General features: G+C 39.9%; 4 protein-coding genes across 13 annotated transcripts in view; 1 reads left to right on the top strand and 3 right to left on the bottom strand.

Moving 5' to 3' along the window:
* Positions 1-1487: 1487 nt before the first annotated feature.
* Positions 1488-27945, bottom strand: LOC139119190 (uncharacterized). Of its 2 annotated transcripts, none has more exons than XM_070682866.1 (4): positions 26499-27945; positions 10886-11036; positions 3808-3983; positions 1488-2754 (listed from the first exon to the last, which is right to left on the bottom strand). In XM_070682866.1, the coding sequence occupies exons 1-4, from the start codon at positions 26559-26561 to the stop codon at positions 2485-2487; spliced, it is 660 nt and encodes a 219-aa protein (XP_070538967.1). In that variant the 5' UTR covers positions 26562-27945; the 3' UTR covers positions 1488-2484. The 2 variants fall into 2 exon arrangements, with proteins under 2 accessions (XP_070538967.1, XP_070538968.1); XM_070682867.1 differs by lacking the exon at positions 26499-27945 and adding an exon at positions 11658-12610.
* Positions 27946-28049: 104 nt separating this feature from the next.
* On the top strand, positions 28050-53565 carry LOC139119184 (zinc finger protein 260-like). 7 transcript variants are annotated; one of them, XM_070682855.1, is made up of 8 exons: positions 28061-28183; positions 35167-35339; positions 45766-45856; positions 47944-48025; positions 48717-49008; positions 49996-50288; positions 51117-51332; positions 51838-53565. In XM_070682855.1, the coding sequence occupies exons 4-8, from the start codon at positions 47968-47970 to the stop codon at positions 52935-52937; spliced, it is 1959 nt and encodes a 652-aa protein (XP_070538956.1). In that variant the 5' UTR covers positions 28061-28183; positions 35167-35339; positions 45766-45856; positions 47944-47967; the 3' UTR covers positions 52938-53565. The 7 variants fall into 7 exon arrangements, with proteins under 7 accessions (XP_070538957.1, XP_070538954.1, XP_070538956.1 ...); XM_070682850.1 differs by having other exon boundaries at positions 49978-50288; XM_070682856.1 differs by lacking the exons at positions 35167-35339; positions 45766-45856 and having other exon boundaries at positions 28050-28183.
* Positions 31344-41804, bottom strand: LOC139119186 (uncharacterized). Its single transcript, XM_070682860.1, has 2 exons — positions 41374-41804; positions 31344-33772 (listed from the first exon to the last, which is right to left on the bottom strand). The coding sequence occupies exon 2, from the start codon at positions 33760-33762 to the stop codon at positions 32464-32466; it is 1299 nt and encodes a 432-aa protein (XP_070538961.1). The 5' UTR covers positions 33763-33772; positions 41374-41804; the 3' UTR covers positions 31344-32463.
* Positions 53566-55251: 1686 nt separating the features above from the next.
* Positions 55252-61898, bottom strand: part of LOC139119185 (ankyrin repeat, PH and SEC7 domain containing protein secG-like) — a 20199-nt gene continuing 13552 nt past the window's right edge. Inside the window, exons 1-2 of one of the 3 annotated variants that reach the window (XM_070682859.1) lie at positions 61228-61387; positions 55252-58561 (exon numbers count right to left, since the gene is read on the bottom strand). In XM_070682859.1, the coding sequence (XP_070538960.1) occupies positions 56914-58452 (1539 nt within the window). In that variant the 5' untranslated portion in view covers positions 58453-58561; positions 61228-61387 and the 3' untranslated portion in view covers positions 55252-56913. Of the gene's footprint in view, positions 58562-60985; positions 61388-61898 lie in introns of those variants that run through there. The other 2 variants (XM_070682858.1, XM_070682857.1) reach the window with 2 other exon arrangements.

Raw genomic sequence — 61898 nt, 5'->3', positions numbered from 1 at the left:
TGAGAAATACACTGTAAACAATGCATTCTAACCAACATTTGATCTTTATCAGTGGTAACTCAACTGCAGTTTGTTAGATGCCTAAGAATACATTCCACAAACTCTGAGCAAAAATGTTTTCATATTTTGTTTCTTTAGGTAATTTCTGCTTCTGAGTCAGTGTTTTTCTACCGCAAGTAATGCAAATATATTTTCATTGCATTCAGCCTCTTGGGAGTTGGTCCGTTCATGTGTGATATAAGGATACTAAATGAGAGAAATTTACTCACTGTCCTGCTTATATAAGCATAACATCAATTTAGACACTCAGTATTCGGATCATTTTAAAGTACCTGAATACCTAAATTTTCGCGAAACAGTGCAAATGTTTTCTAAGAAAGGAACACAGTCTAATCTTGAACTCATAACACATCTTCACTCTTAATATCAAAGTATACAATTACATACATACATAGATACATACATGCATCGATACATACATACATAGATACATACATACATAGATGCATAGATACATACATACATAGATGCATACATATACATACATAGATACATACATAGATACATGCATACATGCATACATAGATACATAGATACATACATAGATACATACATAGATACATACATACATACATACATACATACATACATACATACATACATACATACAGTCTCAGATATCTCAGTGATAAATTTTACATACATGTATAACTCCTTGTTGTCATACAAATCAACAAAGGAGAGTTAAATCTCACAGCAGGAATCAAAGCTATTGTATAAACCCTCAACGAAACTGGGCAAAGTACAACACGCCCTTTTTGTATAGCCAGCACCAAACATGCTCAGCATTTCTATGTTGTCCTGTCTAGAAAATTTTCACTGTCTTGAATATTGTCTGAAAATAAAGATGTTAATCCCAATTTCACCACATAATTCGTATATATTACAAAAATGACAAAAACAATTATCAAAAATTTGCAATTGCAGATATCACCACAATATGGAAATGTCTAACTTATACCATCACTAGGTACTTGTATGCAAAAATCAAAGCAATCCAATCCGCAGTTTCTGAGTTTTTATTTTTTTACCATTTTCTCTGTTTTTTGCTCATTTGCATAATTTTGGAGCAGGCAAACGAATCTAAGCAAATTCCCCGTATACAAGCCATAATATATATCTACATACCTAATATTAACGTGATATATGCAGCGGTACTCAAGGTATATGAGTGGACATACATACATACATACATACATACCATACATACGTACATACATACATACACACACACATATATATACACATACATACATACATACATACATACATACATACATACATACATACATACATACATACATACATTCATACATACATACATACATACATACGTACGTACGTATGTACGCATGTACTGACAGAGACACAGACAGACAGACAGACAGACAGATAGACACACACAGATGGACGAACGGACGAATACGTGAATGCAAAGCTGATATCAATAGCTTTTATTGGCTTAGCAATATCTCGTACGTCTAAGTGTGGAGTTTAAATACAAATATTATCATTCAACTGTCACAGTCAGTGTCAACAACGGCGATCTTCATAAAGTTCGTCTATAAAAAGTTGATCGAATATTACTCATGCCATGTTTTGATGTCCGTTACCAGAGAGTATCAATTACTGACTCGCGTGTTCTACATTGCTCTTGATACATGCTTATTCGTACTAAATGTCGAGAGAACACGTACTGAATGTCGTTGTTCCTTGAAGTTCATTCCTGCAATTTAATCTGTTAGGATATTTAAACAGCAATAGACTTCGAGTAAGGTTACATGTTATAATGTATGGGAGGAAGCCACAAATTGTAACATATTTCTCAAGAAGGTTCAATTTTAGGAAAGGCGCTGAAGTATGTAAGAAGTTCCATGTTTCAGAGAAACAACTCAAGCCATGCAAGCAAGAGGCTCAGTCCGTTATCTTAACCTGAAAGGATTCCATGTGGACAGGCTAAGCTTTGAGATCTTTTATGTTAAAGGTATACAGTCACCTGTAATCTAAATATGCCCATATATGGCCAAAGGGGCGTTCCTTGGTATTCAAAATGCCCGTGTGAGGGCGCTGTTTTTAAAAGCGGCCACCCGCTTAAAATCTGTGATTGGTCAGATTTTCTCTTTACATGGTAACTGTGGAAAAATTGAATCAGGTGACAGTATACCTTTAAACGGCCGAGATTGAAACGGTTTTCTAGAGTAAATGCATGTTTACTTTGTCACATTTAGGGAAGCATTCAGAAATTGGAAACAGCTTGACGTTCTATTCCCTTCGTACGCTAGTTTAAAAAATCAAAAGAAAAATCCTTGCTTTTTAGATTAAAAGAGTCGACCAGGATTTGATGGAACAAAAGGCTGTCAACGTAATTACTCGGAAGGTACGGCTGATGAGACCAGACGGGAATTTGGTGACTTCAGTTTCCAATTATACTGCCGTCATGTAATATTGCAGCCCAGGATCGGTAGACCAGGAGGATATGAGGTTTTCCCTTTCTACAGGCAGCCTGTCGATGATACCCTTGCTCCGCGTCTTGACGTAATTATTTCCTGGTGCACCAGGCACCAGGTGATTGAAATCTCGAAAATTGACGTACATTCTCGCTGAGAAGAACTCGATGAGGAAGGTCATATGCAGCGCTTCCTTCTCGTCGTTGACCACTGGCGGATCTCTGGGGTCTTCCGGAGCCTCAAAGCCCTGAAAGACGGGAGAGGGGAGAAGAACAACCGTGGTCAATCTCTTGTATGCCGATGAAATTTTATCTTTTTCTCGTGGATCAACTTTACCAGTAACATTACCGAATAAGACCCTTAAGGTACAATGTAGTAAGGGCCCCGAAAGTGAAAGACTTACACTTTTGCTCGAACTTTCCTAAATGAAACTTTCAACCATACTTATACCAAATTCAGAATAAAAATTAGGGGATCATCTTTGCAAATTTTGGTACAAAAGAAAGAATTGAATGATATTTATAGACACTCAATTGAAAATGGCAACGATCCCTGTGGTAATGAGGAAAATAAAATGTTCGGAAAAATAAGACAGTGAAAAGTTGTCTCCATGAATAAAGAATTGTAAAAGTTTAGGGGTCCAAATGTCTGTCCCCTAAGCATATTCTACCTTAAAAAGATCATCTTAGATGTAGAAGGGTAAAATGAACCTTTCGTCTAAAGGGATATAGTCGTCGGAACTGCGCCTGTGCGAGTTTCTTGTTTACAAACAATGTATTTCGTGTACGATATCAAGATGCACCTCATCATCATAGCTGCAACATTATGACAGACATGTTTTAACTTTCATCAATCACCATTGTGTCTTGGATACATTGTTGCCATTGGTCGTATGGGTCCCATACGACCTTTGGGCGCAGTTCCGACGACTATATCCCTTTAAAGAGATAGGTGTGGCAGCACTATGTGAGTGGAACCGATCTGTACTTGTAGAAAATGACGAAGATTCTGAGTCCGTGATGTCTTTGAGGAGCTTACCATCTCTCTCTCTCTCTCTCTCTCTCTCTCTCTCTCTCTCTCTCTCTCTCTCTCCCACTGCAAGGTCAGTCAGTGTGAGAACATTTGAATCGTGGATACATACTTACCCATCTACATGTCGAAACAATAGAAGTCTAAGGCTTTGCTTAACTGTAAAACTTCATTCAACTGCAAATTATTGTGAATTATGTTTATCTGAAGGCTTGGAATTACCGGAAATTCAAGAACGCTATGAAAATGCAATTTTAATATTATGCCATACCTTTGCTTGTATTGTTTTCACACCATCTTTTTCAGTCCATTGTAACATGTAAATTTTATTCTGGTCCGCTGATCTGCCGATACTTTGTCCAGGAATACCAAGCCAAGCAGGTGTACTGTCATCTGGAATGACCTCTTCCGGGTCTGGCTGAGGTACAGCATAAAACCTAAATTTACCTAGGACAAAATCGGTATGTTATTTTAGTTTTCTCTTTAATCATCTCTCACAAGTCAATACAACTTTAAAGAGTGGTTGTCGTCGCGCTGCGCATGCTCGTTAGGGTGTTCCCTTTTTTGAAAACATATCCCAGAACACCTAGTTACGGGTTGAAAATGTTTGCGATATTGCCACTTGTGAAAAGGGCGGCCGATCTGTCACAAGCTTACCCATTTACCAAAGCTAACACGCAATAAAAGGTCAATTAATCTAAGTTTAACATCTGGTGAATATTGGACAAGAATTATTGCGAATTTTGAGTAGGTATGGAGCTAGTAAAGACGAGTTAAAGCTCATTTACATCACCCAAGTACGATCCTGCATCGGATATTCATGCATTGTTTGGCAGGGAGGTCTAACTGATAAACTCAAACGTGCAGAAAAGAGCATTGAGAATCATCTACCCGTGTATTTCCTACAGAGAGGCACTTGATTTCTTAAACCTAAATACTTTGGAGACCAGACGTCATCATCTATGCAAAAAATTTGCTTCAAACATTCTAAAGTCGAATCAAAGACTGCACTTTATCATTCCTGATATTCCTTGTCATAAATACCAAACACGTCGTAGTCAGAGGGTAACTTTCAAAAGATGAACAAGGCGCAAGGACAACAGTCCCATTGTGTATAATGTTAATCTCTTGTATAAGGGGTGCTACAGTCTACCTTTTAAAGTTTGTTCTTGGTCTGGTCATATCTTTTAACCTTTCATTGGTATTTTTAAGGGGTGTTTTAGTGTTTTAAGGGCGGGGTTATTTTTTATTGCCAATCGACCTATTTTTTAATTCTTTGTACATGTAATTTCCTATACGTTATTTTTAGTTATGAAAACCATTCCCATTTGACCAGACGGTCACAAAAATTTATGAGAAAACTACGAATATTTTTTTTTACAATACTAACTAAATAGGCTATGTGCTTTTTTAAGTGTTTGACAATGGTTCTACTCCGGAATAAAAAGGATGCGATGCGTACGCCGTTCTACATACTCAGCACGCCCAAATAATCACGTGATGCCGGTACAAACAAACCCACATGTGTACTGAACGCGTATGGCAATACACGTACGTCTGTGCGCGTTTGCGCACATGGCTTTGTTTGTACCGCATAGGCGTAGGAACCGGGGGGGCAGGGGGGGGGCGGCTGCCCCCCCAATGCTGAAGTTGGGGGGGGGGCAAAGGTATACTTTTGCCCCCCCCCAACTTTTACAAATACACATTGACTACGGCTAGCTGTCCCAACTACTGCTGAGTGCTATGTAAAGATTTAAACAAACAACTGGAGTTAAGGCGCCGTAAAATAAATTCTTTGTTTGCCGTCCGCGTGCGGGTAGGTTTTTGGACGAAATCTGAAAAACAAACACAGATCGTATGATCGAAAATACGGCGGGATGTGCTCTCCTTTGTTCGCGATGTCGCAGTAATTTACTTTAATGTCGCAAAAACGCAAATGTCGTACGATCGTTTCCATACAAATCAGATTACTTATCTTAAAGGGGTACATCAACCGCTGTACGTAAAGTGTACATGTGCACCTCCTGATGTAGCGGACTGCAGTGTACCGTAAGTGAAGATCAATCGACCGTTTCACAAGTTGATTTCTCCCTCAAAGTTTCCAAATCGGCGGAAGTGCGTAAAATCTTTTTGGTCTCCATACAAGACGAATCGAAAACAATTCTTGACTGGTTTAGCTTCGAATAAGGAACGGAACTGAATTTCCATCAGCTTTTCCACGATCCGCGATTGATCACGATGTTGGATCTGCACCATGGCAAGCAGGTACCGCCGGTGAAATGTTCCGAGTCGTTGTTGAATGCTCCAAATAGTTCGTATGCGGGGGAAGTTGCCCTTACTTTGAACATTTTTTTCTGCTAAAAAACGATTTGGACATTTTATAAGTCCGGATTAGAATTCAGTTTTCAAAATAGCAATGGCCATTCGGCATTGCTGTCTTGACAAGCAGAATATTTAGCATTTTAGTATGCAATAGCGTCAGTTTTCTGTCATTAATATGCAAAAATAACTATTAGTCCGCATTTTCGGCAAGAACGATATCAAAACCTGCTAGTGTTATAATGAATATAAAAACTCACACTAATTCCTATGAATTTATGGCTCAGACTACAACTGAGCTGCAACAACGACCGCGCATGAAAAGATTTGTCCGAATTTCAGGCAGCGGTGTCTGAAGTCGCGCGTGCAGCTATATTTAGTAACAAACCTGACATCGCGATCAGCGCTATTGGAATTCGGCTAAAAATAGTTGATACACAAAATTCAGAATAAATAGCCTTTAAAGTTACAGCTAACAACAGAAACAGTGATCAGGACTAGTATTTATTTGACACTTAAAAAGGAGGATTTGTACTCGAGGCTGTTATGATTTGTTCAGCTACCCACTCTTTTTACTGTAAAAATTGTAATTGTATGGAAGAGATAGTAGTTTCACCTTTTACCAAGATGTTTAGCATTTGTTTTCTGAGTGACAACTACATACTTTGTTATACTCAGTAACTTTTGCAGTTTTATATTTGGAATTTTCAGGTTTTGCAAGAACACCTTTTTGTTCTAAGCTTACCCCAACATGTTGAAATACATAGTGTACAGTTGTCAAAACAACTGTTACTACTCGTTTTTCTCCTATTATCTCATTACCTCATCTTGGCCTGCTTTTACTCATGGACTCGTCTTAGCTTGCTGAGAGGTGCTGGTAATCTTCGATCGACTACACGAGATGTTCAGAGTTCGTTGGTACTACATAGACTTTATTTCTCGGTGGACAAGCTTGACAGCTGCCATAGCCCAAGATACGCTTCTCCAATTGTCTGTCCTCCTGCCCTGTCTGTTGTATTTTTCTCTCTTGTCCTTTGTATTCCCTTTCCCGTATTATTTTAGAATGGGATTTTAAACGTTATGTTTAAGGCTTGGTTTGGATCATATGATAGATATGAATTAAAGATGGAAATATACGTCCAATCGTAAACATCAATACAGATCTCGATCTTAAATGTACATGTCATAATTAATATACATATGTCACTTAGACACGTTGCAAATTGAAGCCATTGCGTAAACGGTGAAGTTCTTATGTTCCTTCATTAGGTGTTGATTCAAATATATTTCGTTTTCTTCAAAACTTCGTAAACATCGTCGTAATACGTAATTTGCATCTTTTACATTTGTCGCAAATATGCTTTTTATTCATAATTGAGATCTTGTTATTTTAATAGTTTTACTCTTGCCTATGACTACCTAGTGCATAAACCTCCGTCAGAGACAAACTATAGATCTGCGTAATACAACCAGTTGATTACTATCACACTGTACATGTGGTACACTAGGGCCTATGTACTGGTATAGTGTTTATTGCCATTGTTTATTATGGTATTTTTGTTCAGACTCACAGTCACCTAACTCTAAGTATGCTTGTTGTACTTATACAAATATAACCAGTGTTTCCAAGCATTGCTTTCAACGTGCTTAATGAAGAGCATAAAGAACACTGCATTGTAAATGTAACAGATGATTTTTCATACTTGTGACCCATAAACCGATGGAAAGTTAAAGTTTATGCGATTGATCTATGTTGTGTGTTTGTTTTGTTTTGTTTTTTGCTGGCTGGCTGGTAGGTTTTTCAAAATTCCAAGGACGGCAAACAAAGAATTTTCTTTACACGGCCTAATACATAAAAACACAAATATTGAGACATTGCCGTATGTGAAAGTAGTGGTGCTTTCATTACATTTTTTACTATTAAGATTGATTTTGGCCTGTTTTAATTATTTTAATTTTTTTATTCGTGTATGATTTAATATTTTAATTTATTCATATATGCAAATTTTAGATCGTAATTCATTCATCACCAGAATATAGGTTACCTTTGCCCCCCCAACCGTGAATTGCTTCCTACGCCCCTGTACCGTGGTCGATTCGAATTCCGGGTTTGGCCTATTGATGCAAATGTACTTGATTCAAATAGGGTGTTTGAAAGTTAAGATGTGGACAACAATTATGATATTGGAATATCACCCAAAAGTATTATTGCACTTTTCATGGTAGTCTACTGGTAACTGTAAAGTATTTTCCTTGACAAAACTTGCTATATCTCTGATGTGTAAGTAATGGGAATTGTACATTGCCCCTCAGCTGGCTCGATTTACAAGAAGACAAGCCTCACGGAGTTGCGAAGGCAAGATGTTCATGTTACAGATAATTATACTTTTCTTCAGAGAATGAATTCATACAGTGATTCATTTTTATATCCCATAATTTTTTTGAAACTGATTTTTGACAGGATGGATACTTATGAAAATTAAGTGACCCTTTTTTGTATTATTTAAAAAGATACATTACCCCCTCAATGATCTCTCTCTCTCTCTCTCTCTCTCTCTCTCTATATATATATATATATATAATGTTGATCATTTTAGTTTACAAACATTTATGGTTATCAACAAACATGCGCAGCGCGACGACAGACGCACTTTAAGAACATAGCGAGATGCCTATAACCTGTTTTGCCCAAAAGGTCGACCGGAGGGCACATTTAAGTTAGAACGAACCTTTTAATTTATAAATTTAAATTTTGCTCAAATTTTCCAGAGGAAGACTTTTCATAATTGCCTTCAAAATCAAGAATGAAATCTGGGATCAACGTGTAAAATTTCGAACTAGAGAAATAAATTACCCGATATTTATCAGCCATCCCTGTGTTAACTCCGAGAAGGGAAAATTAATTTTGATTTTCACAAAAGTACGTCACTGAAAACTTTGGTTACTCATAAGCTTCAAAATGAGCCCCATTAGTGGTAGATCACAATAGTAGAGTAAAAGTTTGGGAGTTCGAATATGTGTTCCTTGTGCGCACTTTCCCTTTAAGGTAGAACGCACCTCGGGGACAGACATCCGGACTCTCAAACTTTTACAATTCTCTTCTGATATACCACATGTGGGGGCTCATTTTAAAGCTCTCGGTGAAAGAAAACTTTTCACCGGCTTAGTTTTTCGAAATTCGAATTTTTTTAATTTTCTCCCATAGAGTTAACACAAGGATGGCGGCCATTTTGAATTTCTAATATCGGTAAATCTTGGGTAATTTGTTTCTCTAATACCAAAATTTGCACGGTGACCCCCTATTTTTATTCTTGATTTCAAAACAGAATGATTGAAAGATTCCTTGAGGAAAGTTAGAGCAAAAGTTTAAGTCTTTCACTTTCGAGGTGCATACTACCTTAATACACCGTGTATTTGGAAAAAAAATCATTAGACCCTACATTCATTAAAACGCAGTTTGCGGGTGAATATTGCTATGCTACAGTTGCATGCCTAGGAACAGCCAGCAAAGCTATTTTGTGAGAAAAAAAGGTGTTCGCAAAAGATTTGTTGACAGACATTTTTTTTGCTATCAGAGGCCGGGAAGCGGTTTGACCAGTTTTGGATACCATAGGCCAGAGGTTCAAACAGTGTCCAATACAATAACATGCATATTCGAGTGGGCAGAGCTCCCCATGCTCAATCTCTGCATGTAACAAATAGACACTAGATGACAATGGTACAGAAGTGAAACTTTTTATTCGTGTTTTAAATTTGAAAATCAGGGACTCTGCACTATAAAAGACAACATTAATGAATCAAATTGTGGCGGAAGCACGAGGTTCTGTTTGTTGATGTTAATGCTATACATATAGAATGAGGTGAAGGTTTGCATGTTTAATGTTTGCAGCTCTGCCAACAGGATACGAAAGTGACGTACAAGAGGATATTGGCTCAAACTTCCTGTCTTTCACAGTAGAACAGAAACAACTTATTTTGCGAAATTGGACATCTTACTCATGATTTGGTCCTATTCAGAATGCACTACAGCCTAGGCACATAGCGGCAATTTTTCTGGCTACTTTTCAAATCCAGAATAAATGGGAACCCATTATTACATCATGAATGATATTATGTCACTTGTTGTATGATTGAATGAGTGTGGAATATTGGTGTATGCCAGCAAGCCATGTGCTCCAGGCAGAACTCCTACTTTGTTCAAATCCCTCTACCAAAGGCTGATAACAGCAATTGTTAGACCATCAGCCTGTGGCACAGGGGATAAGGCGTTATTGGTCATAGCAGGAGTATAAAAATTGTATAAATTTATTAATATCCATGCCAAATTCACACAGTTGTAGAACAGACCGTGTTATTTTAATACATTTAAGATTATGAATTTTGATTTCAAAAATTTAACATTTGTCATTATTGTATGCTTGCAAAAGTACCAAACTACATTGGAATCCTGAAAGATGATCAGTATTTATGCCAAATTCACGCAGTGGTAGTTGAGACCCTCAGAAATAAGGTCAATATAGTTCAACTATAGCATTGCATGGTAACTTGATGCGCGGTCACGTGCACAGTACTGCCTCGGCAGTCTCTTTAAACAGTTAGTTACTGGGCTTCGCACTTTTCCTCTGCTCGCGACTCTGGTTTTACAATGCCCTACGCTAAGATTCGGACACCAGGGCTAAGGTTCGGGCACAAATTATGTTGTTACTTGGTAACAGCAATTGAAAGACAGGGCATGATTACGAATTGTTACATACATCGCGTACCGGGGCTTCTGTTCACCAAAGACTTGGCATTATTGAACCTGTGCTTCTCCATTTGCAAACCCGCAGCACAGTCACCTGTGGTCTATTCCGGGGGGCCTGTTCCGCTCTGCATCTATGCGCCCCATAGACGAGTGTACATATGCCTGAGAAGAAGGGGCGCATAGAAGCAGAGCGGAATAGACCACAGGTGACTGTGCCCGCAGCACCTGTGGCTGCTTTTGCCGTTACAACCGACATGGCGATAGGTCTAAAGGGCTGTAAACTTACTTTTTGTGTCGTAAGTCCCTCTCGCATCCACTAGGAACTTATCTCCAGAAATTTTCTCCCTAACTTGCCAGAATCCATCCTTCTTGCGGCTTAACAAAGACCATATGCGGATGTCGCTTCCCTGCGAAGGCCACACCGGGAGTTGATCATCCTGGAAATGAGATTCGATTTAAAAAATGACAGTAGTCACACGAAGTTATGCGAGAAAATGCAAATTACGGACACCCTCTATTTTCCTTTCTTATGACCTTGCTTTTCGTCGGCTCAAGCCTGTTTCCGTTGAACAACGTGATGAGAAAAAATAACAAAGGTCAGCAATTATGGTCCGGGCACCGTGTAAATGTGAACATTACAGAATCATAATAATCTATATTTCTGTGAAAGAATTCGTCAAGATTTAGAGCATGTTTTTCCAATAGTTTTGAGCAAGTCCGTTTTTAGTTTTGCCAGCATAATTATACAAAAGTTATGTTCCATTTGTATTCACGTTTAATTAAAACTCCCATATCTTTTATTCACTTGAACTAAGCCTTCTGAATGAAAGTCTTTCATTCAGAAGGCATCGCGGGCATTTTGAACTTAGTTTCGTCCATGTTAGTTTTCTTTAAAGAATCACAGTGTTGCTGTAACGACCACCAGATAGGTTCTTTTTGATTAATCTGCCATGAGTTTAGAAAAATCCTGAATGTATCACGAAGATTAGCAAAATGATATGTGCAGTGTTGCAATAAATGTATGTCATGTCGATCAATTATTACATTATTATTATTACCATTTTCAGTAATAGAGCGCGAAGCCAGTGCAGTGAACTGCAATAAAACTGCTCACACTAATTGGGTAAAAATGTCCCATTTTGATTAATTTCACCCCCGAGTGATATTGGTATAGTCCACATTTCTTCCACGCATGCTCACCAGGTTACTTTTAGCTCTCTAGTCTGACAAGTAGCTGTGCTTTCTTTACGTTAGTCAGTAGACAACTTTTAGCCATCTTTTTACTGAACTGTTTCACTTCAATAAGTACCGTTCTTAATTACGATGTCTGATAAGGATCCTGAGCAGAGCCCAGTGGATAGTCAGCAACCACATTTTCAGGGGGAAGGTACAGATCTGGATGCCCACAAACTCATGGGGCATGCCACATGTGTCAGCGCAGTTGACGGTGAACTTCCCACGAATACTTCCGGGGCGATACGGAAGGAAAAGACCACTCGTACCCGCAGCAGTGCTCGTAAGTCTAAACCCAAACTCCAGGATCAAGTTGATGAGCTTACAGCGAAAGTTGAGGCTTTAACAGATAAATTGGCGGGTTTCTCTGGACTTTCCCGCTCAACACACGACGGCGCCACTCAGGGTAGTAACAATGTCAGTCTGCACGATGACCGGGCTTTTCCGGTACCATTGCATGACGGGTAATATAGGCAAGAATGGCGTCTTTCAGTGGCGTCATTGAAAGTAAACAAAAGCCAGCAATATCGCCAAAATAAAGACGCGGTTTTCTCATAAACTAAGGTATATTTTCACTGTTTTTGAGATGGTAAGTGTCGGCTATAGGTCTGAAGAATATTGTCGACAAATGTTTTGGCAATATACATATTTTAAAATATAATTTATCAATTTTCAATTGGGTAGCTAAAATTACTCAATTTTGAACGAACTCAACTTTCAAAACTTGTAATTTTGGTCTAAAGAGACAATCGCCAAACTATGCCGATTATTAAACGTACCCCATTGTCAATGTAAACGTAAAATAAAGTCATCTGGGTCACTAGACACGCGATCGTTGGCAGAAATGGAGCGAATTCACGTGTGTGAATATAGGGCAAAATATAAAAATTTTGTCAATTTTGTGGCATAATCCTGCTGTTGAGCACGACGCTGCTTGAAAAAGGCTGCAAGTGTCACTTTTGGCATAGCTTCCACAATACGGTAAACGGGTGCTAAAGTCCCGCCCGCTCGGCTGGTGACCTCACTGCACGAAGAAATGGAGGGTACATTTTCTATGGGGTTGACAGGACCTCTCTTTGAAACTTTGTAATTTTTGGTCTAAAACTCATGTAGACAATTTAGTATGAAAAATAAGGCCTTTAGGTATTACTAATTGTTTAAAAATGATTCATCGTTTCTGTGGTTCATTAAAATGTGTTCTCAGCACAGTTAACTTTTGAGCGAAACAATGAAAAACCCTAAAATTTTCAAGCCGATTATGTTCCACCTCAGGTACCATCAGACTGATGCAAACCTCTCCAATCGGCAATGGTTTACTCCTGGCAACATACAGCTTCATATTACTCATCGGGGGCTTGCCCCCTCGTCGGTAATTGCTCTGATTGACACGATTTCGAGTAACTTGCAGTGAAAACCATTGATTGACACATGTCAAATCCCAGTCCTAAGAGCGCAAAGCGCGGTACTAGCCAATCCCTTACCACTTTCTTGAATGCAGCTTAGCTGATTATTATTGCCCTCAAAGTATGACTCATCAGCTATGCCTTAATAAGGTAAAATAGGCGTAGATAATCAAGAAAACACAGGCTAACGACGTGGCGGGAAAATCGCATATGTTGTAAACAAATGCTCATGAATAGTATCACATGACATCTCAAAGCTGCGCCTATTGGTTTAGAGGCTAGACATAATGAGGTCATGCATAATGAGCTATCGTGTATTACTCCTCACTCGTGGGTGCTCATTCATAGCTTCATCGGCGAGCCACTCGAAATGCACAAATCTTGCACAATACGGAATAACTCGTCGGCGTATGAGCACATTTTCTGTATCAATGTAATGTAGTAGAGGTTGCTAATTACAACAGCATTCAGAGGTAAACTTGTGGTAGCCCGTATTTGTTGAAAAAATCCCAACAACTAAAATTTCTGTCGATCTCACAACTGGTCTGCGATCGCGGGCAGTGTTGCAAGTGTTCGATCAAAGGGTCATACTGCTGCCCGTCACTGCCCTACAGGCAATTTACCTTCCAATATCTGTAATCAGTCGATATCTCTGTACCTGAGCCCATTACACTCTGTAAAAGCAAACAAAATAATAGTCCCAGCCGTCGTTTTTCCAGCGAGTGTCAACGATCATCTGTGGTATGTCCATGCAACGATGATCGTATCCGGTATTCACACACTCAGTGACACTGCCCGTCAGGAAATTATATGGATGACAGTTTTGAGACAGGATTCAGTAATTGTGAGTAAAAACAGACGCATATTTTGTAGCTTTCTATAAATGTGGTAGTACTCTTTCGGGGCTGGTACACATCAGCAGGGGCTAAACAGCAGCTCTTTGGTGTTTCAGACATCGAATCTTGACAGTACGGCAGTCGACGGGTAGTTGGACCGGTCGGGATGTTCATGTGATCGCTACATTTAGACCTTTCAATGTAGGTTCGTTCCAACAAAGCCATTTTTGTGCGGTTTGTACCTATCTTTATTTCTACTCTAGAAACATCATTAGCTTTAAATTTGATCCGTAACTTTCAGAACCATGTGAGTTTCTTGTTCTAATGTTTTGATGTTGTAGCATCGACAGCGGTCAACTCTCGTCGAAGTGTCAACCATTTATGCGGAGGGTGGGAAATTGAACTGTCATAGAACACGTGCATACTGAGGTTGTCAACGTCTTCAAATCATCAACAAAATAATTATTTTAAGTGAATAAATTACAAACGATATCAAATTATTGTAAAATATCTTCATATGATAACAAATATTAATTGTTATTTATACCGTAGCGATTGAACCCACCCATTAAAGAAAATGGTTTCTAACATAATGTCTTACATGCCAATCACCCTACAATACCCAATCAAATCGCTGGTACCGGCCACACCTCAAAAGCCGGGTTATCGTGCAGACTGTGTTGCCAAATCACTAGGCGCAACTGGTTCACCATCCACATCGCCAACTACTCGTGCAACGTTGAATGACCTGAAGACCAATGCCAGTTTGCAACAAGCGGTAGACAGGTTGTTAGACTCAACAGGTTCATCTTGGTGTGGTTCTTCTTCATGTAGCTCGACGGACACTCAGTATTCGGATTTAGAGAAAAGCCACATATCGAATGGTTCTACACACAAACGACGCAGCTCGCGACGTCATGCACACGTGTCACCATCTCTTCTCGGCCACTGTGACGAACCTAAATCGAAAGGTAAGAGGATGAAGAGCGGTGTCAAGCGTAAACCTACCGACCGAGTCAAGAAATACGTGCCTTGGCCTCACGAATTTACAAGAGACCCAAACCCAGATAGGTCGGACGCTTTGGACTATGAACAGTTAACATTAGCTCAGTTAGTTGCAGGGGAATTAGAAATAATTTCCAGTAGATTGCCCAGAAGTAAATCCGCTTTATTAAGATTAAGACACTTGCAGGATATTATCACAGATGCTCAATTATATCCATGGGAAAGAGTTCGAAAGTATCATTCCATAATTTTACAGTATCTGGAGCAGGGTCTTTTACGTTGGGGCGATAGTTTCGAACAATTGCATGTTCGTTTTATAAGAAATCCTCCAACTAGTAAAGTAGTTAGTCGTCAGAGATATTGTGCAGGTTTTCAATCTGGTAAATGTAAGATTAAAGGAGATCACTATGTTAACGGTAGATTAGAGAAACACATGTGTGCCTCTTGTTATCGTTTAAAACACAAACAAGCTTCTCATCCAGCTAGTGACTGTCCTTATCAGGATAAAGGGCACACAGATAAAGACAAAGAGTGACCTACAATTCTAGTTACTAACAGGGGATCATTTTCAACTGTAGAAACCCCTGATAGTTCATTTACTAGTAATGACATTGTTCATTTAACACCCACCTCCGCAAGCTCGCCTGAGGTGGCTTTATTTTCATCACAGGTTGTTTCCACTAGTTACTTTACTCAGCCTCTGCATGACTTTGTAGTTAAAGATATTGATTTTACAAGCAGTGCTTTTGGCGATGAGGCTTTTAATATGTCAATTTCTTTCTTTGATTCAAATTTGTACACTTTCAATCATTGTGCTTTATCTCAGGCCTTTACAGTCATGTCTAGTTTTTGTTATCCAATTGTAGATTTTTCTAGTTCTTCTCTTTCTGTGGTTTTACCTGTAATACCTATATGGGTTGCCCCAGCACATCGCATTTGGCCTCCCGTTTCATCCTTGTCACCACAACGTTTGGCCGACATGCATTTAGCAGTTTTTGACTCCGGTCAACCTAATTTTTCTGGTTTGCGTATTCCTATACACACTGCGCTCAATATTCCAGCCTGGAAGCAGCGTTTGCAGTGGTATCATGATCCACTAGTAGTGGAATTTTTACAGTTTGGTTGGCCAATTAATTATTCATGTGATTCTCTTCCCCTTTCAATTGCACGTAATCACCCTTCGGCTCTTCATTTTGCTCAAGAAGTGGATAAGTTTATTTGTAAAGAAGTGCTTCTTGGGGCCACAGCCGGTCCTTTTGCACAAAACCCACTACATGTTCCTTTGGCTACCTCCCCTTGTCAACAGTCCCCAAAAAGGGGTCATTTGAGCGTCGCGTTATTATGGATCTTAGTTTTCCTGAGTCTACATCAGTTAATGCAGGCATCCCTTCTGATACATTTTTAGGCCTACCTTTTCATCTTACATATCCTAATTTAGACTCGCTGACTGATATTATTCGTTCTCTTGGTCAAGGGTGCCATTTATTCAAACTTGATTTGAGACGAGCCTATCGCCAGCTTCCAGTGGACCCTCACGATTATCATTTGCTTGGTTACACATGGCGCGATTCTGTTTTTGTTGACACTAGATTACCTTTTGGTCTTAGATCTGCGGCTCTGGCTTGTCAAAGTACCACTAATGCAGTTGTGTACATGTTTAGACAACTTGGTTTCAGAGCTGTTAATTTCCTAGACGACTTTTGCGGCGCAGAAGTTCAGCAAAGGTCATTTTTAGCCTTTAACACATTACGTTCTCTCCTTACAGAGTTAGGTTTGGAGGAAGCAGTTGACAAAGCAGTTCAGCCAACGACTTGTTTAACTTTTATAGGCGTTTTGGTAGACACAGACACTATGACTTTACAAGTAACTGAAGACAGACTTCAAGAAGTCAATACACTGTTAGCACAATGGGTTGTTCGTAAGAAAGCCAAGAAACGCGATTTGCAAGTACTCATTGGCAAATTATCATTCGTAGCTTGCTGTGTAAGACCAGGGCGTTTGTTTATCAGTCGCATGTTAGAACTTTTGCGCTCCATTTCTTCACCACATCATCATATCTCTTTAAATGCAGAGTTCCGTAAAGATGTCGAATGGTGGTTAACATTCATGGCGCAATATAATGGCATTTCTTTCATTCCAGAAGTAGACTGGTCCCACCCTGACGACATTTTTTCAACAGATGCGTGTTTAACAGGTTGTGGTGGTATTTGTGGTTCAGAATTCTTTCATTGTGTATTTCCAGACTTTATTGTTCGACAAAACTTACCTATACATTGTCTAGAAATGCTTACTATTGTAGTTGCTGCCCACCTCTGGGGTGACAGGTGGGGCAAGCAACGAGTATTGGTTTTTTGTGATAACATGGATACTGTTCAAGTTCTTAATTCTGGTAGAGCCAGAGACTCCTTCTTGCTTGCAGCTGCTAGAGAATTGTGGTTCACAGCGCTTCTCATGGTTTTGAGCTTAAAGCCAAACATTTACCAGGTGATAAGAACCGTTTAGCAGACTGCCTTTCTCGTTGGCACTTAAATCCCAGTTACTCGTCTCAATTCATGCACTTACTAGCCACCTGCATTTGCAGCAAGTATTGGTGCAGGATAGGCATTTTTCTTTCAACAATATGTTTTAATTGCATTTACAGATACTCTTGTTGAGTTGGACGTTCTCAGACAGGAATTGCAGAGGACTCGTTCAGCCGCTTTTCGTCCTGGTACACAACGCAACTTAATTTCACAGTTCCGTGCCTATTTATCCTTTTGTATTTATTTTGGTCTTGCACCTTTTCCTGCATCAGCAGTAAACTTATCTCTTTTTGTTCAATTTTTGGCACGTTCTTTTCAAAGTACAGGATCAATTGCAAACTACCTTTCTGGTGTGAAAACTTTACATGTACTTTCTGGGTTCTCAGTGGACAATTTTTCATCACTGGAACTCCGTCTTACGTTAGCAGGTTTAAAGAAAACATCAGTGCATACACCTGTACAAAAATTACCTGTTACCATAACTATGTTACAGGCAATGCACTCCTTAGTTGATAATAGTGATCCTTTTCAGGTAGCGGCCTGGTGTGCAATCATTATTGGATTTTATACTTTCTTCAGAAAGTCTAATTTGGTTCCCCCTTCCAAATTAGCATTTGACCCATCTCGTCATTTGTCTCGGAGAGACATCAGTGTGCAAGATGACTTTCTCGTCATTGCAGCTCGCTGGTCTAAATCTTTGCAGTGCCATGAGCGCACTTTTCTCACTACTATTTCAGCTGTACCTTTTTCTTATCTTTGTCCTGTTGCTGCCTTTAAGCACATGCTTGCACTTTCACCGGCTTCGGGGAACTCTCCTGCATTTTCTTATACTACCAAAAACAAACTTGTAACGCTTACGCATCACAGTTTATCTTCCACTTTTGGCAAGTGGATTGCAGCTCTTGGCAAAAGCACCAAACTTTACTCATTACATAGTTTACGCAGGGGCGGTGCGTCCTTAGCATACGCAGCGGGCGTACCTGTAGAACTTATTAAGCTTCATGGGGATTGGCGTTCAGAGGCTTATACAGAATATATCAAAGTTCCTCTCACGACACGTTTGTCTGTCACGAAACGCATGGCTGAAATTGTTGCCTCCCATTAGCTTCCAATTTGTGCTTTCAGCAGGCATTAAACTTTTACTGCAGCTTTGCATAATTTGCTTGTGTTTGTAGCTTGATAAGCCTTTTACCCTTGTCTGCATTTCAGCAGTTGGTAATTCAATTCGCCAGTGCAAGCCCTTCCTTACATTTCAATGTCACTTCAGTGTGTTTGCATATCTGGGTTAACCAGTTGCACTTCTTTGACTACGTTCTGCACAAGAATCAGTGTGTCTATTTTCAGGTTTCCTGTAGTCAACATTGGCTTTTTGCACTGGCACATCTGCTTGGCATTTCAGGCAATTTTGCCTCGGAGTAGTGATAAGTTGTTATTACAGTAGTATTTGTAGTTTAACCATGTAATACAGTTGTTAGCCTTTTTACAGGCTGTGTTTTGCAATTTCTGATCTTGTAACTTATCAGTTTTTTTTTGTTTTTTTTGTTTTTTTTTTTTTTTGTTTGTTTGTTGTCTGGCGGCCTTGCTGTCTGGTGGAGTTCAATAAAAGAACTTCCGGTTTTTGCCGCCAGACCTGTCTCTTCTATGTCTTGTTTGAGAGTGGGTGTAATTGGGTAAAAATGTCCCATTTTGATTATTTCACCCCGAGTGATATTGGTATAGTCCACATTTCTTCCACGCATGCTCACCAGGTTACTTTTAGCTCTCTAGTCTGACAAGTAGCTGTGCTTTCTTTACGTTAGTCAGTAGACAACTTTTAGCCATCTTTTTACTGAACTGTTTCACTTCAATAAGTACCGTTCTTAATTACCCACCCACCTCTCCACAGCCTTGTTTTTTAGAATGCAAGTATTTTTATGCGTGTATTTTTACCTTTAGTAGATTTACATCTCAACAGTTTTGCTATGTAATCTTTTACTGTTGCCTGTTGGTTAAAATATTGTAGTTTTGTAACTTTGCTTGGTTGGAGTTCAATAAAAGAACTTCCGGTTTTTGCCGCCAGACCTGTCTCTTCTATGTCTTGTTTGAGAGTGGGTGTAATTAGTTTCAGCTGTAGCCAGCTGGCAAAGTCGACAACATTGTATGTCCCATGCAGACAGTTTGTCTGGGGAAGTTGAAATAAAAAAGATTTGTACATGGACCAGTGCATGGTAATGTGACATTGTATCTTAATCTTGAACACAGGGTGCCAATCGTAAACTCTCATTTACAACCCGAGCCTCAGACAGAGCTAGTTTTGCCTTTGTACAAGCAGACTTTTTGTCTGTATCAAGTAGCCTTGTTCAACACCAAAGTGGCCACGGCTACAGCTGAAACTAATTAGTGTAAGCAGTTTTATTGCAGTTCACTGCAGTGGCTTCGCGCTCTATTACTGAAAATGGTTGTAAATATCCAATATGTTATGAGTATACAGAACATTTATTTACCTTTTATTACATATATCTTTTACCTGATAGTTGATAAAGTATACAGAGAACAGGTACGTCAGTTTTGTTGTATCTTTGATAATCATACTTGAAAAAAAATGTGTTCACAGCAGATTCGTGTAAGTTTTATCACTTATTGAGCGACCATGTGTATTCAAACTTATCGTCTGGTGCACAGTCACCTGTGGTCTATTCCGCTCTGCGTCTATATATGCGTCCCATAGACGTGTGTACATATGCCTGAGAAGAAGATTGGGCGCATATATAGACGAAGAGCGGAATAGACCACAGGTGACTGTGTCTGGTCATTATTAGGGTAATATTACTGTTTAATACTCAGGTTTCATGATGCAAGGATTCTTGTTGCTTGTCACTCGTACTTCATTATTCTTATTAATCGATTACGGGAAAAGGTTAAACACATGGCACGACACTCAGATGTGATTTGCTGTTGTTCACATGGCGTTCGCTTTTATACCCACTGCGGAAGTGAGAACCGACTTTTCTCTGACAGTCTCAGATTGCTCTTTGTTGGCAAACATCGAGCCAGTGCTAGTGTTGGTATATCTGTTGGCGGTCAGAGACACCCCCCCCCCCCAACACACACTCTAAAATGCTGCATGGACTCAGGAGAAGCATCGTCGTAAAGTGCAACGCCCCTTTACAGCAACAGCTTGGCGCTCCCCGCGAAGATTTTTGCAGGTCCGCGGAGCGGAAATTACAATGTAACAACTACTTGTCATAGGTCTTTAAATAGGGCTAATTCTTCAGTTGTAAGAAAACAAAAGTGTAGAAAATTACGACATTTTGTTCACCTTTTCCCTATATTTTTTGTTATATTATACTTGAACCAATACAATTTGAAATCAGTTAGTTAACTTGTTTACTGTTATATCTATATACACGCATTTTTACAATTTCCAGCGTCGTTGTTTCATTATGTTATGTTCAGTGATAAGGATGCCTTGTAACAAACCGTATTTCATATTTTACATTTATGTAATTGGGATAGCTATGTTGAAAAGGTTCTTGCAAAGCAAAACATACCCTTGAGTCCAATCAGGAAGTTCACAAATATTTTGAACAAGTAAGTTTTATATGATTACTGGTCTAGCCGGTCAATTCCCAAAGCTACCTGAACTTTCATGCTAACTTGTTCATCAGGAATGTAGAAGAAACATACATGACATTTCAAGGTGTGGTGATTTGTTAGTTTCTCTGTCTGACTTGTGTGTAGTACGTGGCCTTGGTGTGTTGTGTAACTGAGAGCCTGTAGCTGATTAAAGATGTAAACAAGGCCGCCACACCAAGTCCTGCTGTGTTGATGTTGTATTAAAAAACGTTGCTGCGGTTCCGTAGCAATCCGTGGCACAATTCGGCCAACCAATAAACCAATTTGCAATTTCAAAAAAGAGAATCGAAATGGAGCTAATTTTCAATTTTCAAATGGTTTTATCATCTTGATTATTAACTTTTAGGCCTATTTCTAAATTTAAAATCTTTGGGCTGAGATTGAAATATAGGAAACAGGTGTATACTGCTGTGAGGATGGCACTTAACGGCCATTCAAATTTCCCTCTGACAAACTCTATTTCCTACAATGCGTATTTCCGTTTTTTCAATTTCCAATATACCAAATGTCCGATTTCCCCATTTCATTTGGGGCGTTGGCCCAGTATCTTTTCATACTATGGCGGAAATAACTGTATCGAATTGGAATTAAGGTGCAACATTTATCTCAGTGTGACCAAATATACTGGGCGGGGCTTGGTTACGATAATTAGCACAAGATACTTTTAAAAATTAGCGGGAATGAGGGACTGGTCAGTTTCTTCGGCCTTGGAGGCCGGTGGATTCATGGGGGTCACCCTGTTTTTCACTTTGGTGATTGGGTCACCTATTTTGAAATGCGCAATTAGGGGGTCAGTGTGTTTTTAAATTTCGACACGGGCTCATACTTGCCTAAAATGCATCGTGCTAGCCATGAATTTCATCATTCAGTTTCATTTTTCGGCGCTCCCTTCGGGCGCGTATACGTAACTTTCCAAAAAATGAGGTTTATGAAAATGGATGCGCAAGGACATTGGCGCAGCGCGTATCGCTCGACGCGAAGCAGAGGGTGATGCACGGCGCCGATGTCATAGTGCATCCTTTGCAGTATTTTCGTGATAATATTATTATTATACATCTTACATTCTTCACTGGGACATCAAATTGTCTAGCTATGCAGCTATCTGTTGGCGGGGTAGGGTGCATGGCTATGCAGGTCATCAAAAGTCAACCCCGCCTTTTGATGACCCGCATAGCGCTGGCGGCGCACGCAGCCCCCTGCCATGCGCCAACAATAGCTGCGTTTCCACAGCTACAAATTGTCACAGGGGTGACCGTTTTAGTGCAATATCAACATTTTTTCTTCCGATTTATAGTGCAAATGTAGAACCCTATCTCAGACGGCTTCTGCAAGCTCTGGAGTGTGTGTACTGAACAAAGATGTAAACACACTATGCTGAACAAACTGGCCAGTCCCTAACATCGTCTCAAATGCTGGAAGACAAGAAAAAAACTGTTCTTTGGTTGGTAGAGTGCCCCTGCACTTTAGGCAATGAATTTAAGTTGGTGCGTTCAGCCGCAAGAAATTCAAGAAATGGGTGATAAAGGAAGAAGTCACGGCGAAATAGGTATTTATCTCCAAAATGTTTTGCCCAGGGCAAGTGGTATCTCTGAACGAACTGTTAGACGATGTCTCAAACATGATCATTATCAAACGACTTTAAGGTCAAGATTTTGATCGGGCTGGAACAGGTGCAATTTATAAAGTGAGCCGGCATATACGGATTAAAACAATGATTGGTTACTTTAAAGGGCCATTATTTGTAACTTTTGACCATTTTTACCTCGGAAAATTCCATGTTGGAGGCTCATATTTGTTGCAAAATGTGTTTTACGAAGAAACAAACATGATTAGTGATGTTATAGCCACATAAAACTGCTAATTTTGTTCAAACGTGTTGCCCTTCCGAGCTCGTTTGTTGACGTCTGGCATGCTCAGCGTGCTGGGGAAAACAAAGATAATGTTGACGCCGCGATCACGCGATATGTACAAGTTCACGTTTATTGCGGGATCAAAACAACATTGCGTCGTGGATTGCCAGACATCTGGCTACGCAACGTGCTCGGACAATGGACTACGACGTAAGTACCGGGCATAAGTAATGAATATTTATTTGAAATTGCTGTAAATGGCTCGCGCAGGTGCAGAAGAATGCCTTTGTTGCAATCCGCGTGTCAACAGAGTTTGTATTTTTGTCCGGACAAAAATTGAAATTTTCGTTGTAAAATCACATGTTATTTAGTTGTAGGGCACGTAATGTTTCCGAATAATATGCGATTCTATGTTATTTGACAGGCTATTCAACATGAGCCAGTGATCATTTCAATCAAAACTAACGGAAAAATCTCCAGAAGATACAGCTAAGGGATGGACCATTAGACCTTGGGAGGGGGGGGGTGGTCACAATGAAATTGTGAAAATTTTTTTTTTACTATTGTAAATTTCTGAAATTTTTTTTTTCCAATTGAGATTAGCTGTGCAAATTTTTTTTTTCAGAGTAAATTTTCAGATTTATAATTTTTTTTTAGTTCGTCGCTGTCTGAAGATAAAGAGGGCAAAGATGTGGTGCCAAGCACCACAAGCGGCCACGGAAGCGGTCACGGGGGGGGGGGGGGGGGGGGAGGTCAGGAGAGGGGTGTCCCCCTGCTGCTGTTGGAGCTTTTGAAAAATAGAGATTAAAATGGTGTTATTTGGTGGCACTTGGGGAGTATTTTTGCGGGGGGAGGTCAGGAGGGGGTGTCCCCCTCCTGCCATTGGAGCTTTTGAAAAATAGAGATTAAAATGGTGTTATTTGGTGGCACTTGGGGAGTAGTTTTGCCGGGGGGGTGGTCAGGAGGGGGTGTCCCCCTCCTGCTTTTGGAGCTTTTGAAAAACAGAGATTAAAATGGTGTTATTTGGTGGCACCTGGGGAGTATTTTTGCGGGGGAGGTCAGGAGGGGGTGTCCCCCTCCTGCCGTTGGAGCTTTTGAAAAATAGAGATAAAAATGGTGTTATTTGGTGGCACTTTGGGAGCATTTTTTTTGGATTACACATCTTCCTCTGAAACATGGTCTTCTTGCTCCTCAGTAGCTTCCTATAGTTTTGAAAATTGACTATTTTGGTTTCCTGGCTTCCCTTTCTACTGCGTGGTGAAATGCCTACATTCACCCCACCAAACATCATGCATATCTCATGATTTACAATTGATTTTGACAAGCTGAGAAGCTAAAATAAGCTAAATAATATAGTTAAATTTGCATATTTGTGTTTTTAGAGCAATTGTTGCCCATTTTTGATCAAAACATCTATTTCTCTGTAGCAGCATGTCCAAATTGATTGGATGTGTATAGATGTGTTGAAATTTCAATATTTGTCTTTTTAGGGCAATTTATGCCATTCATAGTCAAAAAATCTGTATTCTCTGAAAGGGCTTGTCCAATTTCTTTGAAATTTGCTACACAAAAACGATTATTCATGCAGATTTATTCAGTATTTGCTATCGAGAAACTTTCAAAGTTCAACCCTTTTGTGTGTTTTTGTGTTGGGATTTGTTGGATAGATGGCATTCTACGTAGTGTATTGTTGAATGTTAAAACATGTGTTGCTGTTGTTTTTTGAGACTGTTTTTTGAGAAAAAAGAATTGAAAATGCCTTTTTAAAAGCAAAATAATGCATAATGACTTGATATGTTGTTTTATCATGATTGACGTGTTTCTACTTGTTCACCCATTCTTGCATTCATCATTGCAATAAAATGCTGTGAAAAAAATGAAACTGATGTGGCCTGCATCTGTTTACCTTGATCTTAAAAGGCAAATACAACTTTCTGTCTTGACAACCATACATGTTTCAATGTTTTACCAGTGTACCTGCTTGGTTTGTACGCAGGAAACAAGTAGAAAACAGGCTCTATAATTTCATAATTTTCAAGTGATCAGAATACAAAAGTCCTGAAAAGATAAGATAATTACAACTTCCAGTATAAGGGATACAGTCACTCTAAATGTATAAATTAAAATTAAAAATGTGCCAGGAGGATGTACTAAAAAATACAGAAAGTTGCTTTCTGTCGGTAAAATCTAAAAAAAATTCAAAATTTTAAAGACTTTTGCAGATTTTTTTTTTACGCCTTTGTCTTCTTATTTTTTTTTTTTTTATTTTGCAAACTAGTTTGAAAATTTTTTTTTTCCTAACTTTCTGCTCTGAAAATTTTTTTTTTCTGTTTTTGACCACCCCCCCTCCCAAGATCTAATGGTCCGTCCCTAATGGAACTTTAAGATCATTATGAGGAGAACATCATTGCGTACAAAGATTGACAGCTGAATAAATTGATCAGATAAAGTTAAATGTGGATGCCGCGCTCTGATTGGGCTGATGACTGTCACAATTTACACAATGGAGTCCAGTTTGCGACGTTGACGGGAAGCGCGCAAAACTTCAGCAGGTCAGGTCAAACTGATTATATCGGACTTTCCTTTCCGGCGGCCGCAACACTATTGTTCTTTGTATGTTCGTTACTCGATCCATTGAACGAGTTGCCCGCGCAAATAACTGTCACAATTTGATGCATTCCTAGGCCAAATATAGATACTATCAGCTGCCACGCCCCAAATGAAATGCGAAAATCGGACATTTGGTATATTGGAAATTGAAAAAACGGAAATACGCATCGTGGGAAATAGAGTTTTTCAGAGGGAAATTTGAATGGCCGTAAAGTGCCATCCTCACTGCAGTATACACCTGTTTCCTGTACTTCAATCTCAGCCCAGAGATTTTAAATTTAGAAATAGGCCTAAAAGTTAATAATCAAGATGATAAAACCATTTGAAAATTGAAAATTAGCTCCATTTCGATTTTCTTTTTTGAAAATGCAAATTGGTTTATTGGTTGGCCGAATAATGTGCTACCACTCCCTTTGCTGGTTGTGTTGGGGGAGACTGGGCCCCCCAACACAACCAGCAAAGGGAGTGGTAGGGCTACGGAACCGCAGCAAATGCGCCCCATACAGATAGACGTGTGTACCGCTCTGCGTCTATATATGCGCCCCATACATATAGACGTGTGTACATATGCCTTAGGTATATGTACACATATGCCTTAGGCATATGTACACACGTCTATGCCCCATAGACGTGTGTATTAGGCATATGTGCACACGTCTATGGGGCGCATATATAGACGCAGAGCGGAATAGACCACAGGTGACCGCCAGAATAAGGAGACGCTTTGCAAGGTCGATGTACAAATCCGATCTAGTTGTGCGCTGTTACCGTTTAGGATGAAATTTCAATGCATGATTACATTATATTATGTCACATTAAGCTTACCTTCTTTTGGCATTTCTCTGTGGAATTCCCAGCACTTTCCACGGGTTGGTCAGCTCCTGACATTCTGTCTTAACCGTGGCGGAGTTACCTGTGGTACAGAATGTGTGAGGGGTGCCGTCTACAAGGTTACAGAGACAGGCTAGGCACACTTATATAGAGCACAGATCAATGGTGTGAAATAGCCTTCCCTAGAAAGCCGGATGTTGGCTTTCGAGAACTTTCACGAACTGGGACAAGTATACTGCGAAAATGTCCAATGAGGGTCAACTGTTATCCTTTTGTGTCGAGCATTCACCCCGGGCCCCTTCACCTAGACTAGAGTTTATGATCCCTTCGCTATCAATAGGGAGGTGAATCAACAAACACAAGTTCATGTACCTGCCACTCTGGGTCAAAGGGTTAAGGGGCGAACCATTTTATTTTTGGGAGGATGGGGGCTTACGTGGGCGGGCGAAGGAGAAAAAAATTGTTCCTGCGAAGAAAAAATGTTCCGACAGACAGAAGTAAATAAAAAATTGACACCAATAATGTGCTGAAATCAGTCGGCAAAGTGAAAATTTGATTCTCCAATATACTCTCGCACGACGTCAATGGCGGTGCATATATTTTCAATATTTTTGGAGCAAGTCCTATGTTTTTATTTGGCCATCATTATACATAAGTCTGATTTAAATTCATTGCACGTAGTGTTTCTGTTGCAATGGAAGATCCTGGAAAATATGTTTCTGGATTTATTTGCAATAAGCATTTCACAGGATCAGTATTTTGAGGGGATGTATATTTGACTTGCTTTGTAACGAGTGCAGATTTATTGTAAGCACACAAGACATGATTCAAGAAACTAGTTTTAAAAGCAATATACAGTATACAGCAGGCCGGCCCAGATCAGTCAGCTCCGAATGAATTTTTACCAGATGTTTCTTCTAAAATTTTAACAGCAAATGCTGAAGCATGTATTGTAACTGTTTACTTCAACTTAGTGACAAAGCTGTAAGTCGTTCATAGGTACAAATTTGAACTGATGACATATTTCGTATGTTTAAAATCGGTTGCCGACTCAACGTAACAAAAATGCATTACTCCTGCATATGCAAAAAAAAAATTGATGCAGGACCGACTGATAGTTTCTTAGGGCCCTCGCAGTGTATCGAACCACAAGCAACCGTGGTCATGGCAGCTTTTTTATCATTGTGACATTGATTTTTTATCAATGTGACAGAATTTTTTATGCTATTTAATAGAATTAAAAATTCTGTCACATTGATAAAAAAAAGCTGCCATGACAACGGTCGCTTGTGGTTCGATACACTGCGAGGGCCCTAGTAAACTTTCTGATTGCAGGCGTCCCCCCAAGAAATCAAATGGTTCTCCCCTAAAGGTGTCAAGGAACACGAGTCAGGAAGTATTTACTCGAGTGTCCCTGGGGCTGAACACTATAGTCGCCATTTAATCCGGCGACCAATAAAGTGCATAAAGTGTCACGCTGTTACAAAAGGTCAACCGAGGTCACCAAAAGTCGGAGAGGAGATTTGACCAGGTTTATGAATGTCACGAGAAGGAAAGTTACAGTTCACCGAGTTGACAAAGTTATAAACGAAGAAGATGGTACCGAGAAACTGTAAATTATCACTGCCACGCAGCTGACAGCTTGTTTCTATCTTGACTGATGTCTATCGCTCAGAGTGGTAAGCAAATATGCAGTATCCTCCATTCTCTGAAACATGAGCCGGGGGGGGGGGACGCGTGGGTTGACGACCCGACCGGCGGTGACGGAAAAGTTAGTTCTATGTCTTTACCGATTTCAAAAGTCACGACATCAAGAGGAGGGGGAAACGAAAATCTCTTGTGATTTGTGAAATGCGAGGCCAAAGTGATTCAGCGACGCCGCGTGATTCAGTGAACACTTACAATAACAGTGCCAGTGTCCTGGTTTTGTATCCGGGTTGTCAGAGTGCATCAAAGTGGTGGGTCACGTGACCATGTCTGCCGTGGGAATGAATAAGGAAATATTATGAGTGATTTTCACTTTCGAAGATTTAAAGATTTTTCCTAGAATTAAGAAAGCAAATATTAAAGGAAATGGTATTGAACACACAGGGTGGAATTTCTGACAATCGTAGCTTCCTTATTGTTACCCAGAAACGCCATCATTCCCCTATTTTGATCTGTTTGTGAGATACGATTTCTGGTTTTCATTCTCGAACTAATCGTGTAACTTCAATGCAAGAGTTCAACTTGTCACTAACGTCTATAGCTGTAATGTCCGACAGGTGCTGTTGACAATGATTGCTGCATTTTCCTTGGTCCTCGAATTCACTTGTCAACAATATCATTGCATTTACACACAGCGTTGTGCTCGCTTGACTGTTACTGCAGACTCCCCGGTCTTTCACCATCGGGACAATAATAAGAGAATGGCCTAGTTATCTGGAACAAAAGTAATGGCAACAGTAGTTACGTTTCGTTTTTCTTGGCGTGGGAAACTTGCACAACTCTTCAAGGGTTAGGTCACTTCCCAATCTGATTAAAATCAGATGTAGAGTACGGCGACGTCTTCTTATGCGTACGCGGTATTCTCTCGCTGTCGCCTCTCACTACATCTGACCAACTCCCATAGAAGGTCGCGTTCAAATCTCGCGCTCTGAAGCAGCCAATCAGATTGCACGTTATGCGATCCATGTAATTACATCCGATCTAATCGTTATTCAATTCCGCAGCACGACGCACTTTCAAATTTTAGTCTAGAAAGTTGTGGCCGCTCGGCTGCTTTGTACACATTATACTGGAGTGCATAAGTAACAGCAGCCAAGAGTTCAGCAGCCAAAGTCGTTCACTGTGCCGGCGCTGCTCACTGTATGACCTGCGTACGATGCTGTGTGTTCCCGGTGTATCTACGGCCTGAGCTCCCCCACCACAGCCCTGCTGACTGTGCTTGTGCTGATTGATAGACGGAATACACGGAGACCGCTGTTTCGATTTGGATCGTGCACGAAAAACTACCTTTTCTAACTACTTTTGGCCGAAATCCGATGTATGCCTACCCTAGTCACTCAATCACTTACTCACACAATGCAAAAAAACTTTGATAATAACCCAGAGAGCTCGGCCAGTGCCCGCGCCGACCAACTCGGCCAGTGGGAGAGGTCGGATATGATCATATGATGATTGTGTACATTTTCTCTTAACAGTCAACAGATCCTTTATACGCATGCCAATTTTAGTTTTTTGATGTTATTTTGTTGAACATCAGTATACAATGAGAAGACGTTCTACTCTGAAAAACACGTCGGCCGCGGCCTCGGCGTTTCTGCAGATCTCGAGTATGGCACGGGTGTACGATCGAGAGGTACAAATTGGCAGTAGCAATGACTTAATCGTTGATCGTTGGATGAATAACGTTTTATATGTTATAGTTTGACGGTAGTAAATCGTGAGTTTACAGGTTTTTTTAATGGAAAGCAAACAAGATATACCACGCTGTGCGGCCGATGTTATCTTGTAGCGTTGTTCAAGCAAGGAGGTAACTTCACGGTGGAAGGAAGTTTGCAAACATCACGCTCATGAATGACATCGACATCGTTTTCACACAACTTTGGCGAGACCGAGAAAATAAATATACACTGTAGTCTCATCGTGTCACCATACTCCTACTGGCCGAGTTCGCCAACTGGCTGACTTCTCCAGCTGGCCGAGCTCTCTTCTTTCAAAACTTTGCTCTCGTCCCAAACCGTTTGTAATAGTTTACCAGCGATTCAGGTCGGTCAGGTGTCCAGGAACTGGCCATGTCTTGCAAGGACGTATCTAATGGCGTTATCTAATGAGTTACTCGGCCGAAAGTAGTTAGAAAAAGGCATGGATATACAATGCGCGGTCCAAATCAGGACCGATAAGTCGTTGCCGTGTATTCCTGTCTGCAGGCTGTAATGGGAGGCCATATTACGCCGGGAACACACGGCATCGTACGCAAAGCTGGTCTCAAGGTCTGTCCGCATGATTTCCGTTTGCACAGTCATTACAGTCATTGTAATAAAAGGCATATTTCAACATTAAAATCACAGAAAGGGGATTTTAAAATTCACCGTGCGCCTTTGTTTACAACTGGGTGAATAGCTCGGTTACACACTTTTGATTTTCGTGCGTCTTCTTCGTGCATATGCATGCTGCGAGTCATACCTATTGTTCTCCGTAAGGCGCCTTCTGATAGGTCGGCTGTTTTAGCCAGAGCGCGAGATTTGAACGCGACCTTCTATGGGAGTTGGTCAGATGTAGTGAGAGGCGACAGCGAGAGAATACCGCGTACGCATAAGAAGACGTCGCCGTACTCTACATCTGATCTTAATCAGATTGGTCACTTCCATGATGATGACACTCTGAAAGGGTGAAAAATTTTGTCAAAATGGTCACGTGGTGGCGTTTTTTACAGTTTCACAAAGAAATTTCCATGTGGATTTGCGAGTCAATGTATAACCCGGTACTCACTTTGTTTATCTATTGCTGGATATGGCTCATATCACTAACAGCTGTGTGCTTAGATAGACTTCTATTGACTTCATGGCGATTGATTTGCTGACGCAGAGGCATATAATGAATTAATCTCTTCATATTAAAAAAAAATGTAAGTAAAGCATCCACTGACGTCAGTGATGGCGTTCAATGTATTATTGCTTTATCTTTTGATAATATTTTGTTATTTTTCTTGTAGAAAAAGGTCAATTTATTTTCTCCATCTTCAAGTTCGCCCTATATTGCTATGTAAATCATTAGCCTTGTTAAGACAGTGCAATAGGCAATTTCAGAAATCATGTTATTGATGACAAATAAGCCTACATGAATAATTAGGCCAGATTGAGGCTCGATTTTCAGCAATGACTTTAATACATTACATACATAGACTCTTGTTGACAAGTTAAAACCAGGCCTTGCGACATGATTTCGTGTGTAGCAGAAGAAGCAGCAGTATTTTTAATAAACAATACAACAAACAACAACAATAATGGTAGATAAATCAATATATTTACTGAGGTATACATATCTACCTCAATAGCGTAAGTCACGGTAATTGCCGCTCCACAAGGCCGCTGTTGCAGGGCCGAGAACCTAACACTTCCCGGGGGTCCAACTGTTGGATGGGTGTTTTGAATTAAACTTAAAATCTGCAAGCAAGTCAACATGACTTCCGAATATTGGTCGGGTAGAAATTCCAACTGCTGTTAAAAATTAACCAGCCTAGATATAGATTCAGCTTAAAATGCCATGCTTGCATCCGTTCGACCAGGTGCAACACTGACGTCACGGTTGCTATCTATCTATCTATCTATCTATCTATCTATCTATCTATCTATCTATCTATCTATATATATATATATGTCTGTGTGTGTGTGTGTGTGTGTGTGTGTGTGTGTGTGTGTGTGTGTGGTAAAAGAGACATATCAGCCATTTCAACCGTACGTAGCAATATAGAATCACTATAAGTTTTGGCAGTGTACCTATTTTGCTTCACCCCAGGTGAAAATCAATGATTGGCTATTTTACTATACATATGACCGAATTCCCTTACAGTAGTTCGCGCCTGGAAAATGATAAACAAACTTATGCTCAAACTTTCCTCAACCAAACTTTCAACCATTCTCTTTCAAGCTCAAGAATATAAATCGGGGGTGACTGTGCAAATGTTGGTACTGGAGAAACAAATAACCAAATGTTTCCCGATATTTGAAATTAAAATTAAGCTGTTAAATTTACTCCAGAAGCTTCAAAATAAGCACTCACAAGAGGGAAGCTAAAAGAATATCGTCAAAGTTTAAGGGTCCGAATATCTGTCCCCAGGGCGCATTCAACCTTAAGAGGTTTATACACCGTCATAACTAAGAACTTGTGATTACAATCTTCCTATATGCATGGCGTTTTCGTTGGTTTCTTCGTGGAATTGCAACAAGGCACATTCTCCTGATGGAGAACACGATCCTCAGTGACCTTCCAAATCACACTGACAGGCAGTGTGAATACGTTTCACAACAGACGCACTATCAAGGTCAGTAAATGCAATATTTTCAAGGGCATACAGTTGGCCAGGGTGCTTTCTCCTACCAACACTTCCCAATTCTTGACCATGGAGGTGGCATACTATAAAGGCAAATATTACAACTACTAAAGCGAAAATTGCCGACACCACCAAAGTAACAATCAAGATGATCAGTTGATCTCCTTTCAGTTCGTTGGTCTCTGCATCATCCTGACCGTGCGGCATATTATGGCCCCCGAGGTGTCCTGAGGGATCGTTCGTGCTCAGTCCGTGCTCCGTCGGGTGGTCTATGCCATGCCCATTTTCGTGGCCAGTACCATGTCCCATAGTGTGGTTCATTTCAGGGCCAGTACCATGTCCCATAGTATGGTTCATTTCGTGGTCATTGTGTCCCATAGTATGGTTCATTTCGTGGCCAGTACCATGTCCCATAGTGTGGTTCATTTCGTGGCCAGTACCATGTCCCATAGTGTGGTTCATTTCGTGGTCATTGTGTCCCATAGTATGGTTCATTTCGTGGCCAGTACCATGTCCCATAGTGTGGTTCATTTCGTGGTCATCGTGTCCCATAGTATGGTTCATTTCATGGCCAGTGCCATGTCCCATAGTGTGGTTCATTTCATGGCCGGTGCCATGTCCCATAGTATGGTTCATTTCGTGAGCAGTACCATGTCCCATGGTGTGGTTCATTTCATGACCAGTCCCATGTCCCATAGTGTGGTTCATTTCGTGGCCAGTGCCATGTCCCATGGTGTTGTTCATATCATGGCCGGTGTCATGTCCCATAGTGTGGTTCATTTCGTGGCCAGTGCCATGTCCCATGGTGTGGTTCATATCATGGCCAGTGTCATGTCCCGTTGTGTGGTTCATTTCGTGGCCAGTGCCATGTCCCATAGTGTGGTTCATTTCGTGGCCAGTACCATGTCCCATGGTGCTGTTCATTCCAAGTCCATGGTCCTTACCATGTTCTATAGTGTTGTTTATTTCGTGATCCATACCATGCCCATGATGGCCAGTGCCATGTTCCATGGTCTGATTCATTTCGTTGTCAGTGCCATGTCCCATGGTGTGGTTCATTATATGGTCCATACCATGTCCCGTGGTGTGGTTCATTTCCCCTTGCGCTGTGGACATCACCGCGTTTGACGGAAAGACTGTACTTTGTTCCTCGCCGAGAACCACTAAGTTGACGTAAGCTAGTGCAACGACCAAGAGATTGCAGCAACTGAGGACTTTCGCCATCTTGACACAGCTGTAGGACAAAACAAAATGAAAAAAAATATCAGAAGAGAAGAAAATTACTAAAAGTATAGGGGATAGTTTGCTAGTGGATTTGCACGATATCTAAATGGAAATACGATATTTTATAACAAATGTGTGTGTGTGGGGGAGGTGTGAAACTGTCCTGCCGCTACAAACTTTAAAGATCCCCTCCTGCTCTCAAACTCCCCTTAGCCTCCTCCCAAGCTAGCAATTGCTCCCTGATCCATGTCACACGATTCTGCCGATCTCAGACTTGTTTAAAGCCTGGTGCCATTTTGGTATGTTCAAGTGCAATCGTTCGCATGACAGTACGTCATTGGGACAGAACGCAAGTTCACGGTAGTTGTCCTCAAAATTTGGTACAAAGAGGAGTTATCATGGTTATCAGAGTTATTCTCAAAATCAAGCCTGTATCACGTTCAAGCCCACTGCGCATTACGATGTGTTCGCCTGAGCCCGATGATGAACTACATACAGTTAGCATTTAATACTACTAACCCAAGTTCAGTCTGGATGAACTAATAACGATTCAAACATGTTTTAAGCTATTTCGTTTTCATTTATGTTTATTGATCGATTTCAACGAAGTGTCAGTTGATCGCTGAGTGAAAAAAGTAAATTTCTCAGCCTGCTGATGATGAAAAATCACTTGTCCGCCGCCAGCTAATAAATAAATATTAAATATTAGCTATGCATGTCCACATGGTTTTGTGAAATTAATCGGGAATTTTATTTTCCCTACAGAGATAACACAGGGATGGTAGCCATTTAGAATTTCAAATATCGGAAAATATTGGATATATTTGTTTATCTAATACCGACACTTGCACGGTGACCCCGACTTTTAATCTTGCTTTTGAAAGAGAATAGTTGAAAGTTTACAAGAGAAAAGTTTGAGCACAAGTTTAGCTCATACATGTTTAGCCCTGCGTACAGGTCTGTGTGTTCCCGACATTATGCGGCCTCCACCACAGCCCTGCAACGGTCTGTGGAGATAACTGGCGACTCTGCGGTCCGGATCCGGACCGCAACGAAAAACGGTCTTTTTGGCCGAAATTCTACTCTATCGGGGCAAAATCCTCTCCCTGCCTACCTTTACCTCCTAACCGACCCCAGAAATGATGCGATTAACTTCACCTAACGTCCAAAACCGCTCGTTTTCTGAAACATAACGTATTATCCGCATGTATGCCATTAGGAGGGCAGTAACGAACATCTCTACTTTTCACTCCGAATTTTAGGTCAAGGTCAAAAATGTGTAAAATCAGTATATCAGCCTTCGAAACATGTTCTGTGATAAAAAAGTGACGAAATTTACCAGTTTAAAGCAACTGAAACATATAGCAAACCTAAATTGGCGAAATTTGCCATTCCGACTTTCAGAGTTATGGGCCTCCACCAAAATTTGGTCAACAGAGGAATTGGCAGACCGTGAGATGGACTGACAGAGTGGTAACACAGGCAACATTGTGCACCTTAGAGGAAATTTCCTGGCGGCAAATGGGAAGATGAGAAACTTAGAGGCAGGAGGGGAAAGTTTCAAATCGTAGCGGGAGGTCAGTTATTGACAGATATTATTTCATAGTTTTCTTCTTCAAATTAAAAACGCATATGTGGTTACAATTTCTCAAAGTCGGCCGATTGACTGCCCTTGTACAAATTTATATTGATGGAGTGTAAACACAGACGTAAACGATTTCCAAAATTGCATTTTCCACTTGCACCCGGACGATGCACAGTATGTGAGGCTACCCACAATTCTCCATGATCTGTATACACACGGAGATCACTCACTTAACTGAAGCAAATTTCTTCTGTACACAGAACAACTCGGTCCATATTTCAAAATTCTGGCAACATAGTTCTGATTATCATACTTTTCTGGTTTCTCACTGTGAATAATGAGAAGATCAACCCCTTTTCCGCGAAGGAGATAGCAATTTTGCAATTTTGTCGACATAGATTTTTGACAGCCATACACAATATTTTCAATGAAACTAAGGGAATAAGCTGCATCTGTGTTGGCAAAAGAAAGGGTATGGATTTTTTTAATGTTCGTAACAAAGGAAATTTGCATGTCTGACAGGTGATATGATGAGACCATCTTAGTTGCTGATAACTTTATCTTGGCAAGTGTGCAACTTTTAGCACCTCCGTACCATCGACTTCTCATTCGCTTTACTCTTGAATTTTTAACATAATCAATAATTTTGGAACATAGTTAAAACAAATAATCCTGAACTTAAATTGTAAGTTAAAAATTGTTAAGAAACTAATAAAATTGAAAAAGCCTTTAGCAAACAATGTCTGAGTGAACAAATCAAGGGGAATTGTGGGTAGCCTCACTTGCTGTGCGATGACCCTTAGACGTGACAGCTCTGTGTGGTTTGACACTTTGAGCTCGATGTCTGAGGCGCTGCAATAGTGTTACTACACAAATAACCGATCGAGGGTGTCGTCTTATACAGAAGGGTCATCAACGTGGCACCCCGTCGATTGAACCAGAAGAGATAAAGATTGTATATCTTGAATTATGATAAAAGTTCACAATTAACTTTGGCGTGCGCATGCGTCTCTAAACCGAACATACCTGGTCTTAATCACTTGCATACACACCTTTCTGTAATCTAGTAATATATTCTTGGCTTTTCACACTATTGTTTCAGTTCATATTTGATGGGAAGATATGCGTGTTGTGAGGAATATATCCACCCTACAAGTTACAACAGCCACGCATGAGGTCTCCGGTATAATCACCGCAGCCTGCCAAGTAGTCCTGTCAATCTACGACATTTTGGCACCTAACCCACCACAAATTGCAACAGAATTTTTTTCTTCAGAATGCATTTTAATGAGGTACCCAAAACAACATATTAAAAGTTTACTCGAATCCACCTTGGGGAAATATGTCTAATTTGCATAAATCAAAAATGGCGGCCAACAATCCAACAAAATAACAAAATTGGCTATATATCACATATTAAACAAGCTATTACAGTGATTTCAAAGTCTGACACTAGTTATTTGGCTCAGGGAATCATTTTGGAGGTATAATATTTCATATAGGCACCTCATTAATTTGCATAATTCCAATATGGCGACCAACATTCCTACAAAAGACATTTTCGGTCATATACCACGTATTAAACAAGCTATTTCAGTGATTTTAAAGTTAAAAGTCTATATCTTAGGCATTGACAAACGATTTTCGAGATGCTATGATTTGCATAGGTAATTTGTTAATTTGCATAATTCCAATATGGTGGCCAACATACCTACAAAATACATTTTCTGTTATATACGACGTATTAACCCTTTGGGCGCCAAAGTCTATTTTTGTCAACTTTATAAAATGTACCACAGTCAATTTTTCTGCTTTTTGCCAAAATTTTGATAAAAATATGTAGCTGCTGAAAAATGATATCCATTTGGTCCAAAATTATGAAAAAAACCGTACAGAAAAGTTAACAGAAATTGGTAAAATATTGCATTAAAATTTTGGTGTAAAAAATTACAGCAGTCAAAGGGTAAACAATCCATTTCTGTGATTTCAAAGTTAAAAGTGTATATCTTTGGCATGGACAAACAATTTTCAAGATGCAATGATTTGCATAGGTACTTCGTTAATTTGCATAAATCAAATAGGGTTGCCAACATACCTAAAAAAGACATTTTCTGTCATATAACATGTATTAACACTTTGGGCGCCAAAGTCTATTTTTGTCAACTTTATAAAATGTACCAAGATCAATTTTTCTGCTTTTTGCCAAAATTTTGATTAAAATCTGTAACTGCTGAAAAATGATATCCATTTGGTCCAAAATTATGAAAACACGTACAGAAATGTTCACAGAAATCGGTAAAATATTGCATTACAATTTTGGTGTAAAAAATTACAGCAGTCAAAGGGTTGAACAAGCTATTTCTGTGATTTCAAAGTTAAAAGTGTATATCTTTGGCATGGACAAATGATTTTCGAGGTGCAATGATTTGCGTTGGCACTTCGTTAATTTGCATAAATCCAATACAAAAGAAACTTTCTGTCACAAAATGTAAGCCTTATTGAACAATCTATTTCAGCCATGTTGAAATTTAATTATATTTCTTGAGCATGAAGAAACACCTTTTGTGGTTCAATGTTTTTAAAAGACACTTTGATGATTTTCAGAAATTAAATATGGCTGCCAAGTTAATTCCCAAATAGCTTCTAATTAAATAAGGTTATGGTAGAGTTTTAAGGAATAGGAATATCTAGAAAACACTGTCAAGAGGGCACTGCACCCAACGCACTGTATTTGCTCAAAATAAATTTTTGCAAATATTCTTCCAATTTTTATTAATTTGTTAACACAAGATTAAAAATTGGTTAGGTTCACCTTTTAGCTTGGCAAGCAGTCGTAAGTTGCATGATAAAGAAGGGTCGATGTATGCAAATGTATGCAAATCACCCGAATTCGTGCTTCCCTTTTATCCGAATTTCAAGATTTCCAAAGAATATAGCTCTGTTCTGGCTGGGTCATATTTTCTGAAATTTTTGTATTATGTTTTTCAATGCTATATAACAAAACAACTATTTTGTTTTGCAATAAAATTCTTACATTTTGAATTAGAGGCATTTTTATTTTGCTAACCATGATTTTAAGCACTTTTTTGAGTGTCAGTCGTTCAGCCCATGCCATTTTAGAATGAGGATATACTCTTGTTTCAAATGAAATATTACATTTCACAAAATAGTTTGTACGGGTTTCCTTGTCATCTTAGATGAGAAATATTCCTTCGAAAAAAAAAACTGTGTTGGCAACATGCAGCTCCACATTAAGTCCGTAAACATTTATTTTTAAAAATGTGGAAAATGTACAATAAATTTACTTACAATAACGATCCATTGACGAATAAAAGTTTATTTTAATAGGTGTCTGTGATACCTGAAGTCGTTAAAATACCCCATAAATATATTGTATTTTGAAAAGAATGTTAAAGCAAATTTGGTAGACTTACATATGACTTCCGAACGGATTAAAATACGTATATGTTGATGTGCGTTTATTAATGAGATATAAGAAAGTCATGCAATTTTAATTATTTGTGATTTTTCTAAATATGACAACCGTTAATGATTGTTAGTCATCTAATAATAATCTCTTTCTGAATATAACATTGGATTCATCTGTGTACGGCATTATTTGTGATTTTATAGGTGCTTTATACTCTACATGTTAAAACATGTAATCTTTAATGTTTACTGTTTTAAAATAGCCGTGGACAAAATCTTTAGTTTCTAATTTAGACTGAAACCCTTCCTTATGGACGAGTGCATCTTTGGTACATCCCCCTAGACGATAGGCAAGAAGTCATCACATATAACAGCAAAAATACAATAAATACAACAAAGATAATAAAAACGCAAAAAATAAAATAATGTGACCAAAAATAACACATGCCACAATAAAGACAAATTAAAACTTAGCGCTGATGCAACACAATGTCAGACTCTTAAAAAGTTGATCAACACACAAACTCACAAAAATTGAAAATTGCATGCTTAGCAAAGACTTAACATTAATTCAAACAACTCATTAGCCCAACAGAATCCAACTGTTACACGATACAAACATGTACATTGGAAAAATGACACTTGGAAAAATGACTCAAGATGTATTTCTTTGTATTGTGTAATAGTTGGACTCTGTGTTTGGATGTGTAATAGTTGGATTCTGTGTTTGGATTAATTGTAAGTCTTTGCTAAAGCATGCAGTTTTCAGATTTCTTTGAGTTTGTGTGTCCATAAAGTTGTTATGAATCTGACATTGTTTGCAATAGTGCTAAGTTTCAATTTGTGTGTATTATGACATTTTTATTTCGGTCGTATCATTTTCTCTGTTTTTTTAGCTTTGTTTTGTTTATTGTATTTTTCTGTTATGTGTGGTGACTTCTTGCCTATCATCTAAGGGATCTTATAAAGATGCATCCAGTTCAGTCTAAATTAAAAACTAAAGATTTTGAACACGTCTTTTTTTAACAGTAAACATTACAGATTACATTCTTTGTCACTGTAGAATGTTTAAAATCCTAACAAATTACGAAAATGCCGCACACAGATAAATTCAATGTTATATTTAGAAAGAGAATATATCATTTAGAAGACTAACATTCATTAACATTAACAGTCGTCATATACAGAAAAATAAAAAAAAATAAAAAAATGAATGTCCAAGGACTTAACAGTTTCTTCTTGATAGTTTCCTAGTGCTAAAAACTATACCAAAACCGTTATTTATATTAGAAGCTATTAAGCCATGACACATTAATATGGCAACCATATTTAATTTATGCAAATTATCAAAGGGCCTTTGTAAAAATTGAGCCACTAAAAATGTTTCTTCATACCTAAGAAAAATATTAAAACTTTAAAATCAAAGAAATAGCTTGTTTAATGCGTGGTATATGACCGACAATGTCCTTTGTAGGTATGTTGGCCACCATATTGGATTTATGCAAATTAACAAATTACCTATGCAAATCATATCATTTTTTAAATCGTTATTCCATGCAAAAGAAATGTACTTTTAACTTTAAAATCACTGAAATAGCTTGTTCAATACGTGGTATATGGCCGAAAATGTCTTTTGTAGGAATGTTGGCCGCATATTGGAATTATGCAAATTAATGAAGTATCTATAAGGAACGTTTACCTCCAAAATAATTCCTGGGCCAAATTACTAGTGTCAGACTTTGAAATCACTGAAAGAGCTTGTTTAACATGTGATATATAGCAAATTATGTTATTTTGTTGGATTGTTGGCCGCCATATTTGATTTATGCAAATTAGACATATTTCCCCAAGGTGGATTCGAGTAAACTTTTAATATGTTGTTCTGGGTACCTCTCGGAAATACATTCTGAAGAAAAAAATTCTGTTGCAATTTGTGGTGGGTCTAACCCTATTTTGACTGGACTAAAGGACTCCATAAAGGGTCTGTCTTTTTACTGAGACCCGCATGTTCCTGAGACATGTCTGCATGTACATGCAAATATGGTGACTTCTCACGGTCCTAAAACGCATAAAGGCTGTTCCATCATGTCGACCCTAAACAAAAACTTGTTCGAGGACCTATGTTTACCAGAAATATTTACGTTGACACAGACAAACAAAAGCAATGACAGTTTCTCTTTGCGTATAATGCAATGTGCAGTACTTGCATATCAATCAAATGAGTATAAAAGACGATTGCAATCCCACAGTGAGTTAACGCTTCAATGCATTTCTCGCGATCTCGCCCTCTTGTTAGAACTATTTATATAGAAATTTCGCAAAAGACGAATATAAGGACTTTATTGTGGCAAATTGATGATAAAAAGTCACTAAGATGACGTATCTGGGTTGAAGATATGAGTTTCGGCAAAAGACGGAGTTGAGCTGGTGTGGAGACGAATGACGCAACGTGGTGATATAATACCACTGCCGTGTCAGTCTGTGTGAACAATGGTTTGTACGGTTTCGTATATGGCGGTAAACGTTCGCATATACCCCCCCCCCCCCCCGGCGCAGTGAAACAACGTTTCCCCTTGATGTCTGTTCGTGATACATACCTTTCCGGGCTTGAAGTTTACATTTATGTGGACAGATTCCCGGATAATTCAACAAGTAGTCTTTCCGTTGTTCCGGCTACTGGTCAGCCTGTTCCGGATCGAGACCTTGTCTTCAGTTGTCTTGAAGCACGGCCTGTGGAGGGACCGTGATACAAGCGAACAATCACGGCGTGTGTACACCAGACGCCCCTACGTGCAACAGGCCTCGGACACGCGTTATGATTGGTCATAAAAACGATTGCAAAAGCGCCCAGCTGCTCTCTTCAATCGAACTGAACTTGGTCAGTAACAGCTCGAGAATGTCCGGGTCCTTTATGCAGTTTTGTACCCCAAAGCATTGAGATATTCAACTATTGTTTAAGATATTCAAATGCTATTGTGTCTGCTACCTACGCAGTGAAAGTTCCCCGGCAAAGCTGATCACGGCTAATAAGGCTTTCTAAGGAACTGGGCAGAAATTACAGGGGGGGGGGTGTTTTTTTAGGGGTGGTTCGCAATTTTTCGAGCAAGCATTTTTGAAGGGTCAAGAAATTTGCATTTTTGAAGAGTTATGAAATGTCATGCCTTCCTTTGGGGGAGGGTCACCATTTTCTGTGAACTATCAGAAACCAAGATATGGTCGATATAGCGCTTCGTCTATATATCAAATCATAATACATGCGAGTCTATTAGATAAACTATCAACAATGTCAATTTCCCCCAACAAAACTAGCTATATATGTATTTTCTATATGTTTAATAACTGACATAAATGGACTTGATTAGTATGGGGTGGTTACAAGCACATATAAGTACAAGATATTTGATTTTTGAATTTCACCGAAAATGTGGATCCACAAAACACGGGCGGAGTCTGTGAGAAAACTATTATCAAGATTTTTTCAATACAAAACTAGTGTATAGCAATACCTGTGCATTTACAAACGTTGGATTATTGGCATAAATGTACTTAATTAGAATTGGGTGGTGTCAAGTGCATATGTGTACAAGAAATTTGATTTTTGAATTTCATCGATACAAATTTCATTATCCATGGGGGTCCATGAGAAACTATGAATAATGTTTTCACTATACTAAACTACCTTACTCTGTGCTTTACAAGTGTTCGACAATTGATACACACGTACTTGATCAGGATACAGTGTTTGAAAGTGCAGATGTGAACAACAAATATAATATTGGAATTTCAGGGGTAAACCGTTAAACATTTTCCCTGGCAAAACTTTCTATATCCATGCATCTACAGGCCTATGTTAGTCAATAGTGACTTACAAGGCTACAATAAGTAGTACAATTACAAGCCAAACTATCAATGAAAGTAACCATTACAGATAATGTCCCTTTTGAATTTGAATAGCCAATTGTAGAATTATTAATAGTGAGTTGTGATCTGTTCCTACTGAATTACTAGAAAAACCTAACATAAAAGGGAGGTTAAAAGTATTCTTAAAGTTCAAAAGTCAAATGAGAAATTATATTTCAATTAAGATAATATTGATATCGGGTGTGACACGCAGGGGTCACTTTTTTACACAGCAAAATTGGGGAGGATCACTTGTTTTCTCGCAAACATATGTGAAGGGTCGCTATTTTTCACGCCGCATCACGTTAAAAAATACCCCCCTATAATTTCTGTCCTGTCCCTAAAAAGCAAACGTTGATCTAATCACAGACCCTCGGAGGGTCTATGATCTAATACAAAGTATAGTTCCATGTGCCGGCAGCACTGCAAACGTATATGCCATGATGTTATTGTCTGCATGTCAAATCTAGTCTGGTCTGAAATTCGGTTGTCGGCGATAACACTGGACATTACTGACATGCGAGTCGTGTTGACGGGTTGGTGCAGGACTGTTGTTGGAAGGACTGTGATGCCCGGGTGTGGTTGAACGTAGCAGAGTTCTCCATGGGGCAATTTTAGGGGTCGCCACCCTCGGTTTTTTTTTGAATCTATTCATACGTTAATAACTGTAAACAGTTAGTCATATGTTAATAACTGTAACAAAATAGTATGCAAATTATGCATTGATATGTAAATTATCAGCCCTCTGTTTTTTCAAGCTATGGAGAACACTGTATAGTAGAGTGGGGAACTGAGACCCCTTTCTGCTATATGTTTCAACATGAATTTCTGAATTAAAACAAACTTCAACTAGAACGGGTGAAAGTCGTCAAACTAGAGCTATTAAATGGATCTTTTAGAAAAAAAATACCCATTTAATCATTAAGTTTTGAATACTTATATTATTATGCTCCAAGCACATTTTATTCATATCCCGTATTAAATATAAATGATATATACAGCGTTAGCTTGCAACTGTACTGTCCTTATGGAAACCTCTCAAATCAGGACACCTCTTTATTAAGGACAGATTTGTTTAAGCCAAAGTTACGCTTTGAATAAAATGTTATCTGTCTAAGAACGTATTTTGTACAATGTATTGGCCAAAGAACTTGGATACTGTACTGGGGAGAACGGAGAAAGGGCAGAAGTTGAATATTTGTATATTTAAAATATTTCTTCAACGCTGAAAGAGTGAGAGATATTAGTTTTTTAAAATTCGAAATGACATTTCAGAGTCAAACTCAATTCTACTGACAACACCGCCTCTGGTCAAATACATGTAGTTGAAATTTTCCGTTACGGAACTACGGAAAATAGTCACGTAGGCCTACAGTACATTGTAGCACGTAAAATCAGGTGCTCTATCTGTTGCGTGCAGTGGGTGTGCGTATGTGTATGTGTACAAAAGGACCGTTTTCATTCACTGTCTAAGGGACTGGTCAGTTTCTTCGGCCTGGGGGGGGGGGCCGGTGGATTATTTTTTGCCGACGTCAAAAAGTGGCTGACCCCCCCTATTCCAAATTTTGAAAACAGGGTGACCCCCCCTATTTCAAATTTGGAAAACAGGGTGACCCCCCCCCCGGGCACGACATAGGTAAAACAAAAAGTGGACATAAATTATATATATATATATATATATATATATATATATATATATATAATATATATATATATATATATATATATATATATATATATATATATTATATTTACATTTTACATATATTTATATTTTAAATAGTCATTTATGTTTTAATGAAATTGTTGACATGTCAGTTGTAAGATAGGAATTTCAAAGTGTAATCTTAAAGTTTAATACAGTACATTTTGAATGAGCTGTATTTGAATGAGCTGTGAATGTATTTCACACTTTCTCTGCTTAACCTGAACTGTTGTACAGAAATGGATGTCAATCATTAATATCAAAGAGGAAAAAGCAGTGAATCAAAAACTTTGATGGGTGCTAAGACTTGCCAACCATTCAATTAAATCTCCTGAGGAGCCATAGAGAGCTTTTTTAGCCAAATCTGATGTGTACAGTGTCTGAGAGGACCTTTTCTTGTAACATTGAAACCATAAAAGCACAGCTAATAATGACAAAAACTGCCTTTTTAACTGTTATTTTGTTCATAAAAAAGCATCTTTCTACAGAAAACCTGTGAAACAAAGGAAAATAATTGCATCTAAAAATAAGTCCCTGTATCAAATATATATTGTGAAATATTTGTGCATATTGCTTTCTCATACTGAATTCTCACAGAGAGAACAGAAAAGTATCAGGAATTTGTCATCCTTTTCATATGAAATGCAGATTTCATAATGTTACACTTTCACTTAGCAAACATCAAGATATCTCTGATTTATTAAAGTATGGCGCCCGAAGGGCGCGCCGAAAAATATGAAACATCCTGATATCTCTGATATATATGCCTTGTATATTAAAGTCATGCACCTGAAGGGCATGCTGAAAAATGTCTGATATATTAAAGCAATGAGCTTGAAGAGCACGCTGCAAAATATTGAACATACAGATATCTCTGATGTATGTATGCTTGATATGTTAAAGTTGGGCGTGCTGAAAAATATGACTGATTATTAAAGTTACGCGCCCGAAGGGCGCGCCGAAAAATACAACTGAATGATGAAATTTGTGGCTGACACTAGCATTTTAGGCAATGATGAGCCTGTGTCAAAATTCAAAACACACTGACCCCCCCTATTGGCATTTCAAAAACATGGTGACCCCCCCTATCACCAAAGTCAAAAACAGGGTGACCCCCCCCCCCATGAATCCACCGGCCCCCCCCAGAGCTGAAGAAACTGACCATTCCCTAAATGTTTGGTTGGCAACTCAATGAAACCTTTTTACGGCATTTTCCAATTAAGATTCGATAGGCATAAGCCGTGATGATTTATAACCTACATTACGGGTTCAATCACACACACTTGCACTCTGTCTCATCACGTGACTAAAACTCCCGAAAACCTGCAAGTGAAAATTGAACCCATGCCATCATCAAGGCCAATATCTTACTCTAGAATTACAGTTTTTCCTTTCAGATACATGCAAAGGGAGGGGTCGTCGGAACTGCTCTCAATTTGAAAGGTGATACGACCAATGTAAAGACTGTATCCAAGGTATGTTGGGGATTGATGATAGTTCTAGTCAGCTTCAATAGGCTGTATACGGCCTCCCACCACATGGCCACAGGCTGTATAATGTGGCGGTCACCCCCCCCCCCACCCTCCGCCACCTCGGGGCATAGTGGGGATTTGAAATTTAGTCTTATAAACATTTGTCAAATGCCTCTCCCCCTGGGGAAAGACAATCTAGAAATTCCCCACCTAAAACAAGTAAATCCCCACATTTGGGATGGGGCATTCATAAATTCCGCGCCTGTCCGTGAAAGTGACTAGGGAGATCAACATGAGGAAATTACCTCACCCTCGGGCACAGTTGCATGGCAAACACGGTCTAATCCCCATCATTTGTCCCGTATCGCCCGAGGTAGGGGTCCCTCCGGAATTGCATTGACTGCTGCGCAATGCCGGGAACACAAAGCATCGTACGATGGGCTAAAGCCAGTTATGTTGAGGTGACGCATCTAGATATTGTATACGAATTTTTAAAAATTGTTTGTAAACGAGAAAGTTGCACAGTTGAAGTTCGACGACCTCCCCCCTCTGTGTTAAGGCAGTATGCCCCTCGAAAGTGAAAGACTCAAATTTTGGCTCAATCTTTTAACCATTCTCTTTCAAGTCAAGAACATAAAATCGGGGGTCACCGTGCAAATTTTGGTACTAGACCTACTACCAGAACAACAAATAACCGAATTTCGAAAAATCAAGCCGATCTAAGTTTTCTTACAGCAAAAGCTTTAAAATGAACCCCCACAAGTGGTATGTTACAGATGTTAGAAAAGAATTGTAGAAATTTGAGAGTCCGAATATCTGTCCCCGAGGCGCGTTGGTTCCTTGGACCATGGATGTAAAAACTATTTTTTACATCCATGCTTGGACCTGGTAAATTTCTTATTTACCTTGAATGATAACGATTATTGGACCTGATTTGATGTCTATTACGAAGTTTACTTAAAGCAAAGGATCATGGGAATGTGCAGGATGTGCCGCCGCCATATTGAATTTATAGTGCTACTGCTAGTGACCTGTCCACGCATTTCTATCGCTTAATTCTTCCAGACCTGAGACGAAAGAGAGTGAATTTGCTGTCAACTAATGTAAGAGGTATGGATGTGTTTCCTCAATAACACAATTTTTGGTTTTCGCCTCAAACTTCTTTCGTAGAAGTGCCGACTTTTAAACGTGACCAAAGCGATAAAACGTGCAGTTTCACAGGGCCCCGCCGGGGCTGGGGACCCGCCCAGTGTTTCGGATGAAGCATAGACAGTAATCTATGGATGAAGGTACAAAGTTTGCGCCCAGTCTTGGAATTGGACATTCTCTTTGTAGGTTTAAATTTGGTCCCCTATGAGATTTACAATGTAGCATATGCGTGTGGACCGAAGGCTCAATCCCCGGGGCTCAGTCGCCCCTTTTGAGGGACGACCAATGGATATGGGGAGGGGTCGCATTTACGTGTTGTAACAACTTGTACCAGGGCTTTCTACGTCCTTGCTTCTACGTTGACCCCGACGGTGGAACGCACGGGATGGGTAAGATACCCAGACCTAAACATACCTGTTTCCTTTAGATACCTCTTGATAAAAAGACTGCAGGAAATTTAGCCCAAGAAAGTACAAAATTGTGTAAAAGCGCACATAATTATATTAAAATGAGAAAAAAAATGTTATATGTATGAGGGGTTTTCAAACAAATAGTGTCATAGTAAATATATCAGATTACTTAATGGTAACTCATGCTTTAAATAACTTTCCTTCTGCAACTTTAACGTGTTTTTGTTCTGCACGCTGAGTGCAATGGAGGTTGAAAAATGGCTTTCATTCATACTTTGTCCATGTTCATATTGTTTAATTGAAATATTGATGAGCTATTAGCAGTCTTGGAATGTCGTATGGCAAGAAAGTTGAAATTATACCATGTCACAATCAGGTGCAACAGCTCTTAACAAGTATGAATTGACTTCCGCAGTAACTCACACCAGATTTTCTATCTTTGGCAAAACTATAGAAGATTCCATGTGTCATTCAAACATCAACAGCATGTGTATATTACTTGTTTTTTCTCCATATTTATTTTGATTTTAGAAAACTAACAAAGCCCAAACAGCGATGGAAATCTCTGCCCAACTAGACAAACAGCTAAGCTCAGAAGTTGATGAAGTGCGAAGTGAGTATGGTACATCACAGAAATGAGTAATGGTTTCTATAGGGTCTATGGATACATGGAGTGTTTCATCATACAATTAATTTCACTGTAAACTGTACAGAAAAATGTTTCTGTGGTCAATGATTTCAGTGTCAACAGTGTGCAATCCTAGTCTACTGTAAAGAGGTCCTCATTTATATCAATGGGTTATGGCCAAACAATTGTTAGCTTAGGGAGGCTACCAGTGATTCCTTAAAAATAACTTAAAATTTATTTTTCATTGCATTTATGGCTTAAGGAAGTATGCACCTCAAAAGTGAAAGACTTAAACTTTTGCTCTAACATTCCTCAAGGAATTCTTTCAATCATTCTCTTTCAAAATCAAGAATAAAAATAGGGGGTCACCGTGCAAATTTTGGTACTAGAGAAACAAATTGCCCAAGATTACCGATATTAGAAATTCAAAATGGCCGCCATCCCTGCGTTAACTCTATGGAGAAAAATAAAAATTTTTGAATTTCGAAAAACTAAGCCAGTGAAAAGTTTTCTTGCACCAAGAGCTTTAAAATGAACCCCACATGTGGTATATCAGAAGAGAATTGTAAAAGTTTGAGAGTCCGAATGTCTGTCCCTGAGGTGCATTCTACCTTAAAGATAGGATAGGCGGATGGGATGCAATAGGATTTTGAAGTGATTTGTGTGTTTTATTCAGGGTCTCACAGGATACGAGAGAAGCAAAGTCTACGAAAACAGAGAGTGAAAACCAGCGATAATGAAGATGAAGATGACGACGATGATGATGATGATGACAAAAACGACCTTCGGAAAATCAAGCTGACAGTGAACAGATCAATGAAGACAGAGAGAGTTGTCATCCACAATTCACCAGAGCTTCGGGCGCAGTGGCTTAAAATGAAACAGCTCTCCGGTTTCTCATCAGACAAGGAATTCTTGAAGCATTTGCTTGATATGGAGAGGCAGAGACTAGGTTTAGCTACAAATAGGTAAGCTATTCATTAACATGTAATATCTCTCATGTTACAGGAGTCGCATTCGTTGATGTTATTTCTGTCATTCAATTTTATTTTGGGGTCATTGTTGCATTCTACTCACAGACTATATGTAGCAAATGTACTTATTGAGTTAGAATTAAATCACACTTTACTGTAATCTTCCTCATTGAGTGACAAACAAATTATTGCAGCCCAATAATATTTAGGGCAACTTTTCATGCTTTAAAAATCTGTTTTGTGTTATGCAAAGGCTATTTGTATAGTTATAGTGGAGGCATTCTTTCTAACTTTAGTCTTACTGCCAGATTTATCTGCACAATTTTCATCCAGGGTATGTAAATGCCTGCATATTTAATGCATAGATTTTGTTTCAAAGACATTGCTTCTGACTGAGATATTACGCAAAGAAATTTTCAATGTTCATAATAAGCTGCGGATTTTTTTGACGAACGATTGACAGTGGACAATTTGGCATGCAGCTTTCTCAAGATCTTATACAAACATAGGGCAAACATACAGATTTGTATTTATCACCATTTTAGCAATGAAAAGATACACCAAATAGTGCCGGCATGTATGGTACACAAGTTGAACATACGTAGGTGTACATGTACATGTACATGTACTAGCCCAAGGTTAAAATTGCAATAGTTACACTATTTCCCTGCATATTAGTCATCCAACCCATTTCATAACAGTTTGAGATACACGGGTTTTGGTGGTGGAAGGGTTGCTGTAGACTCCGAGTCTATAATGTCAGCTTCAGGTTCAAATTCAGAGAATGTAAATGCTAGTGATTATATGTTGTTGCAGTAAAAAAATTCTAACCTGCAGCATTTAGAGCAGTCCTCCTGCATTTTTTATTCTCAGTAAATGATCTTGACAATCAAAATATATTTTAACTTTTGGAATGATTTAAGACAGAAAAAAGGTAGATTCGCATCTTTCTAACCATCACAGCATAATTCTTGCCAACAGCAATACCACAGAGGGCACAGACATTCCTCAAGCTACATCTCCAGACAGTAATAGCAACTCAGATGGAGAATCACATTACAAAGAGGCTGAAACTGAAAAATCAGACATGCTCAAGGCTGAAACATATGAAACCGATACAGCAAGTAGTGATACTGTAGTGGAGAAACCAGGAAAAGTCGTACCCAACGGCACAAGATTTCCTGCCAGGAATGAGAGGAGAGCCGTCAGTGATGTAGGATTGCCTGGATCATTTAGCTGTAAAGAGTGCGGAAGATGTTACAAGACATATGGAGGTATTCTAAAGTGACTTTCTCTCCTGACATTGTTTTGTTTTAAAAATTTTGATACTGGTCTCATGTCTGAGGGTAAAATATACCGTAGCTCTATGAATTGCTCAATTCCCAGTTTGTTATTTTATCATTTAGTCCATATGCCATGGGTACAGAAATTTAGATGCTCAAATATTTCTAAAACTTTTCTGGCCTACCGCTTGTGGGGCTGATTTTACAGCTCTTGGAATAAGAAACATTTTGAAAGTCATAGTTTTTTGAAAATTGAAAATTTTATTTTTCTCTGTAGAGTGAACACAGGGATGGAGGATATTTTGAATTGAAAATATCAGGAAACATTGGGTAATTTGTTTCTCTAGTACCAAAATGTGCACAGTTATCACTGATTTTCATTCTTGATTTGGTAAGAGAATGGTTGGAAGTTTCATTGAGGAAAGTTTGAGCAAAAGTTTAGTTCATTGGCCCAGGTTTACAGAGCTTTGTTGTTGAAGAGTAGACTGAACAAAAAAGTTGAAAAAATTTCTGTAAGGTCACAGAAGAAAAGAGGCTGTTATGTTTCAGCCATTTATCGTCTTTTCTTTGTGTGTGCGTATTCATACCTGCATTCATTACAATCGGGCTGATTTATACGGTATGTGTCAAAAATACCTCAAAGATGTATTGTTTGTAAAGAAAACTCTCATTGAACCGGGTATAGCCAAAATATCTTGCCCTCAATACCAACACTGATGTACCTACTATATACTTATAGCCACATGATTGACATCACTCTGACTCAAGTACTGTATCTGTCTGTCTGTCTGTCTATCTGTCCATCTGTCCGTCTTTCAGGTTTATTTCTTCACATTCGAGTCCACAAAGGCAAGAAGGAATTCAAGTGCACCCACAGCAGCTGCAGCTATGAGTCATACTACAAGGCCAACCTGGAGAAGCACATAGCCACCGTACATGAGAACAAGCCCCCGCAGGTCAAGAAGATGAAGTGTAGATACTGTGGCAAAATGTATAGAAAATGCAGATTAGAAATACACATTCGTTCACACACTGGTAAGGAACAGATGAAAATACAGGTCTTTCAGCTTGACCGGGAACAATTGCATGTTCAGCACACATGTTTTTTTCTAATACATTTAAGCCAGACATTAAAGTTGCTGACCAATTTAATCACTGGTTAGAAAAACAGGGAAGTCTCTTAGGAAATACATTCCCTAAATTGTAAGAAAAACATACCAAGGGGTTCTTGTCTTGGCAGAGACCGATCACTATATTGCCAGAACACAGTATGCCTGCCAGTTTAACCTCTTTCAAGTAAACAGAAAGGCAAATCACAGCTGTCTTTCCTAAGATCAGAGAGACATACATGTATGTAATACAATAAATATAATATAAATAAATACATTTCATGTAAGAACTAAAGACTATGATTTGTGAGACGTTGAGTTTGAAGATGTACTCCATGAACGGTCACACGTTCACATCATGAGGCAGGATGATTTGAATTGCGTGGGAAATCATGAGTTTAAAACGCCTTCTTTTCTCGTTTTTCTTACAGGTGAGAAGCCATATTGTTGTGAAATGTGCGGAAAAATGTTTGCCAGTCAGCATGACCTAACTCGGCATCAGTACAGTCTTCATTCAGTCGGCTCACCCCACGCGTGCACATACAACTCATGTGACGAGACCTTCAAAACCAAGACACAGCTGCAGGAACATGAGTGCAAGGTCCACAGGGGCACAAAGTTTCCGTGTCCGGATGAAAAGTGCGGTAAGGTGTTCTCCCTCAAACGGTATCTCAAGAAACATATGACTACCCACTCTGACACGAACAAGAAATACGCCTGCACTTGGGCCGGTTGCACGAGGGCCTTCCGGGAGCGTCGGAATTTGAAAGTTCACTATTTGACGCACACTGACGAGAAACCGCTCAAGTGCAACTTTTGCGATTTCAAGTGTCGGCAGAGGGCGTCAATTAAATGGCATCTCAAAAAATGCCAACAACAGAGGAAATTTTTGGAGCCAAGAGAAGACGGAAAGAAAGCTGTAGATGTAGTAGATGTGTGCAATCTGTGTGTCGGAAATGCAACTCAGCAAATGTGTTGTCATTCAAATGCAAAAAAAGTGGCCACTGACAGTGATTGTAATGAGACAGCTGTAGACAGGGTGCCTGGGCAGTTACAAGTAATACAGACCACTGAGGTGGAAAACAGTGCTTCGATGATATCAGAGTCGCCAGGGGACGTTCTCTCTGTCACAAGCAAAGCAGGGCTGTGTGGCGACGCGCAGGACGCAGACAACTCTGAAATCAGCATGAGTGTTGTGCATATCTTAGTCAACATGGACAGCACCGAACATTCGGTACAAGTTCCGACAAGTAATGCGCCACACAGCCCAACAAACACGCACACTGTGCAGCAGTTGCAGACTGTCGTCAGCGACCCGTCAGACGAAGTGGCCAGTGCGGCCGCCACCCTGCAATCGATAGCGGTGCCATCGGCCACAGACAGTAACAATGCAGAGACCACTCCTGGTGGCAATGCCACTTTACAAACTTTGCCAGAGCATGTTGTCCCTTCAACTCAAATCTCTCTTCCGGCAATGCAGGAACAGTATAACAGAAATCAGTATTCATACCCATATGTTCGGGATTTTTAGTTCTTTACATACTGTGTGACTGTCAACCTTTTCAAATTGCATGTCAGTATACAATATAGATCATCTGATTGAAAATAAAATTCAGGTGGAAACATGTTTTAGCCAATGCATTTGTTCATTATGAATGTAACTGTGATTATTTCTTTAGGCCGATGTAAGTAAATTCTTTGTTTCACATGATCACGTCCACTCAAAATTCTGAAGGTAGGTGGGCAAGCAGTTAACTATCACACGCGAAAAAAATTTCATAGCAAAATCAATTTCCCTCATTCGACAGTTTTTTCATACAACATGCAGTGTATGCTTCTGACGGGCACTGTTTTACATCATCACATGGTTCAGTGGCTGTGATATGACTGCTTTCAGGATGTGTTTTGTCGCAGTGTAAAAGGCATTGCTTAGGTTTTGATGCAGAATATCACAAACAATGGAAAATTCAACAAGAAAAGTATGTGCCTTGTTTTCTCTGGAACTCTGAAAACCTGTGCTTGTGTAGATGCAAAACAAAGATTCTACTTACTCTGGCCTGAATATTGTGATCTACTCATGATTTAACTTGCAGTCAATAGGTAGTACAATGCTTCATGCTGACTGACCTCTTATGAATAAATACTGTAAAATATCTGAAGTATGCAGCCTTCTATCTCATCATTGTTCTGTATGGTTGATATTCATGGTTCCTGTGATGAGGCAAAGTTGTAGAGTCAGCAGGAAACTTGATCTGGGTTCTGCCAAAAGGCACAGTTGAGGGCTGTACTTGTTTTGACATCACTCTATTCAACTGTCAATAACCATTTGTAATGGCGTTACATTTGTTTACAATTCAACCATGCCAATTATGTACCAATATGCTAATTAGTTGCAACGTCTCTAAATTTCAAGATGCTATTATCTGAGTGTCTTTATAAAGTCGCACTGTTATTTCATAGTATTTATTGCAAGCTATGAACAAAGATCAGATATATACATATTCAAATCTGTACAAGTTCACAATTGGTCTGCTGACCTTCAAACTGGCTTTCTATTAAGTTGCATTCAGACACTGTCTATGAAGTTGCGACGAGAAATAGCAAATGTTGACAGCAAATGTTGACTCTACCCCTGACAAGAATCACATCAGAAATAATATTGAAAAAGAAAGCTAGTGATTTAGGATTATATCTTTCTCAGAAATAGGCCAACTACCATTTTCACTTAATGGTGTGTACATCTTACTCTACATTCATGTTTTACAATTTTCTTCTGCGTTGAAGATTTTTTTCTGAGATATATGTGACAGTCTTCAGCCCTGAAGTGAGTTACTTTGTCTGAACCAACAGCAAAAGTATCTCATGATCACTTTCTATGAACAATACATGACTCTGTCAAAAATATAAATACTAGATTGAAGCTTGATTTGTGATTTTGGAGCTTCAACTGAAAAGAAAATTGTTTCTTCAGCAGAGCCAAATTGTTGGGAATGAAACCTATGTGTACATTCTGATTTGGAAAAGAAACACTTATCTGTCTTATCAAGGTGGAAATTAAGGTAAGCTTAACATAACTGTAAATAAGAAAAGTTAACGAAACATATATGAGAACACTGAGCATCTGTCTGAGTTATTAGAATGATCTGACCCCCGGATGCACATTCAAATCAAAGATCAAATGAATAGCGCCCTCAAGTTGTCATGATGTTTCTTCGAAAGAGGAACATCTCGGATGAGAGAGCTATATATGACGTACACAGGGACGTACATGTAGGTAAAATGTAAGGAATTTACTTTTTCGTCGATATTTACGAGGTTTGTTAAGTTTCGTGCGACATGTTAAAAAATCTTTGGATTTTTAAGGGGCACCCAAAGATTTGAAACAAGTCGATATCTAAATCAGACGGGCCGGGCTCGGCCCATGCAGAGCTGTCCGCCACATCATTTTTTTCGAATCTGCAAATTTCATTTCATTTCATTGAATAGCAAGGCTGGCGAATACCTGGCCCGTACTAGAGGCTGTAATACGAGGCACCCTCGGACAAGCACTGGTTTATGTGCCGCGACTTAGTCCGTGTTCTTTAGGTCACTGGACACGTGTACCGAAAAGTTCATGAATAAATAAATAAATAAATGTGTAATAGATAGGAACGTATAAACGAAATCTGCAAAATCAAACAGCAAACCCTGGTTGATTATTAGTACTATATTTTGAGGAGGGGGGAGGGAGTACACCCATAGAAAGGTGAATGGATCCCGACAAAATCTCCAAACATAAATTGACTTCTCATCAGAACCTCAGCGCCCCCCATCAATAAAAATTGGAGTAAATGACCTGAACCCCCCATCCCCCGACACGCATGACGTCATTCAACTCTTGCGAACATGTAAGGTTGATGACCCGGTTTACATGTACCTCGAGTCATCAACCCAAGCTTTAAGAGCTTTGGTTTCACAAAGCTTGTAACTTCAATGTATTAAGCTTAAGTCTGCATTGTACTGTGGGTCTAGTTTCAAATTCCCAACAACGGGTAAAATTTCTAACTATACATTGGTGGATGTGTTCATCCTGTAGGGCACAACGCCCGTATGTAAATTGCGAGGAACACAACCCCTGGGATAATGGTACAAATTTGTCGAGGGACGATGTTCTGCCAGAGCAACCAACCAATCTCCTATCCTCCAAGGCCGATGTCATTGTATGCCATATTCATTCCACAAAACTGTGATTATGCCTTTAATGATAGACGATACAAGCGCATACAGTCGGATATCAAAATGATACTGTCCGGCGGTTATCAAAGTTTGCCCAGTTATTGAACGCAAAATCGAAACAATCAAATTCCCGTCTGCATTCGGGCCCTGCCAGAGGCGACGTGTTTATCCTTGCAGTATCGCCTATAACACATAGAGTTCACATTCAGTCTTCTTCTTTCGAATCAAAATGTGAAAGAAGGTAGCCGACAAATCATTTTCATTGACCGGTATCTTGTTTACCAAAGCAGCCTTCAGTTGTTGAAATTTTGTTGCCTAAATAGAGAGTTGTTTCTTGTCAGCACGCGGATCACTTGAAAGCCTTCACGCAGCCACGGTCCTGTGGAGGGACCGTGACGGAGCCACCACTTTTTTGGCGAAACCTTGATTGAAAATGAAAGGTGTACTGTCACCTGTTCAAAGCGGGTAGCCACTTTTTAAAAACAGCGCCCTCACATGGGCATTTTCAATACCAAGGAATGACCCTTTGACCATATATGGGTATATTTAGATTACAGGTGACTGCATACCTTTAATGAAGCTAATGAAACTGGCGTGCTTTACACACAAAAAAAAATCTTTTCCCTGGCCATCATTCAAATAGTAACAAGGATTCTACACAACACGAGAAAAGGTTTAGAAAGCGCAGACCGAATGACTGGAACTAAAACATTTACATAAATGTGTATATTGTCACCCCAGTTTTCAAAGGACGCATGACCAGAAACAATTCTAAGACATTAATTTTCTACTCTAATACCACCATCAAAAGATGTGTTGGACTGAAAAATTCCACTCTTGCACTTTAACGATCTTTCAAATGAAAGTGGTTATTGTCTTTCCATTCCAATGTACTCTAACAGAGCGTGAAAACTTGTTCTCTGTCAAACGGAAATGATGTACAGCCAAGCTGCGAATGAGACTTCTCGCAAAAGACAGGCATACGTTTACTCATGCATGCCACTGGAAGTAGGTTGAAAGCAAACTGGAATAAGGCGTCGACCGGCTGTTGTTTTGGAAGAAAACACCCTCTAAACTTCATATGGAAATAAATAGTAACAATTCTTCAGTGATCGAGTTCGAGACAGTTTGCAAACTTTATCGGTGTTTGCCACCCGCATGTGCTTTAGAATGAGATTGTTTAACTGTAATACTTGCACTCTCTGCTTTAAAGATTGCCAATTTCTTCAGTCTTTGTTTGGTGATATAAAAACCGATAGCTTTATGATGGGGAATATACCATCACAGCGGTCTCACTGGATAAGGCAACGATACACTTTACCACCTTTCGATTTAAGTAACTCTGCCACTTCGTCGTGATTACGAGTTACGGCTGCGTATGTCGGCGTGTTGAAGTTGAAAGAGTTCCACTTCAAGCCCGGGTCTGCGCCTTTGTCGAGGAGCAACTCACAGACGGCGAGATGCCCGTTGTGTGCCGCGTAGTACAGCGGCGAGTGTCCTTCGGCATCCCTGGGATCAACCTCAGCGCCGTGGTCGAGCAGCGCCCTCACTGCCAGTTCGTGACCATACATCGCGGCGTAGCTCAGTGCCGTCACCTTGGCGAAATTCTCTACCGTCACCTGCGCACCGTTTCTGACGAGAAGGTCGATGATATTCGCGTGCCCTCCCCAGGCGGCAAAGTGTATCGGCCTATTCCAGTGACGACCAATCGAGTTGACGTCTGCACCCTCTGTGATGAGTCTCTCGACGATCGAAAAGTGCCCGTTTTCTGCCGCGCACAGAAGTGGGGTCATATCGTACTCGTCTTTGATGTCGACACTTGACGTGTGTTTTATAAGTATTTCCAACAAATCTAAATGCCCCTTTGAAGCCGCTAGTTCTAAAGCAGTACGTCCGTGTTGGTCGGGCTCGTTCACCGCGGCACCGTTTTCTATTAGAAACTCAGCCATCGCTTTCTGCCCCTTTTCTGTCGCCAGATGAAGAGCCGATCGTTCGTTTTCGTTGACGGCTTTCACGTATGCGCCGTGCTCGACCAATAACCTCGCCACCTCGAGATGTCCGTACCCGGCGGCGTAATGCAGGGCCTTGGAGCACTGTCGGTTGCCGAAGTTGACGTCAGCACCGTTCTCTAGAAGGATTTCCACCAGACGTTTGTGTCCATTACCGGCCGCATAGTGCAGCGGAGCGCACTGACTCTTACTCCCGGAAGGAACGTCAATCTTACTGCCGTGTTTGATCAGCAAGTCCGCGACCTCAGCATGTCCAAAGTCAGAGGCGGGATGCAGCGGAATAAAATCGCAGTTTTCCGACTCATGGATATCGCAGCCCTTTTCCAAAAGAAAGCGCACCACATCGCCATGGCCCATCATGGAAGAAATGTGGACGGGCGCAAAGCCTTTTGAATTCCGCAAGAGGAAATCCGCGCCTGCGCTGATCAAAAGTTTGACGATTTCAAAGCGCCCGGCAGCTGATGCCATATACAGAGGTGTGTTGCCATAGCTACCGGTGATGTTGACATCAACCTCCTTTTCAGCCAGTAGTTTTTTAACTGCTTCAATGTCACCCATTCGTGCTTTTCGATGCAGTACGCTGAGATGTTCGTCAGCCGCCAGCAAGTCAGATATTCGATCGGCTACTTTGGTGTTCCGCGCTTTCTCGGCAAGCTGCAAAGCAGTCAAACCCGCGAACTCGCCTTCACCCTCGACCACCGCCTTGGAAAGTTCAGGAAAGTCGGAATAAAAGTACAGCGCTGTGACGACGTCGGCAAGTCCATACAACGCGGCGTGCTGCAGTAAATTGAGGCCGTCCTTGCGTATCAGAAAATCGTCCATTCGCCTGGCGCATTTGAAAGCCCAACTCTTGTTTCCATCTTAATGGCTTGGAAGATGTCGTCCGCCGTCTCTTCCGCCACGTTGTCAGCTCCAACACTGTCGTCACAACCTGGAAAACAAACAAAATTACATTATGGGCAAAGATTGTCTAGAACCTCATCCGTGAGTTTGCTACTTGAAGTTTTGGAATAGCATTCCAAAATAACGGGGCCGAGCTCGGCTCTGGACTGTTTTCAGGTGCAGCCAACGAACAATGCACTTTTAAAGAGGTCCTTACTATAAGATATATTGTGCATGACAAGTAATGTGAACTGACTAATTTTAAATCAAGAGGGTAATTAATTAGCTGTTCATAATTTGCCCTCCCACAGAAAATTTTTCAACTTACCCTCCCACACTCAAACTTCATTTTTACCCACTCCCCACTTATTTTTGCCCACATGTTTCCCCTGCCCACTGTGAATTTTGGAAGCTCCCTCGCCCTGTGGCGAAATAAAACTTGCCAATTTCCCCTGCCCTGTAAACAATTCCCCTCAAAACGTTTTTCGCAAAGCCCTGTCCCCAGGACAATCAACCGATATCCGCCCTGCCCTACAAAAAATAAAATTTGTTCCCCTACCACCTAAAAACATGTCCCCTACCCTAGCAAAATTAAAATTTCCCCTGCCCTCAAAAATTGCTCCTGGAATAGCGTTTTCGATGAATAGCTCTGTTGGCTGCACCTGTGTTTTACTTAGAAGTCGAGGCCTCTGTGTGCACTGCAGCGTACTAATGTTTTTAGTCACCTTTGGTCAACTAATTTTTCTCCCACTGTGTCCCTCACTGAAATATGATTGGTTGATACTAGTCAAATGGGCAGCACTCCAGTCTTGTAAACAGATAAATTATGTAATTCCCCGCAGGCTCGTAAGATAGTGCTAAAAATTATGTCATCAAATATTTATGTATGGCATAAAAAACGGCAGCTGGGCATCGATGAGTGATATCAGCATTCATCCGTCGTCAGCAGAGTATATACATCACTTCAAACAACACACGCGCAAATATGGCATGATGTAAGCGGGTCTTATCCTCTTTAATATAATCACAGGGTACACGGGCTTGTTGTTTATTTGTGTTTGTTTATTTGTTATTTTAATAAAATAACAGCGAAAAGCTGTTTTGTTAATATTTGTCAATAAAGAGCAGTTTATTTGTTTGTTTATTTATTTATTTGTTTGTTTGTTTGTTGATACGTATTTCCGATGGTTAGGGTTAGGGTTAGGCTTAAGTTAGGGTTAGGGTTAGGGTTAGGGTTAGGGTTAGGCTTAAGTTAGGGTAAGGGTTAGGGTTAGGCTTATTCACTCCCTCTATATATTGAGACAAGGGGAGCAAGTGGGATTCCAACATCTGTATTTTCAAGTCAAGAAAAACACACCAAATAAATGCCGGACAATTGAAATGTTGGGTTTGTGGCAGCATCATGTCCTGTACTTACCACACCTATCCTTTAATTCGATGACTATCTGACTCATGCAAATCTGATACGCCTGTAATTATATTAAGCACAAGATGTGTAATAGATGATACGTGCGGCAGATGTGACCGTATTACTAAATGCAAATTGTGGGTACAGACAAATAAAAACCATGGTAACAACAAAAACCTACCATCAAAACTTCACGTCGAATAAAATTCCCAATTTTCACAATCAAAATAATGAATATTCAGACACATGCTGGTAGCCCAACAGTATATCATTGTAATGCATTGAGATCTTCACATTAAATCATTCCACCATATCACATGTAGTGGAATCTGAGGGAATGTTGACCAAAATACCCAGCTTTTTTTCTTGGTAGTCCTTTCCTGTTATTGATAGCATTAGCAAGTTTAGACTGACGTTATACGCAGTGAATCGGGGAGGGGAAGGGGGCTGGGGGTACGCTGTATAGAATACTACATTTTCCAGCTGTTCCGTCACAGCCCATAACTTTCGCCGTCGATCTCGGATGACGGGGGAATGAAGAGTTAGTCAGTCGAATTCCGTAATTGTTCCGAGTAGTATACCAGTCGGAACTATAATTTCCTGCGCGGTTTTGTAGTGCTCCAGGTGCTCACCTAGTACCGCCGCTACCCAAAATCGCCGGGGAAACTTGTGGGCTGCATAACTGCAGCAAGCAATAGGGCTTCTCCTTTTACACGTAGAACGTGGCTCCGCGGTTTGTTGACACCATGTAGGCCTAGCTCTGTGTGGCGGGGCTGTGTGTTACCGGCGTTATACGGCCTCCTAGATGTGTTACTGGTTGCGGCGGATCCGTAGCCCTACCACTCCCTTTGCTTTTCCCTTTCCCCCAACACAACCAGCAAAGGGAGTGGTAGGGCTACGGATCCGCAGCAACACTCGCCGGTAACACATAGCCCTGCCACGCAGAGCTAGACACCATGCACAGCTTGCTACTCAATGTAAACAAAACTTCCACTAGTCACTATAGTTAGTCTGCACACGAGCAGGAGGCGGGGCATTCCCCCACGAAGGTCATCGACTACATACCTGTTCAGCCTATTGAACACCTAACAGTTTTACGTAACAACCATAACAATTTTCCTTTCGTGTTTGTGTGGACAGGGCAGCACTTGGTGAATACAGCAAATCGCGATAGTAAGATTTTGTGTCTGACCAAAACAATGATGCACACTACGGTACTTTCACTACATACGATTCGGATTACAGCTCAGCCGGCATTGAGTTTTAAACATATGTCTTTGGAACTAACAGTTGCGACGATAACGTACCGTTCTCAGATGACATATTTTATGCGATGGTCTTGACAAGTCCAATCAGCCAAACTTACGACAACCAGGCAGATGGGAGAGTTTTGTAACGTCAATTATTTTGGTTTCCAGTATGAATTGCGGCTAGCGGTACGCTCAGTGGAAACTGCATACGTGTCGTCATGACCTTTGACCCGATGTGAGGGAAATTGCGGTCGCACAGCGCGTGTCAGGGTGAAAGATAATAATATACGACACACATCTGAATACGTCAGCTCTTTATGCCAGTTATTCAGCTTTCCTTCAACGACGATTGTTTTTTGCCCTTAAAGCTAAGAAAACAGAAATACACCAATGGGACATATGTAAATCACCACGTCAGCTTCGGTGATGTCAGTTCCTGGTGCAAGTCAATCGATCGGTTTAAAAGCCTATATATTTATACATATTAGCCGAAATATATTAAGTAAAGCCTTTATCGCATGATCGTCCGCTCGCACGGCTGCCCGGACAAGAGACCTTGTGGCAAGCGAAGATGCCCCTTTGGGACCTTGATGATATATAAGAACAATGGAAGGTTCAGAACAAAACGACGGCAGCAATAGAATAAAAGGAGAGAGGGGTGGGGGAAATATAAAAGCTTTACAGCATTATGTCGTTGTGCTCCTGGACCCAAAATATACCGGAAATAA

Source organism: Ptychodera flava, chromosome 19 (genome assembly GCF_041260155.1).
Source record: "Ptychodera flava strain L36383 chromosome 19, AS_Pfla_20210202, whole genome shotgun sequence".
In the NCBI taxonomy this organism is placed as follows: Eukaryota; Metazoa; Hemichordata; class Enteropneusta; family Ptychoderidae; genus Ptychodera; species Ptychodera flava.
This window is presented reverse-complemented; position numbering and strand designations above follow the sequence as displayed.

Coding starts and splice junctions, on each gene's coding strand:
- LOC139119186 (XM_070682860.1), bottom strand. CDS start 33,762: ATGGCGAAAGTCCTCAGTTGCTGCAATCTCTTGGTCGTTGCACTAGCT.
- LOC139119190 (XM_070682866.1), bottom strand. CDS start 26,561: ATGTCAGGAGCTGACCAACCCGTGGAAAGTGCTGGGAATTCCACAGAG. Junction 3,984..10,885: donor AGGGACTTACGACACAAAAA/GTAAGTTTACAG, acceptor ATTTTGTCCTAG/GTAAATTTAGGTTTTATGCT. Junction 2,755..3,807: donor TGAAAACAATACAAGCAAAG/GTATGGCATAAT, acceptor CCCGTCTTTCAG/GGCTTTGAGGCTCCGGAAGA.
- LOC139119184 (XM_070682853.1), top strand. CDS start 47,968: ATGGAAATCTCTGCCCAACTAGACAAACAGCTAAGCTCAGAAGTTGAT. Junction 49,009..49,977: donor CTAGGTTTAGCTACAAATAG/GTAAGCTATTCA, acceptor TAACCATCACAG/CATAATTCTTGCCAACAGCA. Junction 50,289..51,116: donor ATGTTACAAGACATATGGAG/GTATTCTAAAGT, acceptor TCCGTCTTTCAG/GTTTATTTCTTCACATTCGA.